The sequence below is a fragment of the Amphibalanus amphitrite genome, unplaced genomic scaffold, assembly GCF_019059575.1.
Source record: "Amphibalanus amphitrite isolate SeventyFive unplaced genomic scaffold, NRLGWU_Aamphi_draft 000020F_arrow, whole genome shotgun sequence".
NCBI lineage: Eukaryota > Metazoa > Arthropoda > Thecostraca > Balanomorpha > Balanidae > Amphibalanus > Amphibalanus amphitrite.
In genome coordinates this window covers 874197-946285 of record NW_024881516.1, presented here as the reverse complement: position 1 = coordinate 946285, position 72089 = coordinate 874197, and the positions used below count along the sequence as shown (strand labels likewise).

Below are 72089 nucleotides of genomic sequence, written 5' to 3'. Positions count from 1 at the left end.
AGCGAGATAGGCATTTGAATATCGATGTGGCCGCTGTACCAAAAACGCAGAAGTGTCATGAATAGCGACTACCATCATTCGATCGAGGTCACTTTGGATTATATATGCCGTAATTTTTGTGCATATTGGTGAGTTCTTTTTTGATGACTTTGGCCGTATCACCAAAAAAATCAAATTTTCAAACCCGCGTACAAACGATTCGAGAAGGCGTCATGGGTAGGCACTTGACCAAAAACTGCCCCAGGGCCTTGCTAACGTGCCACTAAAGGTTTAACAAGATCGGAGATGTACTTTTGGAGTTATACCCATCCAAGTCAGTCAGCGTTAACATTAGCGAGATAGGCATTTGAATATCAATGCGGCCGCTGTACCAAAAACGCAGAAGTGTCATGAATAGCGACTACCACTATTCGATGGAGGTCACTTTGGACTATATATGCCGTAATTTTTGTGCATATTGGTGAGTTCTTTTTGTTGACTTTGGCCGTATCACCAAAAAAATCAAATTTTCAAACCCGCGTACAAAAGTTTTGAGAAGGCGTCATGGGTAGGCACTTGACCAAAAACTGCCCCTGGGCCTTGCTAACTTGCCACTAAAAGTTTAACAAGATCGGATATGTACTTTTGGAGTTATACCCATCCAAGTCAGTCAGCGTTAACATTAACGAGATAGGCATTTGAATATCAATGTGGCCGCTGTACCAAAAACGCAGAAGTGTGATGAATAGAGACTACCACCATTCGATGGAGGTCACTTTGGAGTATATGCCGTAATTTTTGTGCATATTGGTGAGTTCTTTTTTGTTGACTTTGGCCGTATCACCAAAAAAATCAAATTTTCAAACCCGCGTAAAAAAGTTTTGAGAAGGCGTCATGGGTAATCACTTGACCAAAAACTGCCCCAGGGCCTTGCTAACATGCCACTAAAAGTTTAACAAGATCAGAGTTGTACTTTTGGAGTTATACCCATCCAAGTCAGTCAGCATTAACATTAGCGAGATAGGCATTTGAATATCAATGTGGCCGCTGTACCAAAAACGCAGAAGTGTCATGAATAGCGACTACCACCATTCGATGGAGGTCACTTTGGAATATATATGCCGTAATTTTTGTGCATATTGGTGAGTTCTTTTTTGTTGACTTTGGCCGTATGACTAAAAAAATCAAATTTTCAAACCCGCGTACAAACGATTCGAGAAGGCGTCATGGGTAGGCACTTGACCAAAAACTGCCTTAGGGCCTTGCAAACGTGTCATTAAAAGATGAAAGAGAACGGTGATGTACCTTGGGAGTTATTGGCCTTTAAGTCAGGCAGTGTTAACATTAGCGAGATAGGCATTTGAATATAAATGTGGCCGCTGTACCAAAAACGCAGAAGTGTCATGAATAGAGACTACCACCATTCGATGGAGGTCACTTTGGACTATATATCCTGTATTTTTTGTGCATATTGGCGAGTTCTTTTTTGTTGACTTTGGCCGTATGACCAAAAATATCAAATTTTCAAACCTGCGTACAAACGATTTGGGAAGGCGTCATGGGTAGGCACTTGACCAAAAAATGCCTCAGGGCCTTGCAAACGTGTCAACAAAAGATGAAAGAGAACGGTGATGTACTTTGGGAGTTATTGGCCTTTAAGCCAGGCAGTGTTAACATTAGCGAGATAGGCATTTGAAAATAAAAATGGCCCCTGTACCAAAAACGCAGAAGTGTCATGAATAGTGACTACCACCATTCGATGGAGGCTGCTTTGGACTATATATCCTGTAATTTTGGTGTATATTGGTGAGTTTTTTTGATGACCTGCCACTATATGACCTTGAATGACCTTCAAAAGGAAAACAGGTATATCTCGTTAACTATTGAGTGTCATGTATTGGGATATATATTTTCAGAATCAGGGCGTGTCACTAAAAGATGAAAGAGAACGGTGATGTACTTTGGGAGTTATTGGCCTTTAAGTCAGGCAGTGTTAACATTAGCGAGATAGGCATTTGAAAATAAAAATGGCCCCTGTACCAAAAACGCAGAAATGTCATGAATAGCGACTACCACCATTCGATGGAGGCTGCTTTGTACTATATATCCTGTAATTTTGGTGTATATTGGTGAGTTTTTTTGATGACCTGCCACTATATGACCTTGAATGACCTTCAAAAGGAAAACAGGTATATCTCGTAAACTATTGAGTGTCATGTATTGGGATATATATTTTCAGAATCAGGGCTTTCCTGGCTACACGATGGTAGCCAAAACTTTGCATTTGGTGAGTTTTTTTGAATGTGCATTTGAAAGTGTATCTGAATATCATAGCACTTGATGCACGTAATTGACTACCAAACGAGATGTCATCTGTTCAGGGCATAGCATAGGTTTACTTTCATAGACCTCATGAAAGTAGCTCATGAAACTCATCACCAATCAGCGCGACGGATTTCAAGATTCGATTGCGGATGTTCATCCGCCGGCCGATTGCCAGAACAGACAACGAAAAATAACGCAACTGCTCGTGGTCTGCTCGCTAGTACAGGGATCCGTGCCTGATCAGTACTGCTGCAAGCTGATTGGTTAAAAACCAAAGCCTCGCCGCGGGTGGCTGTATTGTCGGATAAGAACGCATTCCTGGGATAAGAACGCATTCCTGGCATATTTTCTTTTAAAATTGCCGATAACTACGAATGGAGGCCGAAATCGGCCGTAAGGAGGTAGACGGAGAGGTTTTCGGACACGGGCTACAAGATGGCTATCTCAGTTTCAATCCCCATGTTAAAGGTGGCCCTTTTCCTTTAAGAAACTCTTATTGGAGCTGGAGTTTACAAGGTGACAATCTGAGGCAGTTTTTAAGGTGTATTGTATCCATTCCACAAAGTTGATTAGAAAATCGCAAAACTGCAGAAATGCCTGCTGAAAGTTGAAACTTAGCAAATGTGAAATATTCATTATTAAAGTGCATGACAAACACTAATCGTGCCTGGTATTTTTAAGAACTCTTCGCTAATCCTTCCATCAGCTCGGTATTGTTGTCAGCATAAGTGGTAATCAAAGACATACCGATGGAGGGAGTGCCTAACCACTAATAATTTAGATAACAATCGTACCTGCCTAATCCTGTCTGGCACAAACTCTGTCAATGAACTGGTGAATTCCAGTCACCTGACCTTCATTTCAGTTCCGCCTGAAATTGCACGATGACGACCTCACAAGAACTTAAACCTCCATTCTAAATCCTCCCCGAGAGGTGAATAATGTTATACGTCAAGATTACTTTACTAATGGTTATACGTAGCCGCAACATGGAGAAAAGTGGCAAAATAAAGGGGATCTGTCTCACCAGCCAGCGACACACTATGCGATTTTGGTCGCGGGTCAGCATGTTTTGTGCTAGCGCGTCAAATCAATGTCGGTAGGTGTAACAGTTGTTCAGAGCAGAGTGGGAGTAAAGCAAACAACTTTCTAAATGACTCGGTGACATCGGTGAGTCACTATCAATGATTTGATCGCTTCTTGGGCCCGAGAGGCTTACAATGGCATGGCACATGAAGCCGGGTTGACGACCAGATTTTGTGAACGTCGTTCTGTCAGCTGCCTTAGACAAGTTCATTAGCGTTTCATGCGATCATTTCCTTGCATTTTGATGCCAAAACCTGTTGCAGTCAACCAGTAAGCTACGCTATATAGCGACAGCAATCAAATTGCTATTCTGTTAACGTTCACAATCATAAACGTCGCTGCGTGTTCTGTGAAGAATTTAATTACGTCCTTACATGCTTGTGTTTTTCTTTAATTTCTTATTTTACGTCTACTGATTACGAGCGAGCGAGCGCAGCGAGCGAAGCGAAGTCTTTTCAATATAACGGAAAAATCTCAGTATGAGCGGCCCGGCCCGGCCCGGCCCGGCCCGGCCCGGCCCGGCCTGTAACGTTTTTGAGAGGCTTATATCTCAGCAACCGCTGGACTGATTGCCCTGCGGTCTTTTTTGCTGGGTAGCCCAATCCCTTCTACCCCGTAATTGACTACTTTTGATACATCTCATTGACCGTCGTGGCACGTGCCACGTGAAAAGTCAAGGGTGTTCAAGCAGTTTTGCAAAAGTGATAATTTTGAGAGGCCCATATCTCAGCAGCGGCTTGAGCGATTGTCTTGCGGTAATTTTTATAGGGTAGCTGCATCCCTTCTACCAAAGGTCGGATACTCTTGATCTATGTGGGTGACCCCCATTGCACGTGCAAAATACAAAAAGAAGAGGTGCCAAATTTGTTCCCATTTCAGTAACTCGGTAATTACTGGGGCGATTTTGCTGAAACTTGGCATACAGGTAGGCACCCACCAGGCAATGCATTCCCATGTGTTGCGGTTAGGGTGCTACTGCACGTGCGCACGTGCAGGGGGCGTTTCCAGATCTCGAGAACGGCTGGGCCGATTGCGCTCAAATTTGGTACACGGTTGGGGACCGGTTAGTAGGGTGCCGTGCAAAAGTCATTTTGGACCCCGTTCGCACGTGCGCACGTGCCGAATGCCGCTTCCAGATCTCAGGAACGGCTGGGCCGATTGCGTTCAAATTTGGCACACCGCTAGCGACCGGTTAGAAGGGTGCTTTGCACAAGCCCGTTGGAAGTACCCTCTCGCCCTTCCGCACGTGCAGGGCTCACTATCTCGCTCGCTCGTTCTTCGCCCAAAAGGCGTTTTACTGGTTAATTATTTTCATTAATTAAATAAATCCCACAGTAAAATCGGAATGGATATTTCCAAAACCATTAGAAAAAATGTCGCTAACTGCTTCCATCTATCGATTTAATTGAATACCTACCATAGCTAGAATTAACTAAACATATATTCAGGCTTCAGCAAACAGTATTTTGTATCATTGTTTGTCAATTCGCTGTGAAAGATGCCCCTATTAAAAATAGCGCGTTGTTCGCAATAGCTGTGGCGCCCATCTCGGCGGCTGTTGGAGCCGGGGTGGCGGTGACCCGACCCGGGACACTGGTGGTCATGAGAACGGTGGCCAGTGCTCTTCTCAGCAGAGTCAGACGCGGGACAGACGCTGCCAGACGCGGGACAGACGCTGTCAGAGGCGGGACAGACGCTGTCAGACGCGGGACAGACGCTGTCAGGCGCGGTCAGACGCGGGACAGACGCTGTCAGACGCGGGACAGACGCTGTCAGAGGCGGGACAGACGCTGTCAGAGGCGGGACAGACGCTGTCAGACGCGGGACAGACGCTGTCAGAGGCGGGACAGACGCTGTCAGAGGCGGGACAGACGCTGTCAGAGGAGGGACAGACGCTGTCAGAGGCGGGACGGCGCCGCGGGATGATCTGACCGGCCCGTCACCTCCGGACGGGCGGCCACTGATTTACCGCGACACAGAGCACCGGGAAAACACCGCTCATGTGACACACTCGACGGCCTGGCCTGCGCCTCGCGCCCTCGTCAGGCATGGCGTGCGCCCTAAAACTATTCTTTATTGACATCCCGTCAACTTTCTATGTGATAGCGAGTGGCGTGTTTATACATTTTCGGCTATGAAAAGTTCAGTGACCTTTATTTCTGCCAAACAACACATCCAACCATATAATTTCGTGAGGCTGTTAGCACTTCTCTAATCCTACTAACTAAGCCACTGGATTCTTTGTCACAACATGGTAGACATTACATTATTCTGAGAATGCAACATTCCATTGCGGGCACAAGTAGATACCAAAACTGGAGGGGAAGCAACCATTGCATGTGAGTCCAAGACGCTCTGAAGGGTGAAGGAGACACTTTCTGCCTGTCGAAGCTCCTCCAAGAGCTCTTAGCCCGGTGCTGGGAGGGGGCGTTTTAAGCCCCCCCCCCTCAGGTTTTTCGCGAATATCTCAAAAACGGCAGCGCGCAGCTCCGTCCTTTTTAGTACACTTGTTGTAAGTCTTTTCTACACATGTTGTGAAAAGTTCAGACCCGGGTCGTTCAAGGTCAGGTCACCAGGTCACGTCAAGTGACCTTACCACAGAAAAGGTTCGAAGGCTCGCTGTAGCTGCACCGACGGAACGATCGTTTTGAAACTTTCAAGCAATTGATAGGAGTAACAGTAGGTATGCATAAAATGTTAATCTCAGAATTTTGATGTCTATGAGCTAAGGGCAGGTCAATTTTGCGACCTCTCGATTGGGAGACAATTGAAAAAGTCTGTTTTGGACGAATGTCGTTCTCAACACTCTCAAACATCGGATTTTAGGTAAACCGTAAAATGATACACTGAATCGGAAAATGGCACCGTGACCCTTATGTGTGCCCCTGAGGTCATCTCAGGTCATGAAAGGTCACCAGCAGTTTTTGGACTTTAGCTTTTGATAGATACGTGCTAGAGCGGTGAAAACACGTCAGATGTGTTCAGCTTGACGATACGGATCGACTGATATGTAGCATGACCCTTTCCGGTCAGTTCATGACCTTGACCTGAGGTCAAATTTTCAAAATGACCTTGTAAGGTCAACTTATAGTTCATTCGACGCGTCTCAACGAAAGGAACACGATGGTGGCAAAAACAGAGTCGTGGCTCTCTTGAGTCAAAAGCTATTACCGATTTTTATTCGTAAAAACTGCTATTTTAGAGTGTTTACCCTCTAGACTCTGGAGGCCTGGGGTCAAATCTGAGAACAATATTCAGAAGGGCCCTGAAAGAGCTATCGAATGCGTTTTTCCGCGGCGCTGTAGCTCTATTGGTTCCCGAGTTATGTGTCTGGTGTTTCGCAAATTGTTGAAAAAAAATTGACCTTTGATGACCTCTGGTGACTTGACCTTTTAGGTGACCTAAAAAATGACCGAAGTATCTCCGTAAATATTTTTTTTTACTCTCTTTCGAATGCCGCTTACCGCGTGACGCTACGTGGCCCAGGAGCCGTGTTAGACGGGGGAGGGTGAAAACGCCCCCCCCCCCCCCCAGCACGTTACGGAAAACTCAGTTCACCAGCACGGCGCAGGTCAAGTCTCAGCTCTGCCGTGTGCTCCGTGCAGAGCGAGGGGAGGGGAGGAGCTCGGCGTCAACAGGAGCTGGCAGCTCCGGCCCGCTGCAGTCATGTCAGCAAACGGTAAAGAGGGAGTGGGGCTGGCGGTGGGGACCTCTGTGACTGGGTCACTCGGGCGGAGGATAACTCCGTGACTGGATCACTCGGAGGGGAGACCTCCATGCCTATTGCCTAGCCTGCAGTCACTCCGCTACATGAGGGCGGACACCTTTATCGGCCAGTGGCCACCCAAGGATTTTTTACAATGCTTTCAGAGACATTATAGTCATCAGAAGGATCAGTACAACTAGCCTGAAGCTATATCAGTACATTAAAAACCTTGAATCCGATATACCTACACATAAAGAATATGTAGATCAGCCGATGCATTGAAAATGAATCCGACTTGAACCACCACGCATCAACCAAAGCTGGGCACGTTCTCAATTAAACAGATGACTTATGCGTCCCTGTAGGTCAAGCCGTTTAGAGAGCGCTGCAGAGGCACACCGGATCTCCCGGTGTGACCTTCCCCCCGTCTGTTCGGCTATGCCCGCGCGGCGGCATTTCAACGCTGCTGACGGGGCTAATATTCAACCCTCCAATGTCAAACACAAGGAAGCGGACGGACGATGCTTAGTTGCATCTTTTTCTTGCACATGTTGTATATGTGCATTACAGTGTCCGCCCCATAGCAGTGTTTCTTCCGGCCAACTGTCGACAAACGATGCGTCTACAATGGACATGGCTTAGCCATGTTCATCGCTGCCGCCAGTAATGAACAGTCAAGGCACGTCGCGCTCAATGACAAAGGCATAGCTGCAGCGTCCCCGGCGCAGCGGCTGGGGCTCGGCCGCTCTCCCACCACCGCGCCAGATGATCCTTATCGGATGACGACCAGTCGGTACAGCAGGGGGTGTGCCGCTGCATGGAAATACGCACCACCGGCGCATGAGACGCACCGTGAACGAACTCTAAGGTGCAGGCTGAGGTCCGATCCATGGGCCACTCTGCTACCCGGCACTGTCCGACCGTCTCATGGCACAGTTGGATCCATGGGCGGCGTTCCCGAGCCTCCGCACAGTTAGATCCATAGACATTGGATCCATAGACGTTGCCGCGGCCCGTCGCAGGCTGGTCCATGCGGACGCTGCTGCGGCCAGGCCCTTATCTCCGCGCCGTAAATCACCTGTTGGCGAGGCTGGTGATGGAACGGAAAGTAGCGGCACTGGTCGCTGCAGCCCGGCAGGTTCGGACGCGGGCCGGTCGGGCAGCGCCGTGTGTGAGCTGCCCAAACGACTGGGGCGCGGCTCAACGACTGTGAGCTCAGCACTGAGAGTGAAATGAGGGATGTATGATAGCTGAACGACGCAGGAAAATGTGGCGCGTAGATTAGCATCCCTGAGCCTCCTGCAGAAAGAGCGCACCTACCAAACATACCAATCGAAGACGGTTGCCACCGAGACCACTGAAATGTCGATTAATAAAACAACTTCCGCATTACACCTGAGATAGTTGTTTTCAATATTATCTATTGAGCAAAGTAAAGTGTTTGAAATTATTACCATAAGTGGGTATACCTATCGCTTGAGTGATGTGTCATCGAGTGAATGCCGATCTACAAATATGCTTTTTCACGGAAAGACTTCCACACAAGGAAGATTTACCAGCTCAGACTAAAGGTCGGCGGCCTAACGGAGGAAGGCCGTTTGACTCTTAAAGCTGGATCCTTCCAAAAATGAGGAAAAATTCCAAGGACGGACAGACTAACGATCTAGTTACAATATCAGGATACAAATAAATATCACAATCTTCCATCGCACTCGATATAATCATTTATTGCTCAACATATTCGCCACATCGGATTTAGAGCCGTTTCTTACTTCTGCAGTTGCCTGACGTCTATAAATGTTAACCCGCGCCCCGTTGGGCTCTGCCGAGCAACGCGCCCCGTTGGGGGGGGGGCCATTTTGGCCCCCCCCCCTAAGATCTCGAGAACCACGCAACCTAGCGACAAGCGGCAAACGGTGTTGGATAGCCCTATCAGGGAACTACCTTGTGACCCAATTTTATTGACCTAGGTCAAACCGATGACGTCACAGGTCAGGTCAAAGGTCCAATTTTCACCGTTTATGGGCATTTCAAGAAATGCGTTGTAAAATCGAGTAAAATGCATTTCATTGAAAATCATCGATGGGGAAATGTTCTTCAAACACATATTTTGCTATATGAGGTCACTGATACCAGGTCAGGTCACAGAGGTCAGGTCACTGGGGGGTCACAATATGAAAGTGTCGTGTGATACATGTTTTATGGTCCATTTCACATGACAAATGCGATTATGTGGGTCAGGCAGCCTTTGGGGCCAGCCTAGGTCACGTTTTGGTCAAGGTCAGGTCAAGGTCAGGTCAAGGTCAGGTCAAATTAGGTCAAATTTCAAAGTTGATATTTTTGCATAAAATGGATATTGAATCGATGCAGCTCGTCACGGGGAGTTCAATGGTGGTCTTTGTTTTGCCGTACGTGGTCTAGAATCGCTAAAAATTGAGTTCAAAAATTTGACGTCATCATTTTTGAACAGTTTTTTTGCTATAACTTGGCCAAAAAACGAGATATCGATCTGAAATTTGGTATGTATATAGAAGAGCGCAGGGACTATCACATATATTCCGGTTTTTTTCGAAATTCGGAAAAATTTTGGATTTTTTTTTAGTTTTTCTAAAAAAATCAATTTTTTGAATTTTTTGGGGTCAAAAACCCAAAATTTTGAAAATCCGAGATAGCAGTTTTGTAGCGCCGCTTTTTGTCTACTAGACCATATAAAGAACTTTAAAATTGCTTGATAACTGTAGATTTGGTGAGCGTTTCAAGATTGCATGTTTTTTGCTCATTTTTGCTCGAACATGACCTCAGTTTGACCTCAATAACTCCTGACCTAAGGTGACCTAAGACTTGAAATTTTGTGTGAAGGTGTCAAATTGATGCCCGGGAAGGTACTGAAAATTTGGCGGCGCTGCGCGCCGCCGTTTTCTTGCTATTCAGGAAAAACCACAGGGGGGGGCCAAAATGGCCCCCCCCAACGGGGCGAGGGTTAACAAACCAATACAGCTCAGGCCTACATCTTTTATCACAAGGGACGCAGTTTCTAGCTCTTTATCGGGGAAAAGAGCCAGGAGACTGCAAGTAATCATCATGTCAAATGGAGAAGAAAAGAACACAAAACAACTACATCTTAACACGGCGCATCATGGGTCACAGGAACAAAATGAAGGCCTGCCTAGTCAGATGGAAGGCGACAGATTGCTCATTTCTCAGCGGGTGTGACTTGAGTTCGCTGTTGTCACATTGTCACTGAGGTGTGACTGGAGTTCGCTGTTGTCACATATTGTCACTGAGGTGTGACTTGAGTTCGCTGTTGTCACATTGTCACTGAGGTGTGACTGGAGTTGGCTGTTGTCACATATTGTCACTGAGAGGAAGTGCAGCAGTTCGCTGTTGTCACATATTGTCACTGAGAGGAAGTGCAGCGAATTGTGTGCCACCGAGCGTTTCATGGTCCGATATAAGCAACCGTAACGGAAAGAGGCACAGACCAACGGTCCGCCTGACCTGGAAATCAGATGTGCATGGTGGCCAGTTACCTGCCTTCTTATCGCTGTCATCCAGCGTGCATTGTAACAACATGCATATCCTTTAAAATTTTAACGTAAAGCATTTGAAACGTGTCAGCGTGTACAGTGGGTCTATTTAAGATCTCCAGAGCCACCACGTGGCGCTACGGTCGGGGTAGGGCGAGTCCAAATCCCGAGGGAAGTGAGGTCACCGGTCATTGTGGGGGAAGGAGGGAGGGGGAGTGACGCGGTATCACGGCGCATGGGGCGTGCGTAGCGCTGGGAGTGGGTCGCCCAGGGCCGCCCGCCACTGCGCCGAGGCTGAGGGGAGGGGATGATGGTTGCGGGTGCGTTCACTCCGGTATGGTGGTATCCTGTTCATTGGAACCGGCAAGAACGCGACTGAAGGGAATCATTATCTCAAACAAACGGGCAAGCCAGAGGCAGCGTCAGTTCCAGCCAAAATGTTGAACAATGATAATTGAAACAATCTAGGACGTATTCATAGTCATGCAACTTTTCAGTCGATAGTTGCATGATGCTTTTCATGGTGCATGATGAGGCTTTTCTAAACTGTTATTTGAGTTAGATATTTTTCATTTGGCACGTTCAGTTTTGGTGGGTTTTATCGGGTCGAAAAGAATCAGAAAAGAAAAGAGTTGAAATGGCTCCAGACAAATGACCAAAAATATTTTCCTAAAAAATGAAACTTAGCTAAACGTTTATAAGCGATAATTTTGAATTTTGGGGAGGATATTGGGGAAAGATATTGGGGAAAGATGTCATCGTGCTTAGCTGTGTTGCAGTAGAAGGAAAGGTTTTGGTTGTGTCTAGATAAAACGAGACCTGGGAGTGGGGCTGGAACTCACGACATCGCGTTCAGCTCACAGGTTGCCCAACCTCAACGCTACGAGCACCTATTGCTCTGCGCAGCTTGCTCAGTGTTTCGGCTAAAGTTCGGCCAAAGTGTCTGACGTCTGTCAATGTCACGAGGCGAAACCCCAAGGTAAATGTCCGTCCCGGTAGCTCGGTCGGTAGAGCGTTTGACTCCGTGTGCCATGTGGTGAAGGCGCACGTCCCGGTTGCAAAAGTCCGGGTTCGAAACACGACGTATGCTTGACATTTTTTAGCCTCCTGACGGGTATGGTTGTGGTTGGTGGCAGGCCGCTGCCAGGCGAAGTCAGCGAGGGGACCGGCCGTGCGCGGCTATGTGCGCACGTTAAAATTTGGACTCTAAACCATAGACCATTTTGCCATAGACTAAACCTCAAAACCATAGTCTGCAATAGACCAGGAATTGCTTGATCGGAGGGTAGATGGCAGGTTTCAACGCTTAACAAGCTCAGCTTAGCGGGGACTCTGTCCTTGTGATTCCTTCCATTCAAAAGGTTCGGGCCAAATTTATATTTAAAAAAGGGGGAGCCGAACCAGGTTGGGCCGAGTTGAACCAGGCTGGACCGGGGTCATACATGCAATGGTCAGACATTGCATGTATGACCCCGCATGGTCATGCATGGTCAGACAAAACAGATTTTAATTTCGGGTCAAATATTTTTATTAACTGATCTTATTGTTTTTTTAGCTTATACGTAAAATAACTTTTAGCTTTTTATAACTCGAGACTTCATGCACGGAAATGTGGCGTTCGTCCACTTTTCCTCATCGTCTCTTAGCGACTTGATTTCATGTGGTGGCGGAACGGGGGGTGGGGGTGGGGGGGGGGGGGGGGGTGGGGAGGGGGGATCGGGGCACCGTGCCCCCGTTTGATTTTGGCATTTTAACATTAGCCCTATGGGCGTTGCATGGAAAGAATGGGACCAAAAGTCGGCAGTGCCCCCACTTCATTAAAGGTGTTCCGCCGCCACTGCTTGATTTGACCCTAAAGGCGTCTTACCAGCAAAAAAAAAAATCACCTGCGTTATACCTAAATATTTGCCCAAGGGCGCTCGCTCTACGCAAGAAACGCCAGCCGGTCAAAAAACTGGCGAACTAATACTATCTCTCTAGTGCTTGAATTACATTCAATGAAAATTTCAGGAGACATAAGTAATCTTAACCCGGCAGGCGGTGGGCCTACCAGCCACCTTCCGCGCGGTGGGGGGGGGGCATTTTTTGCCCACCCCCCGTATCTCCGAAACTACTGGACGGATCCGGAAAATTCAAACGGCGTTCGATAGCCCTGTCAAATTTGTCGAAGGAAACCAAATTTCATTGACCTCGGGGTCACCGATGACGTCACAGGTCAGGTCAAAGATAAAATGTTTCACCGTTCACGGGGCTTCTAGGGAAAGCGCTATAACACCGAGTAAAACGTATTTTGTCGAAAATCAGCGATAAGGCGTCAGTTGTCTAGTACATATGTTGCTATTAGAGGTCACTGGTCATATCAGGTCAGGTCACAGGTCAGGTCACCAAAGGTCACCAAGGGTCACCACATGAGCCCAACTTTACTAAGGTTATGCGATGCATGTTTTATGGCCAGTTTTTCATTTCCAGCTCAATGATGTTGGTTATAAGACCATCAGGTACGGTTTAGGTCACTTTCTGGTGGAGGTCAGGTCAAGGTCAGGTTAAAAAAGGTCAAATTTCAAAGTTGATATTTTTGCATAAAATGGGTATCGATTCGATGCAGCTCGTCACGGGGAGTCTAATGGTGGTCTTTGTTTTGCGCTACGAGGTCTAGAATTGCTAAAAATTGACTTTGAAAATTTGACGTCATCAATTTTGAACAGTTTTTTCGCTATAACTTATATAAGTAAAAAAATCACCTGCGTGATAATTATTTGCCAAAGCTACGCTAGAAACGCCAGCCAGTCAAAAAACTGGCGAACGATACGATCTTTCTATTGCTTGAATAATACCTATTCAATGAAAATTTCAAGAGACATAAATAATATTAATCCTTATACCTACTGGGCGCCCGGAGCATTCGCTAGCATTGCATTGCCAGCTGCATTACCAACATCGCATTTGCATTACTTTGGGTTCATCATAGTTGACAGTAGATAAACCGGCCACAGCAAACCCATGCCTCATTATCTATTCCTTCCAAGCAGCCAACTGCCAAGCTAACCGGCCGCCCGGCCCACCACCGCGATATGGAACAACGCTGGAGTGCGCCATTTGCCTGCGGCAGTGCCCCACCGCGCCGGGGCTGTTTGACAGGTCACCCGCACCGTGACCTCGCCACCCGCCCCGCCCCCTCACCCCTTCCCACCTCCCCACCGGGCTCAGCTCGGTAGTGACCTCTCCTTGAATCTCACATGGACTCGACTGAGGCTCAACGCCATCTACTATGCATTTCAGACCCCATGAGACCCTGTTTTTCGGCGATAATTTATTTAATATTTGTCCAATTTGCTTCAAATTTTCACAATGCACATTTCAGCAGCTCAAGCGCCAATTTTTGTCAATATGGTCTCTTAACAAAATATCCAATTTTAGGGTACTTGTCGTTGCCTTGTAATGTTAAAATCGGCTCCGTAAATCCGTCAGTGGAGTAGAGGCTATCCGTGCGTAGGCGTGACGTCACAAACACGTGACCATTAAGCTCCGCCCTCCCTGCGGACGGGGCGGTGACCTTGGCCGGTCAGTCGGCTGCGTGGAGCGGGCGAGGCAGTAGCTGTCGTACCGGGGCGGCTCGCATGGAACGTAGCTGCCGTGCAGTTGTCGTTGCAGCCGTAACTTCATGGAATGAGCTAAATAGCGCGCATAAGTAACGCGCTAGCTGAAGCCCCCGACTTTGTATTTATCACAAATGTACGTACACCTTATTCAGTCACAACAAAATATCTATTTCCACGCAAGAAATAGAGAAATAGAGAAATAGACGGCGGCTTGTGAAAAACGCAAATAAAAGACGCTGTTGATTTCAAATGATTGCGTAAAATTATGTACCGTGTCAGACTATGTCCAAATTGCAAAATAGAATCACCATAAATAGGATGCAATTTATGTGTTTGATATATGAAATTCGATTTGGAATGTATGCCGGCGTGATCGATTTATATCATCCCGGTGCAACATAAGCATTGAACACCTTCAGGACTAATCCATTTTATCATCAATTTAGGCTGAGGAGGTCGCCAGACGAACTTTACCCCCAGACCTTGTGTGTTGAAATGCAAACATGAAAAGTAAAAGCCTAGAGATAGTTACCTCACCATTGACGACATACCTACTGCTACATAAGTTTTACATAAAGATACGCGTTTCTTGATGATCGCTCTCGTGTAGTACACATCCGCCTGAGGCACATTCCTATTTCTTTTTGTGCACGTCTTAACAATATAACACACACATGATACGGCGATAAAGGCCATTTCTACCACACAACACATTACGCTTCTGCCCCACCCGGCGCCCCGTAGGGGAGAGTGGGGTAATTTGGCCGGTGGTGTAAATCGGCCGCCCCCACCTGTACGAAAGCTGATAAAAGTGAATGAAATAACTTTATTCTCTATTCATTTGTCGTCGGCAGAACTAACTCGAGAACAAATGTCAAAACTTTCCCCCTCTTAGTTTTATTCAAAATTAATAAAAGGTGAATTTCGTTAGAAAATGGTAACTTTTACTTCCGTTTAAAAATTTGTATAACGTGTAGTATTTGGGCTGTAAACGAATTCCAACATTATAACGCCATTTTTGAGGGTGTTCAGCGGTTCCAAGAGCAATTTCATCTAGTTCTGTACAGCCATGACGACTTTATAGACAAAAATTTTCAGAATGGCAATAGTCGTGTTTACATAGGGTTCCCTTAATCTTCCCCTATTTCTCCCCTATTTTCAGATCGAATTTTGGGCATCATAGCGCTCGCGTGTAACGTTGCTATGGACGCTATTGTTGTTAGAAGCATACTAAGCATCGTTTATGCTGTAAACAATAAAAATTGGGCTTATTTACTACTCGAAATTCAACAATTCATATTTTGAAGTAATTTTATCCTGCCCTTCAATTCCCTCTTTAAGCGACAAATAGGGGAGGATTTGGTAGCGTAGCGCCTTTCCAAAAGCTGCTACGCTACCATATCCAGTGGTTCTCAAACTACCACATCACAAAAGCGGCGTGCTGATTGGCCGGCAGTTCCGAATCGTCCGACTGGTGGTCCCCGACTCGACAAGCGCACGTGCGCCGACTGAGGATTTTTAAGTGGCATTAACGCATAAACGGCAGAAAGTCAAGGCGGAAATTCGACAGGTGCGGTGTTCTGATATTGCCGTGGATGTGATTACACCTACTTGAATAATAGCTCAGCCGTTTAAAGTATGTTAAATGCCAGATAGTTTTCTGATTTTTCTTGCTTTGAGCTTTCATGTGCTATCACTTTTACCTCAGTGTCTAGTCTGGAAGCTATTTGGGAGAGCCCTAAAGGTAAGTAACAATTGCAAACTGCTTCTAGAATGACTTAGTTGCGCCATATTTGTAGTGAAGCGAGGTAAAGGAGACAGAGGATTCCTTTATAAGGGACATTTAAGAGACAAATAGGGGAAGATTAAGGGAACCCTATGTAAACACGGTTAATGTGGGTGTGAGCGCCGTTTGTTTTGTTATGTTATATATGCAGAGGTCTATGGTTATATGCTCATTCTGATATGTTGAGAGTGCGGGCACCCCTCCCCTTTCCTGGTCCACGGCCGGTGCCTCCCTCGCGGCAGCCGTGACCTTGGCGGCCCGGCTGCTGCCTGGGGGGCACGGTCAGCTGACCGCGGTCGGGTCAGCCGGGCTGGCGCGGGGTGGTGAACGACAGAGCGCGCGCGAGCGCCGGCGCCGCGGGTGCGTGGAGACACCTTCTGTAACCTGCTGAAAATAAAGTCTGAGTCTACAGGCAACCCACGTCTGAATCGGCGGCGCCCACAGTTACAGAAGACATCAAGCCTGCAAGACCGTCAAACCAGGTCAGAGTATTGATACTTTGAAATGTTGCTACATGTTTAAGTTAATGGCTCTCGTATAGCGTCTAATTTCGTCATTTGCTGTTCGTCAGATTATCAGCTGTGTTTCGTCAGTATCAGTGAATGGATATTAGCCGTCAATCTGTATCACGAGAGTAACAGTTTAAAGAGCATCATCATTTTGGTCACGGCGTCGGTAACGACCTACTCGTGACTAGCTACCAGTTGATCATAAACGGGGTTCACTCACCAGTTTGCCAGCTGTAACGTCAAGCCGTGGGTTTATCGTTGGAAATTATTCTTCAGTGGACATTTACGACATTTTCATTTGCTGCTTATTTGTGACATAATTCGTCAATTAATATTTGTGACGTCATTTTCAATACGTTACGTCTTTTGCTGATTTATTTTCTCGAAGTTGCCGGTCAGCTGTCATACATTATCGTTAGCCAATTACTATACGTGAAGTGGATCATCAGTCGTCAGACGTGACGTTCCACCAGTTGGTCATTGGTCCTACCGTCATTTGTCAGTTACGAAGCTGAACACCGCGCGTTAACTATTGGCAGAGACAGAGACATCCCTGGTTACTCACTTTCGACGAAACAGTTACCGATACTGATGGTTCGATCGCGTTTGATAAACCAGGCGTATATCGCGGCGCTGGTGGCGAGTTTCGTTTGCGTCTTCTTATTTGAGACGTCAGCTGACAGTCATTTCGTTTGCGACGTCAGTAATTTGAACATGGACAAACTTACAATGCCCATGCTTAAGTCGGAACTGCAAAGGAGAGAGTTGCCGACAAAGGGAACAAAAATGGCTTTGACTGATCGACTGCGACAAGCGCTGGAAGCTGAAGGAAAAGATCCAAGCTCTTATGCTTCCGAGATTCTCTCGTCTGGATCGTACCAGCGGGGAAGATTGGCTAGTGATGGCCGTACAGGAGAACCAGCAAGATCAAATGGAAAAACGCTGGAGCGAGTCCTCTTCAAACAGCGCCTGCAGTCTCAGACGAAACGCATGGAGCGACGGAAAACATCCAACAACGACAAGGAGATGATGGTGGCGATGACGGTGACGACGGCAACGAGGTAGAGACTGCAGCACCCAAAGGAGACGGCCACGCGGAGATGGCAGCTGCTGAAGTGACACGGGCCAATCGGGTGACTGACTCCAGATGCCTAAAAGACGATGCAGCGTCAGTCATTTCGAGTGGGTCGGGGGGTTCAAGAGGATCATCCACGTCCACTCGATCAGCGACATTACTTAAGATGGAGGAAGCCGCTAAGCGAGCAGAACTTCTTGCCAGAGCATCTTTCTTGGAGGAGAAACGTCAGCTCGAAGATGAAGAGCTCGAGCAGAGGAAGTTGAAAGAGCTTGAGGAAATGAGGATGAAGGTACAAAACCAAAGAAAAATGGAGGATTTGGAGTTGAGAACAAAGCTAGCAGAGATTGAAGCTCGACAAAAGGCGATACTAGAAGTGGAGTTAGACACAGAAGGATACGACGTCCAACATTCAACGGCACCGGTGACGGTTCCTACTAACGCTCCACCAGTTCGGATTGGGAGTGACAGGCCGCTCGTCAGTCAGACGACATGGGAAACCATGGCGCCATCAAGCTACCAAAAGTGCACCAATCCTTCAGCTCCAATCCATTCGAGAGATGTTAGTGCACAGCGGACGGTCGAAGGAAAACAACGACAAAAAACGATCTTCAGCGATGGAGCTGAGCTCAAGGGTCATCCAATCGACCCTGGCACCTCTGCCCACTGTGACAGCACGTCCATCAAACTGGGACGCTTTTCAGAGGTAGCGAGGGAACATCGGAACACTCGGTGCGCTAAACAACAAGAACGCACCTCAGATGAAGATATGTCGAGGCAGAACTCAGTTCTAGAGGTGCTTCTGGAACAGCAAGACAGGAACTTACTGCCAAGGCTCGACGTTCCAAAGTTCAGTGGGTCTGTTACGGACTACACTCAATTTATCAGATCATTCGAGATAAGGATAGAGGCCAAGCTTCGCAACGATGAGGAACGTCTTTCCTATTTAGATCATTATCTTGTGGGAGAGCCGAAGGACGTCATCAAAGGGTGCTTACTCATGCCATCGGGGTCTGGATATACCGAAGCAAGGAAGATTCTGGATGGTCGATATGGAGATAGCTGCAGAACAGTGACAAGTTTGGTGAGCAGATTATCAAGATGGCCTCAGATCCGATCGGATGATGTTCAGGGTTGTTAAAAACCCAGGGTTTTTGGTGAAAAACCCAAAAACCCTGGGTTTTTGCAAAAACCCAGGGTTTTTCATGGGTTTTTGGTGGGTTTTTGGTGTTTTTTGGTGGGTTTTTCGTGTTTCTAGGGGATCTTTGCTCGCTATCGCTACGCATGGAAATGATTGATACGGTTGGCGATGAAATATGAACTCGAGTGGTGTTTTGCCTGAGCCGATTGGACGTCTAAAAGTTGAGATATACGCGAAAATCTGTTCAAACTTACAAAAGTTTTTGGTACTGGTTTAGTATTTGCAAACATATTTGGTATTTGTAAAAGTATTTGGTACTTGCAAACGTACTTGGTACTTGTTTGGTCTCTACATCGAGCTTTTTGGTCAATTTGGTCTTATTGGTCATTTTGGCCTTTTTGGTCTTTTTGGTCATTTTGGTCTTTTGGTCATAACGGTCTTTTTGGTGTTCGGGCTGTTAAAGTGCTTGGTCGGGTATAGATCCAGGTTCGCAGGCCTTGTTTATCATTTCTTGCTGGGATTAAAAACGTCTCTGGCATGGCCGGCACTCGTCGATGACGTCACGGTCACTTCTGTCTTCATCATTCAGCTTTGTGTCATTTCTTGCTGGGATAAAAAAGTGACAGACACGGGGTTCGCCGGGTAGGAAAACTTGCCAGTGTTTTGCCTGAGCCGATTGGACGTCTAGAAGTTGAGATATCCCTAGTGAAAAAATCTTACAGTGTAGCCCTGTATGGTTGACCCTACAGGATTTTTGACGAAATTGTTACCAGGGTTCCTACAGGGTGTCGTACAGGGTACCGTGCACGGTGTCGTGCATGGTACCGTGCACGGTGTCGTACAGGGTACCGTACACGGTGTCGTACACGGTGTCGTACAGGGTGCCGTACACGGTGCCGTGCACGATGTCGTACAGGGTGCCGTGCACGGTGTCGTACAGGGTACCGTGCACGGTGTCGTACAGGGTACCGTGCACGGTGTCGTACAGGGTACCGTGCACGGTGTCGTACAGGATACCGTGCATGGTTTCGTACAGGGTACCGTGCACGGTGTCGTACAGGATACCGTGCACGGTGTCGTACAGGGTACCGTGCACGGTGTCGTACAGGGTATCGTAAAGGATCTCGTACAGGGCACCACACTCGCCATTCTATAAGTATTCCGCATCTTGTTATTGTGCTGAGCCGCTGTTGAAAACAGCGGCTCAGCACACCTCCGACTCGGGCATCTCCGACTCGGGCATCTTGAGCCGGTTGACCAGGAATGCTAAAAAGACCCACGAGTTCCCGCGTTACCGACAAAGTCAATATTCGGAATTAATGTATTTCTGGGATAAATACACAGCCATTTCCGGGTCACATCCCGTCACATTACGACACATGTCGTCGCGTCGCGGCTGCCGCTCCGTCCATCGATCTACGAATCTCGAGTGGTGGTGTCGCCCGACGATCCTCGCGTCCTGCGTTCCTGTAACAAGGTGGATATTCACATGTTACAATGATAATATATTGATTGAAGGGACCCCTGCCGTCGAAAGTAACTAATCGGCATAAAAGTGATACATGCAACGCGATACAAAGTGATTGGCATACAACATTGTTTTGATGTTGTATCACAATATTGCATATCAATCTCCTATCAACCAAATACAACGCAAATTCAACGTGAAATAAATGCTGGATCGATGTCGAAAAACGGTTGATCCTCAATGTTGACAATCAACCTGGATTCAACCAATTTTTAATATTGAATTAATGTTGGGTGCTACTATGTAGTAGCGTCGACGCTACTAATGCGCTCTGGTATCTGATAGTAGACATTTAAATGTCTATTTTTCAGCTATTTTTTTTCGATCAGCTATTTTTGAGTGAACGTTTCGGTGCCGTTTTTTTTTTTTTTGTCTGTAATGCTGCAAATATTGATAACAATTTTTTATTGTTACACAGCAATACAGCATGGCAGAAACTTACCTTCAGGTCGGAAGAGGAGACGGCAGATGACACCGCACGGCACACACTCGACACTTCCGTCGGCTCTCCGCACATCGCGAGCGGGCAGTGAATGGGACGGACGGAATGCGGCGGAGGGGGACGCGCGCTCCCCTCTCCGCCCCAGGCGAGGATCGGGACGCCCGCCGCCGACCGTACGGTCTCAAAACGGACAGTGGTCGCTAAATTCCAGTCGGTACAGTCTCTGAAAGATCACCACAGCGCACAAATGCACACTTTAGTCCCCGAATAATACAGTACAGCAACGCGTCAAATTAAGATGATAATGTTATGAAAGGATTAGGGAGTTATGAAGTGAATCGATTCTTTTATAGGGATCAATTCACAATTCGTAATTCCCTATATATCGGGACAATGTTGACAACAACATTCGAATGTTTATGTCCCCGCCAGTTCTAATAATGAGCAGTACCGTCCTGAGGAGATGAATAAATCCCGGTAGGTTGCAGATTGAGAAAAATGTCCATTGTCCAACATATCAACGCACCGGGGCGAGGCATTTCTCCCTAGGTAGGTACTCCTCAGTCCTCATACTTTACTTGACAGGTGCATCGTTTACAACTGTTCTCAACGTAGTCCGTGTGGAGCAAATGATCGCATTTGCTTGAGAGTTTAGCGAGCTCTTTAATTATGATTTATGCGAAAAACGATTAGCGGGAGTAGCCTTCCATGGGATCAGCACATTCTTATAAGATTCTTCAATCTTACCAGAATCAGCATTCTCGCGAGAATCTGCCTATGCCAGATTCTTATAAGCTCTGTATGATGTTGGCCAATCTTGTACAAGCTCTGCTAGGCCTTGCAAGACTGTCTTCAAAATCTTATAAGATCATGCAAGATAGTGAAGATTCTGGTAAAATCTTATAAGACTTTTTCACATGGGTGCGTACATGGCTCCCTGTATGACTGCGTACAGGGCTCCCTGTATGACTGCGTACAGGGCTCCCTGTATGACTGCGCACAGGGCTCCCTGTATGACTGCGCACAGGGCTCCCTGTATCATTGCATACAGGGCTCCCTGAAGGATTCCCTACAGGGCCCTGTAGGATTCCCTATAGGGCTCCCTATCAGATACCGTACAGGGCTCCTTGTAGGATTCAGTACAGGGTCCCCTGTTGGATGTCGTGCAGGGCACCCTGTAGGATTCCATGTACAGCCATAGTTGCCTGCATGAAATCCTGTACGGCTACTCCAGCAACCCTGCACGACCCTGTAGGGACGTACAGGATTTTGGTACAAATCCTGTAGGATTTTTTCACTAGGGATACGCGAAAATCTGTTCAAACTTACAAAAGTTTTTGGTACTGGTTTAGTATTTGCAAACATATTTGGTATTTGTAAAAGTATTTGGTACTTGCAAACGTACTTGGTACTTGTTTGGTCTCTACATCGAGCTTTTTGGTCAATTTGGTCTTATTGGTCATTTTGGCCTTTTTGGTCTTTTTGGTCATTTTGGTCTTTTGGTCATAACGGTCTTTTTGGTGTTCGGGCTGTTAAAGTGCTTGGTCGGGTATAGATCCAGGTTCGCAGGCCTTGTTTATCATTTCTTGCTGGGATTAAAAACGTCTCTGGCATGGCCGGCACTCGTCGATGACGTCACGGTCACTTCTGTCTTCATCATTCAGCTTTGTGTCATTTCTTGCTGGAAAAAGTGACAGACACGGGGTTCGCGGGGTTCGCAAAACACGTTTTTTTTTGCAAAAACCCACCCTGGGTTTTTGCTTTCAGTTACCCACCCAAAAACCCAAAAACCCAGTGGGTTGGGTTTTTGCTCGTAACAACCCTGATGATGTTACAGGACTTGACAAGTTCTCAATCTTCTTGAATACGTGTCACCGGACGGTTCAAGGTACAGCTCCTTCATCAGTTGAACTTGACCAGCCCAACATCCTCAGGACGGCCATGGAAAAACTGCCAGAAAACATGCAGGACAGGTGGAGACGACACGCCCTGAACATTCCAACCGCAGTCAGATTCGGCGACTTCGTCAGCTTCGTACAGGACGAGGTGAAGATTCTTTTGGATCCGCTGTTTGGCAAGCACTCAGCGGAAGCCAAGGGAGCAGCGCGCACGACACAACAAAGGTCAAGTGGAAGGACGATGACAGGAAGTGTACTAGCTACAAATGCAAACATGGGTCCAAAGTGCTGGTACTGTGAGAAGAGTCATTATCTTCAAAACTGCGAAACTCTGCGTGCAAAGCCGATAGAAAGAAGAAATGAGTTCTTCATGAAGGAGTCTCTCTGCTTTGGCTGCTGTCGGAGAGGTCATCGCGTCGCCCAATGCAGATCGAGACGCACCTGCGAAATATGCAGGAAGCGTCATCTGACCGTCCTTCATCAGGACCTGAAAGAAGTGGATCCTCCTTTGTCGGCGGACACTGCCAAAGCACCTGAACGCGTCGAGACCAGTGTCAAGGAAAGATTTGCGGAGGCAGTGTCAGCAGCATCAAAGACGCAATCTGGAATGCCAGTCGTGCCGGTGAAGGTTCGGGTGGAAGGAGGAAAGACAGTCTCGACATATGCCTTCATAGATAGCGGGAGCTCGGCGTGCTTCTGTACTGATTCTCTTCTGAACGAGCTACAAGCAACAAGTGAGGCCACACATTTGACATTGGAAACAGTCAACCCAGAAGTAATGGAATTGGAAAGTTCTGTGGTCTCAGGTTTGCAGGTGTCTGACATGGATGAAAGCCTGTTCATCAGATTGCCACCCGTGTACACGCTGAACAAGTTGCCCGTGTGTAAGCGAGACGTTCCAAAACCTGAAGATCTAAGGAAGTGGCCTCATCTGGACGCGGTGGACATGCTGGAACTGGACTGTGATGTCGGCCTCATGATAGGAAACAACATTCCAGAGGCCGTGGAACCTTGGGAAGTTCTACATGGCAAGCCAGGTGAACCATTTGCGGTGAAGACGAAACTGGGATGGACGGTTTGGGGGTCAACTGAAAACAGTGAACGTGCTAGCAAGAATGTCCGGTTCAACAGAGTGAAGGTGAGAGAAGCAGAGGTTCATGACCTTTTCGTCAAAATGTACAACGAAGAGTACAACGACGATGTCACTGACAAGAAAGGGATGTCCCAAGAAGACGTTGATTGGGTGAAAAAAGTGAAAGCATCTTGTCAACAGTCCGGGGACGGACACTACCAGATATCTCTTCCATTCAGGAGTTCGAAACCAAGGCTACCAGACAACCGTCAGATGGCGCTCAGCAGACTGGCGTCACTGAAGCGCAGGCTCTTGGCCGATAAAACGCTCCACCGGCAGTACAACGACTTCATGAAGGACATGCTGGAGCGTGGATATGCTGAAAAGGTGCCGGACGCAAATCTTCTGAGGGACGATGGTCAGGTGTGGTATATTCCACATCATGGAGTCAGACATGCTCAAAAACCGGACAAGATAAGAGTCGTGTTTGACTGTCCAGCAAAGTTCCATGGAGTATCCCTCAACGACTCCTTACTACAGGGACCAGATCTCACAAACGACCTGCTGGATGTTCTTTTGAAGTTTCGACAAGAACAAGTGGCTTTCACCGGAGATATAGAAGCCATGTTCTATCAAGTGAAAGTGCCCGAAGAAGACAGAGACTTCTTGAGGTTTATCTGGTGGCCAGAAGGAGATCTTTCCAAAAGCCCCACTACGTACCGAATGAGCGTGCATCTGTTTGGTGCGTGTTCCTCTCCAAGCTGTGCCAATTTCGCCTTGCGGAAGACTGCAGAAGACCATGGGAACGATTACGATAGCCGTATCAGCAAAATCATCAGAGAAAACTTTTATGTAGACGATTGCCTGAAATCCACCTCCAGCGCGGAAGACTCCATCAAGTTGGCTCACGACCTAAAAGATCTATGTAGCCGCGGTGGGTTCAACTTGGCAAAGATAGTGAGCAACGACAGGAGGGTGATAGGCTCCTTCAAGACAGAAGACAGGAAGAAGAACCTGCAATCAGTGGAGTTGAGGCGTGACAAACTGCCAGAGGAAAAGGCTCTTGGAGTGTACTGGAACGTGGACGAAGATGTTCTAGGAGTGGCAATCAGCGACATCAAAAAGCCGATGACCCGCAGAGGGATCCTGTCAACGATTGGTTCGGTCTTTGACCCACTGGGTATGGCCGCACCTTTTCTTCTTGAAGGAAAGAAACTTCTTCAGGACCTGTGCCGACTAAACCTCGACTGGGACCAACCGCTTCCCGACCGAAAGGTAAAGATTTGGCAAGGCTGGCTAGCGAAGCTGCCAGAGATGAAGGAGCTGCGCGTCAGACGCTGCATTGTGCCGACTTACTTTGGTCAGATAGTCGACACACAGTTGCATCACTTCGCCGACGCGAGTACGGCTGGGATCGGAGTAGTCAGTTACGCCCGGCTGACTAACTGCCATGGCGAGGTTCACTGCTCCTTCTTGCAAGGCAAATCCAAAGTTCCACCACTCAAAACGGTCACAGTTCCCAGACTGGAGCTGAGCGCAGCCGTATTGGCAGTGAAGACGGGCAAGAAACTAGAGGAAGCGATGGAGATGGTGCCCAGCTCAGTCACCTTCTGGAGCGACAGCACCACAGTCCTAGGATACATCAGGAATACAAAGACGAGGTTTCACGTTTTTGTCGCCAACCGCCTGAAGATTATTCACGAGCGATCCTCACCTCAACAGTGGAAGCATGTCCCAAGTGAGATAAACCCTGCAGACGAAGGATCTAGGGGTCGCCAAACGTTGAGGTGGTTGGAGGGCCCGCAGTTCTTGTTGAAGGATCAATCAGCATGGCCAGACCTTCCACTTACGCTTTCGGTGGAGATGGACGATCCAGAAGTCAAGGTGAGCTCGTGTGCGACTAACGTGTCACAAAATCCTGAAACGGTCTCAACTTCTCATCAAGACAGAGTGATAGAAATATGTGAAAGATATTCCAGCTGGCACAAGGCCAAGAAAGCTGTAGCCTGGATGCTCCGATTCAAGCTGTACATCCTTTCGAAGAGCTCCAAAAGGAGAAACGAAACGAAAGTCAAAAGAGGTCCACTGATGGTTTCTGAGCTCGAAGATGCCGAAGCTGAGATCCTTCGGCACGTTCAGAAGCAGCACTTTGAGCAGGAGATGTCTCAAGAAGGAGAGATTCCCGATCACTACAACAGAGTCAAAAAGTCCAGCAGACTGAGGAAGCTGAACCCGATGATGGAAAATGGCATCCTGAGAGTAGGTGGAAGACTGAAAAGGTCAACTCTAAACCACGACATGACACAGCCCATCATACTTCCCAACACCGGCCACGTTCCAAAGCTGATCGTGGAAGACATTCATCGACGTCTCGGGCATCAAGGCAGAGAACACGTGCTTGGGACGCTGCGAGAAAAGTTTTGGATCGTTCAGGGGACCAGTTTGGTGCGAAAAGTTCTGAGGAAGTGTGTGGTGTGCCGGAAGCTGATGTCGTCTCCCGTGACCCAAAAGATGGCTGATCTTCCGGAGGAGAGGACGATGAGTGACCAGCCACCCTTTACAAACACTGGAGTAGATCTATTTGGACCATTTCATGTGAAGCGGGGGAGAACGGAAGTCAAGGTATACGGCGTGATCTTCACGTGCATGGCTTCTCGAGCAGTCCACCTCGAGATTGCCGATTCTCTATCGACGAACTCGTTCATAAATGCGCTGCGACGTTTTATTGCACGGCGAGGAGAAGTCAAAAGCCTTAGGTCAGACAGAGGAACAAATTTCACTGGCGCAGAACGAGAGTTGGCCGAAATGATCAAGGAATGGAACGAGGGACAGATTGTCGAAACTATGCTCCAGACAGGGATACAATGGACCTTTAACCCGCCTGGAGCGTCTCATTTCGGGGGAGTTTGGGAGAGACAGATACGAACGATTCGAAAGATACTGACCGCCATTTTGACCGAGCAGACTATCAGGGAGGACAACCTCCGGACCTTGATGTGCGAGATAGAGGCGATTATCAACAGCAGACCTTTGACAAGTGTCCACCGACCCTCAAGATGCAGCCCCTCTCACGCCGAACCATCTGCTGCACCTCAGGTCAAGTGTGCTGCTGCCTCCTGGCTTGTTCCAACGTGAGGACGCCTACGCCAGACGATGGTGGAAGCAAGTCCAGTATCTTGCTGATCTTTTTTGGAAAAGATGGCGAAAAGAGTATTTGGCCACGCTTCAGCAAAGACACAAATGGACAAAGACAAAGAAAAACATGAAAGTCAATGACATAGTTGTTTTGGTAGATGAAAACCTTCCCAGAGCCCAGTGGCGCCTGGGAAAAGTAGAACACGTATACCCCAGCTCAGATGGTCTAGTGAGAAAAGTCAAAGTCAATCTGGGACAGTCATCGCTTGACAGACCCGTGTCCAAAGTTGTCCTTCTGTGTGACGACTGAGTCCCGTCAGGGCAGGTGGTAGTGACTGTCAACCATTGGTTTTAACAATTTGTCTCGTCATTGTTACGTCAAATTATTGTCATTTGTTCTGAGAGTGCTACATGAATGATCGTCACTTGCTTGTTTTCGTTAGTGTTATGTCAAATGATCGTCATTTGTTTCGTTGTTGTTACGTCAAATGATCGTCAATTATCCGTCAATGAGCAATCAAGACAAAGTCAAACGGTTGTCACTTTACCGTCAGTACTGTGCACAAACTTACGCAAATGATCGTTTCAGAGAACGTCTGAGAAGATGGCGGAGAAGAGGACGGTGAGGTGGACGTCTTCAGAGTCCGACGGGCGTCTCGTTGTGGAGCTGTCGTCAGACGCCACAGACTGCATCGACTCTCACTGCCATCTGGAGCTCCTGTTCCGTCGTGATGGAAGCCCGGGATGTCGGAGTCTCTCGGAGTACAGAGAGCAAGCTCATGGCTTTTCAACGCTCGGGGGCTGCATCACGGTCTTCGAGGATCCGAGGAGATGGTCGGACTCATCCGGAAGGACGTCCATCCTCGGCGAGCCGGGTGTTTGGGGAGCCTTCGGGTGCCACCCACATAGGGCTGGCTTCTTCACCAACGAGTCCCACCAGCTTCTGTCTGAGATCGTCCAACAAGATCAGTCAGTCAAAGCGATCGGAGAAATTGGACTGGACTACTCGAGGAACAACCACGTGAACAGAGACGTCCAGAAGCGGGTGTTCACGCAGCAGCTGGAACTGGCCGTAGCGCTCGGTGCATCGGTGGTACTCCACATCCGAGAGGCCGAGCGCGACGCCCACGATATTATCAGAAGATGTGTCCCGAGGGGGCATATAATGCATCGTCACTGCGTAACCGGAGACCTGCAAGTACAAGAAATGTACCTGGACGATTACCCGAACTGCTACATGGGGTTCACCGCACTGATCACCAACCCCCGGGCGGTGAACGCAAGAGAGGCAGCAGAGCAGATACCTCTCCAGAGGATGCTGCTAGAGACGGACGCGCCGCATTTTGTGCCGCACCGCCTCCGGAACGAATCGCGGTGCTCTCACCCGGGGATGGTGGGGCACGTGGCGAGGGAAATCGCGGCGATAAAGGGCTGCACCCTGAAGACAGTCGTAGAGCAGACCAGATACAACACCCGCAGGGTGTATGACCTTCCTCTGTGAGTGAGATCAGAAACGGTGGTGCTGTTTAGAACCGGGAAGGTTCAAGGCGGGGGGTGTGAGCGCCGTTTGTTTTGTTATGTTATATATGCAGAGGTCTATGGTTATATGCTCATTCTGATATGTTGAGAGTGCGGGCACCCCCCCCCCCCCCCTTTCCTGGTCCACGGCCGGTGCCTCCCTCGCGGCAGCCGTGACCTTGGCGGCCCGGCTGCTGCCTGGGGGGCACGGTCAGCTGACCGCGGTCGGGTCAGCCGGGCTGGCGCGGGGTGGTGAACGACAGAGCGCGCGCGAGCGCCGGCGCCGCGGGTGCGTGGAGACACCTTCTGTAACCTGCTGAAAATAAAGTCTGAGTCTACAGGCAACCCACGTCTGAATCGGCGGCGCCCACAGTGGGGTTATTTGGCCGGGACTAGCGGAGCAACTTGGCCGGTGCGCTCAGAGTCACTATGCTGGGACGGCCGAGTTGTCATGGTCAATTATACCATAAAGGACATAATTCATGACCAACTTTGACTACCTTGATGCCATATTTCCTACTGGACAGCTGTAAGGGCATGTGACGTCATCAAAGGTTACCTAACGCTTTTTTGCTAATAAATACTTACAGAAAAAAGATACAGCCGCGCAAATGGTATCATTGTGTTCAGCTCGTCAAGGCGCATCGAATGATATACATGATGACCTTGAACTCACGTAACCTTGAGGTCAAGCGACCTGAGGTAACGTGACCTGAAGCCAACCTTTGACCTTGACCTCTCGAGGTCAACACATACATGTTTCGATGCGGAATGACGAGAGAATTACGATGGTACTTTTAGTTTTGGCCTAGATTGATTACTTCAAAAGCTATTCGTAAAAAACTGTCATCGCATCTAGAGCCGCTATTTTGACTATTTTCGACCCCTGTGACGGCTGAGTTAACCTCCAAAATGCTTCAAATGCGTCGTAGGACACGCGTCATTGCTGAATGTGAAGCTGACTCGCCTATTACAAAAATCATGGCCTCAAACTAACACCGGCCAAATTGCCCCACACCCCCGGCCAAATAACCCTGCTAGTGGGGCAATTTGGCCGCTTTGCAGACCTTTGTAATGCGTCACAATTTTAATATAAGTAGTTACTCTATCATTTAAACTTTACTATCCAAGAAAGTAAAATGTATGCCACACCTGTCAGCGTTGAGAAAATGTAGAAATGTGTTGTCGATTTTTAGTTACATCGTTTTCTAAAAAAAGCGGCCAAATTACCCCACTCTCCCCTACCGCCTCACGAACCACGAATACGATCGTCTCGCTGGAGCGATGCCCAAGGCAATCGGCCGTGCCCGAGACTCTTCATCCTACTTTGTTGCTTTCTGCGCCTTCCTCAGAAACATTTATTGACGCTGCAAAATATATCAATATTTTTGGGTCATGCAGAGGCTTACGCATGATCTTATAGGTAATCGGGTAGTGACCTGACGATGAGATAGGCACAACTCCGGCTTAAATAAATGTTCAGAGTCCAAGAGTCCATCTATCTTTCCTTCTACGGCTGGTTCCGTTCCAATAGATACTACCTTGATTCTGATCATTCTGAATATTCTGAGCTGGTTCAACGTTTAAATACCAACATAGGGCAAAGAGGACACCAAATGCCCTCGAACGGATAATTTTCTGGCTTTCGTCCCGAAACAACTTTGCCAGCTTCACTTATGTGGCCCCGATGCGACCTCTCCGCGGTGCTGACACCGACTGAAGCGGCATAGACCCATCGCGGTCACGGCCAGTGGGCGGAGTCAAGTTGAGCACGGCGTAACGTGATTGGCCAGCGCTCCTATCCAATCCGGTGCGGTAGCCAGCGAGCCTCTATCCGTGTGCAAAAACTGATTAACATTACGAGGCAACGACAAGTGCTCTAAATTTTGATATTTTGTTAAGAGACCATATTCACAAAAATTGGCGCTTGAGCTGAAATATCGTCTGCCAAAATTTCAAGCTAATTGGACAAAAATTGAAGAAATTATCGCCGAAAAACAGGGTCTCATGGGGTCTGAAATGCATAGTAGTTTCGTCTGGAGATCCTTACTAACGGGTGGTCAGTATGAAACTGGACAAATTTTGCATTGTTACTGTGTCAAAAGTTTTCAAGCGAAAGCAACGAAAATCGCGTTGCTGTGCCCTTATTTTGTTGTGATCACGCTTGCCCTAATGGATCTGTGACACTGGACCTCTGTCAGCCGCCAAGCGCACGCGCGCTGGCAGCCCCGCTATTGTCTTTCGCGGCACCTCCGGGTCCATTTGACGGATGGCCTGCTGGATTCTCCACTTCAGTTGTGCGTCTCAGCTGACCTGCCACCTTCCCTTATACACTTTCTGCTTGATGAGCCCCCACAGATCCACAATGGGCTAAATCTGAGGGGTACATGGCGGGTTCATGTCACGTGCTATTTCGGGCACCCCAGACTCCTCAAGAAGTTTCGTGGTCTAACGCGCGTACTGTGACTGTTGCAAGGTCAGAACCTAACAGAGCATCATGCTCTGTGCTCTGAGACTCAATAAGTGGTAACAACGCGCCATTCAAACACTTTCCATAGCACAGTTTGCCCTTTACATTGCCTGTGCTCGGCAAGTAACTGGACGCGCGAGCCCCTCGGACTCATGGCAAGCCAGACGGGCATCTCGGGTGGATAACTTGTTCTCAGGTCGAAAGAGGAGGTGAGATCCGCATGTGGAATAGTGTCTCCACCAGCTGAGGTGTACCATTCGGCAATGTAAGGCATTTGGCTGCCACTGCAGGTGAAATAAGATTCATCATCCATATGCACCTCCATGTTGTTGCTACCCTGCATTGGACCGTGTGACAGACGGCGCAGGCGGGTTTTCTGTGTACGAAATTGTGTCTCCGTCACCTTTATCACCTTTATCCTATTTCTGTACTTGATTCCTGCTTGTTGACATATTAATTGGTCATATATTTTGAAGATCCCAAACTTTCTTCCCAGAGATCACTAGGAGAGCCCCAACTGTTCGGTGACGGCGCCGGTTTGTTTCTTCCGGAGCTGGATGAACATTTCCTTGGTGATCTTGCCGTTCTCACTATGCAAAACATCCGCAAGTCCTCAGAGCTTATTGATGATCACATATTCTTAAGATATTGTGACACCCTATGGCGTAATGTGACGCAAAATGGTAGCATTTTTGTAGTTTGGGTGATTTTCACAAACTTGCGCGAACAGGCCCCGGAACGCTTGCTGACTTACCGGCACAATGTTTCCTACTAGTTAACAGTAAAAAGTTGAAATCTGAGCTGTTAATACAAAATAACTGGAAGTATTCACCTGCCAAAAATAATTAAAATCTGTCCATAATTGGAGATGCTATGCCTAATCAAATTTTGTCCAGTTTCATACTGACCACCCGTTAGATCCACTGTACATAGATGGTAGAGGCTCATGGAGCCGGGCCAATTATTTCAGTTCGTGCTTTACCCGGTGGAGGTTGCCGGACATCGCTGTCTCCAAAATGAACTGCAAGTTTTGCCGGGTTCCGGCTACGAAATATCGATGTTTAATTTATCCGTGCATAGTTGAGCGTCTTTGGTGGCACACCGACGCAGTGACGCCCACCGCACACCATACAAGGAGCGGTGCCACGGAGATGACATAACGGTGCAGTGGAGGGCTGGCAGCATCGACGGCCGCCCAGACCGACTCCCCAATCCCCAGCGGCGCGGCCGTTTCAGAACAGAAACCCCCATTCAATGGTTGGATAAACCACACTGTGATTTTCTCTCATGTTTTCGGCCAAAGTCTTACTCAATGCCTACTTGTCTTGAATCAGGTGTCGTTCATTGATACAAAAATCACTTCGCAATTTCGTGGACACTGGACATACAAGCTAATAAGTGACTTGTTTCATAAGGCCTGCAGCGAGTGCTAATCTGAGACAGCGATCATCAGCTATGCAGAGTGCGAGGTGCGGTCATGCGCCCCACCCTGTGTGCAGCGGTAGTGCGTGCTGCGTCACCCGTCCCCGTGCAGACTGGCTGTGCCGGTGTGGCGTTCCACGGACGGTGTGCGGTCGGCCGTCCCCACCGCAAACGGCCCGGCGCGGCCGCGCCGGTCCCCGCCGGCAGGGCGCGCCCGTCCTCCCGGATTCACTGGCGGACCTATCAATGCTCCTGCATACGTGTGTCGTGCTGATGCGGCTAAACGAGCTGTCTGCGGATTCACAGACAGCTCAGAGATTGAGCGCAGCAGATATTGTGCATTTAGAAAACGGGGTGCGGCCCCAGAGAATTGCTTCCTGGATTGTCACCACTCATCATCATCCTTGAAGAGCATCAGAGAAGAAATAGGTACTCTTACAGACAACACTGACAGAGGTCGGCCATAAGTAACACGGCAGCGGGCTCAATGATTCAAAGACGGCCAAAACGTCACCCGGTGGCCGACATACAGTTTTAACTGAGCCGACCGCGAGAAGTTGATTTGAATGTAGCCAGTTAGAGGCACACCGCACGGCCACTGCGGGCGAGGTGAGACTCGGACGGGGAGACATGGTGAGGGGACGATGGTGAAAATGACATCCATGTCTGTCCAGTCAAAGACAAGTACGGTAAGACTCAAATTTAATATTAGGATAAGTAATAAATAGGTATTAATTTTCCTGTGGTGAATTTTAAGCAAATTGGCAGTTTCGTTTCGGAACCTATGTATAATTGATTATACATTGCTATTTGAATGTGCTATTTGCTATTTGAGCCGTATTTGCTAACAAATATGGCTCAGTGCATGAAAAAGAGTCGAACACGAAATATCGCACATATATTCTTTCCATTTCTTTTGTCAATTATACCTACAATGAGCCAAAGGCTATTACTTGCTTATTTTTTAATCGTATTTGCTAACAGTTTTAGCCTTTAGAGCAGTCAAATGGCTCAGTGCGCAGGACAATGCAAAAAAAGGTGACAAGTTCTGATCCATATGAATAGGACTTCTATCGTCAGGCCTCCTTCAAAATAGAGTCAAAGCAGCTTTGTCTCTATTTTGAAGGAGGCTTTGTCCTTTTAATAATAAGTAGGCTTATTCAGCTTTGTCTCCGGAACAAGAGTTTACGAACGGCGTAATTACTTTACACAATTTGACTACATAAAAAGTTCCCAAAAATTTCATCATCAGCGACGAAAGAAATGGTGAAAAATCACCCTCTCAAGCCTTCATCACCAACTGCGCTTCGTGAGGTAAACCGGTGTGCATGAGACCTGAGTCGCTAGCGCCGCAGTCCATCTCCTTTTCGGGTCATTAGAACCTGGGCGCACTGCCTCTGAGCCGACATGAGATGCAGCTATGCACCAAAAATCTGCCTGCTGCCGCCTAAACCTCACGTGTCGGCCGTTTGGCCGGCCCGGCCGTCTGAGACGGTGGATTAGGGTCCGGGTGCCATGGGGCCGGGGGCGGAGGTCTGTCTGTCTGTCTGTCTCTCTGTGACCCCTCCCTCCCTGCCCGCCCACCGGCGGTCACCGCAGCCTGACCGGTGCCGGGGAGTGGCTACTGGTTATCAGCTAACCAGTTACTCACGTGCAACCGATGCGCGTGCCTCAGCGACGGTCCCATGGTCCATGCAGGCATAGGTACGCGGTACCCAGATGTGTCGTACGCCGACCCCACGAGCCGCGGTCACCTCAAAACTTCGGCAACAAGTAGTGTGGAATTGAAAACTCGAGCCGCCCAACAGATTGCACTAATGGCAACATTGGGGAAATGCGTTTTCAGCCAGACTGGTATTCGGAATTCATGCATTGAGCAATTAGTATGCGAGAGCCGGTTGTTAGGATTTGCGTGACAGCGTGCAATAAGTAATGGCTGTGGAAAAAATCCCAAAATAGGTAGTGTCACATACAAGTCCAGAGTTGAAAGTGTAGAAACGTTCCATAGAACCGTTCGAAGGCGTGCCGTTCCATAGCAAATGCATTGATAGCAATCAATGGAAACTAGTTGTTTCATCACGTATATTTCACATATGAATATGTGTGAGAGAATAGTAAATTTCATGCATCAATCATAACATGAAGATTGAAGACCATATTTCTACAGTTGAAAATTTATACGCATTGCTGCAAGGATTTGATCATTCCCAATATTTTCTTGACCATGGAGAAGCTGCTAAAAACAAACTGTTCAGTGTTCAATTGCCAGGAGCCATAATACTTAACGACAATACAAGCATGTGATAAACATTACACGTAGGTGTATAACGTTTCATATCAATAAAACGACGTCGAGAGCTTTTTGTCTGATAATTAAGGGAAGTAGTGTGCACATATTTGTCCTTTACACCGTCTACCGGTTTACATGTTGATAACAGGCAGCGGATTTATGGTGTCATTTTGAAGCGAGCTCTGCTTAGCGCGTTGCACTCGGGTCCGCAGCCAGTAAAAAGAATAGAAATGTGCGATATAGGCTCGAATACTGAGAATTTAAGCATGAACGACATGCTTAGTGTTCCTGTTTGTATCTATACGTTTACTTCTACTTATATGTCCTTGTCCATGCAAAAGTAATATAGGTATATTAGCCGTTTTCACGACGGGCTATCTGGCGAATGCACCTAAATTGACCAAATCTGCACCAAATCTCTTTTACAATAAATATTTTCATATCGTAAATTTATTTCAGTGTTTTAATAAACAAAAATAATGTCTTATAATTTGATAAATGAGGTCTACAAGGGGACATCAAAAAGCTCTGATCATCGCACAGACGTTATAGAAAGATTTTAATCATTTTTTGCCGATATTATATTTGATCCTTAAGAACAATGGTCATGCAGAAGAAAATCCTAAAACGTAGTTTTATCTCATGTGGGAAAGACTTTGAAATAAAAAGATGAGCAATGGGCCCACTGAGGATCGAGCCGTCAACGAACAATTGTATTAAAAAGGGTATCACACTGAGGAAATGCTTTTAGAAAGTGAAAATAGTTTATGACGAAGAACGTCCACACTTACCGTAAGTAGAAAAATAATTTTCAAACTGGTTGCATGGCTCTTGCAGGAGAGTCAAGAACTGTGTGACTTCCAATGGCTGACAAGGTGGTGACTGTGAAGAAAGTGGGGGATCTCATCCTTGCAGATCGTCGTGTAACCTTTCAAATGATAATACATTAGAATGGTCTTAATGCTGGCAGTGCTTGAAAATATTACCAGCAAAGAACTACAACTACAAACGATAAGGGGTCAGCCCGCTTAGAAGCTCGTGTGTTAACTTTGTTCAAGAGCAAAGTGCGGCTTGGCCTTTAAAAGCGAAAACTAGGCCTTTTTGGGAAATTGAAGAGATTTTCGATCGTTTGGTGAGTTTTCACGATTGCTGGGCGTACGTGCATGATGCAAAGGCAAAAGAGATAATCAAGAAGTTGACGTACAGCACATTTGCCCTTCTTAAAGGTGAAGATACGGAAGCCCATATAGAAGGTCAATTTTGGCAGTGTTCTGGGTCTGGCGTAAGATAGTCATTGCCGACTATATTAATAAGGGTCGGAATGTAGTATGTGTTCTGGGTCCGGCGTAAGATAGTCATTGCCGACTGTATTGATGAGGGTCGGAATGTAGTAAGTGTTCTGGGTCTGGCGTAAGATAGTCATTGCCTACTGTATTAAAGGGACCCTCCCACCTTCAAAAAAGTTTATGAATTGGCATGAAAGTGATGTCGCTTGGTTCAGAAAGAGCGAAAACGAATATCTACCCAATTTCACCGAAAAATATTCACCGGTTTTCAAGATATTAGACTTTTACTTTTGTTTACTTTTTGGGATCTCCGCTGTTCCTAGCGACTTTATTTGGAAGCAATAGTTTGGCAGCTGAAAGTGCGGCACTTGTTGCGCGCAAAGCAGCATATACCACCGCGTGCTACAAAACGTTTTAGTCAAACATTTAAAAATCGTTAGATATCTGCGCTGACGTCACACATTCAGAGGGGTATTCCTATGCATTAGCCCCTCTGAATCAAAATGCTGCAATTTTGAAATTCAATATTTCCGATTTAAGGCATTTCTCGATGTTGTGAGTGCCGAAACCGGTAATTGTGAGCCAGGGACCCCATTTTGGCTATCTCAACTCAAATCTAATGTTAAGGTGGGAGGGTCCCTTTAATAAGGGTCGGAATGTAGTAAGTGTTCTGGGTCCGGCGTAAGATAGTCATTGCCGACTGTATTGATGAGGGTCGGAATGTAGTCAGTGTTCTGGGTCCGGCGTAAGATAGTCATTGCCTACTGCATTGATGAGGGTCGGAATGTAGTCAGTGTTCTGGGTCTGGCGTAAGATAGTCATTGCCGACTGTATTGATGAGGGTCGGAATGTATAAGTAAGTGTTCTGGGTCCGGCGTAAGATAGTCATTGCCGACTGACGACTGTATTAATAAGGGTCGGAATGTAGTAAGTGTTCTGGGTCCGGCGTAACATAGTCATTGCCGACTGTATTGATGAGGGTCGGAATGTAGTAAGTGTTCTGGGTCCGGCGTAAGATAGTCATTGCCTACTGTATTGATGAGGGTCGGAATGCAGTAAGTGTTCTGGCGTAAGATAGCCATTGCCGACTGTATTGATGAGGGTCGGAATGTAGTAAGTGTTCTGGGTCCGGCGTAAGATAGTCATTGCCGACTGTATTGATGAGGGTCGGAACGTAATAAGTGTTCTGGGTCCGGCGTAAGATAGTCATTGCCGACTGTATTCATGAGGGTCGGAATGTAGTCAGTGTTCTGGGTCTGGCGTAAGATAGTCATTGCCGACTGTATTGATGAGGGTCGGAATGTAGTCAGTGTTCTGGGTCCGGCGTAAGATAGTCATTGCCGACTGCATTGATGAGGGTCGGAATGTAGTCAGTGTTCTGGGTCTGGCGTAAGATAGTCATTGCCGACTGTATTGATGAGGGTCGGAATGTAGTCAGTGTTCTGGGTCTGGCGTAAGATAGTCATTGCCGACTGTATTGATGAGGGTCGGATGATAATAAGCACACTTTTGAAGAGTCTGCGAGATGCTTTCGAGTAAAATCGCTGCAAAAAGGCAAATAAAGATGTTCTCCTCGCCGACACGGTCTGAGCTGCGATTGAAGGAACAGCATGTTGTGGGCATTTAATCTTACTGCATCTAACAAAGTCATCTGACCTGGTATTAAGTGACGCTGAATTGTTCCGGGAGATGAAGAATCCACAGCATGGCAGGTGAATGAGAGACAGAAATGACGTCATTGATGAGGTGGAACAGTGATTTACCGGGCAGTGGGAAGGGTTCTATATACTATGGCGGCCTGGGGCAGGTCAAGAAACGATGGAATAAATTTGTTATCGTGTTTGGTGGCTTGTGGAGGAGAAATACTAATGAACGTAATGTAAAAATCAAATTTCCGTCATATCTAGTTCACGGTGATGATCAGAACTTTTCGATACCCCCTCCTATAAGCATCTGTCCAACCCAAACTCACAACTTTCAGGAAACAAAATGAACCTAATTTGACCAAATCTGCACCAAATCTGCACCTAATTTGCATCAAATGTGTACCAGATGGCCGTCGTGAAAAAGGCTATTGTCTGTAAGATGACACATGCAAAGCGATTGAATGCCTATTGTTCAGTGAAGAACAAGCTTCGTAGGTACGAAAACCTGATGTGCACTGGGCGTGTTACCACACACGAATCAGCCATGGAAACCTTCCTTCCATATATGGCCACTGGCCAGGTATGTAAGTACTTACCACCGTTTAAGATTACTTTTCTGGTAGCCGCCGCTCCATTTCCCCGGGATCTTCGTATCAGCCGGCTGATGTCCAGGACTGAGATTACATGTGGACGGCTCTGTGAGAGGGATAGGTACACTCACGTGACGCTGGCGGCTTTCGCCGAATGAGAGCTCGCGCTGTCACGGCTGTTAGTAATTAGTCTGACGTAAATAAGTCGAAAGTGAGCTTATAAGTAACCGAGGGTTTTAGCTCAATATTAGTTTAAACATTGGTCGTTAGAATTGTGTTTTCTATTGAAAATCAAATCCTGAGTTTCCCGACAATTTAATCACGTTAATTTGTGTACCTTGACCTTGCTGAATATAGGTACCTAATTAGGTAACAACAGCAAGGTGCATGCCGAAGGTCACCTTTTCGGTTTCTTATTCCAGACCATACAGGAATAAAATTCCTCTTATGCTAAACTTCACACACAATGCTTTTGACTGCTCAATAACTGATGCCATTTTCATTTTACATGTCCTAAAAAGTACCAACTTTTTGCACTGCATATGAACTGTATGAGAATATTAACTCGGCTCCATTTCACGTTCCGTTCCTTTGAAGAATAGAGGCATGAATAAACATATCAATGAGAGTAAGCTCGGGAACATGGTCATGAGAGCACGCACGCGCCGTACTCCCAGTGAGTTGGTAGCACCGAAAGAAGCTGCAGATGACGTCACGGTGCAGCAGCCGGCCATTGGACGGCGGCACACACCAGGGCCGGTACTTATACCGCATCAGGTGGGCGCGCTCCGGAGTCGCCCGCAGCCGCCGCCGGACCAGCACACCCTGCCGGCCGCGGACACTTTCACCCGAGTGTGCCGCAGATTTTCACCGAAATGGCGCACACTCTACTCTCAACCCTGGCGCTGCTGAGCTGTTTTGCGGCCCTCCAGGCGTCCTCTGCGGACGAGCTGGCCACGGCCGCCTCACACACAGCTCCGCGGCACACGCTGCATCTCCACCTCTCCGTGGACGAGCTGCGCCACGTGTTCGCCGTCGAGCGCCACGAGGACGTGCCAGAGTACGACCTCTTCCACGTGAGCTCCAGACGAAAGCGCAGCCTCAACGGCCGGCGCCGGCGCAGCGTTCACGTGCAAGCGTTCGGTGACCAGATCGACCTGGACCTGGAGATGAACCGCGAGATCGATAACCGCATCCGGCTCTTCTACGCCGACGGCGCCGACAGCAACATCAACATTGAGCGCGTCGAGGGCGACACGGACATGTACGTGGGCGAGCCGTACCAGGACGTGAGTCGCGAGGCGGCGCTGCTGGTCAACCACGCCGACGACGACACGCTGCAGCTGAACGGCGTGGTGTCCGATCTGGTGATCGCGCCGGCACCGAGGCGCGTGCACCACCACTACCCGTCGTCCCATGACGACGACGCGCTGCTGGCTGACGACCAGGAGCCGCTGGACGGGTCTGAGAGCCACGACAGCACGGCCCGGCTGCGCCAGCGCCGCTCGACACCGCCGGTCACACGAGGACTGCACGTCATCTACAAGCGCGCCGCCTCGCCGTCGTCGTCCACCGGCTCAGCTCCCATCGACCACGAAGACTCGCTGCTGGTGGAGAAAGAGCCGGCAGCCAGTGACACCTCTCCTGGCTCCAGGAAGTCTCACCGGTTAAAGCGTGACACAAATGACCTGTACCCCGAAATCCTGATCATTGTTGATTACGAGACCTACACAGCCCACAACTTTGAAGCAAAAGCCGTCAAACGTTATTTAATGAGCTTCATGAACGCAGTTGACCTTCGCTATAAATCAGTAAACCAGCCTTCCATCACTGTTAAGGTGGCTGGCATTGTTATCAGCAAAAGTAAGGAGGCAACTCCTTACCTAGAGAAAAACATGATAGGCGGGAAGGCTCTGAACGCCATCGATGCCCTGGCATCCATTGGTCGCTATCTCTACAAAGAGAAGCGGCTGCCCAGTTACGACGTTGCCATGGTGATAACGAAGCGCGACATGTGCACCCGTAACGGCGCATGGGGTTCCTGTAACAAAATAACCGCTGGGTACGCGTACGTTGGAGGAGGATGCAGCGTCAGCAGGTACTTCCGCAAGATCAACTCTGTGGCTCTGGTCGAGGACTCTAGTGGCTTCTCCGGCATCATCGTCGCCGCACACGAGCTTGGACATCTGCTTGGAGCCGTGCACGATGGCTCGCCGCCGGCAGCGTACCTGGGCGGGCCAGGAGCCAGCTCCTGTCCCTGGAAAGACGGCTACATCATGTCGGACCTGCGGCGGGACCAAAGGGGTCTCCAGTGGTCCGTCTGCAGTCTTAACCAGTTTACCCACTTCGCCAGTGATGAGCGATCACGCTGCATGCACAACTATCCGTCAGAGCGAGCGGATTTACCGGCAGACAGGCCTCTGCCCGGCAAGCTGATGACCGTGGACGCGCAGTGCAAGCGGGACCGCGGCTCGAGCGCCTGCTTCAAGGACCAGCGCGTGTGCGCCGAGCTGTACTGCTTCGAGCCGTCCAGCGGCTACTGCGTGTCGTACCGGCCGGCGGCAGAGGGCTCCGCCTGCGGCCGCGGCCTGCACTGTATCAACGGCCAGTGCGTGGCCGACAGCTTCTACTACTAGCTGCCGCTGCCGCTGCTGCTTGTTACGTGCAGGCTGGCCCGCGGGCGGGTGCAGCCATCTCTCAGGTACCTGGTACATTGCTTGTTGGTGCGGTGCGGTCGCCGCTGGCGTTACACACTGGTTCCATGTCGCCCCACCGGTCGGTCGGTCGGACGTCGGTACACTCGCTGGTCGGCACCGATGGCGCTCACAGTCACACCTCGCTCATCCTGCGATCACTTGTTGCATCTCATCGACGACGCTTCATCCATGCTTATTACGTTCTGGGCACAGCTGGTCTGTATTCACTTGATGATACTCTTTCTTTTATCTTGTGTGTTGATAACATGACATTTATATTGATATGTAATATAATATATGCAAGGATTGGATGAATAAAGGTACAAATGGTGTAATTTCTAAGCGAGTCTTTAGCTCATGAGTGCGACGCCTCCGAATTTAACCAGCATTTTGCTAGTGTCACTGAATGATAGCTATTTTGGCACCTGTATCTGCCTACGGTTCTTATGCGAACAATGTCTATGGACTACGCACTATGGCTCATAGTACCTGTATTATTACTAACCAGTAAAACGCCTTTTGGGCGAAGAACGAGCGAGCGAGATAGTGAGCCCTGCACGTGCGGAAGGGCGAGAGGGTACTTCCAGCGGGCTTGTGCAAAGCACCCTTCTAACCGGTCGCTAGCGGTGTGCCAAATTTGAACGCAATCGGCCCAGCCGTTCCTGAGATCTGGAAGCGGCATTCTGCACGTGCGCACGTGCAAACGGGGTCCAAAATGACTTTTGCACGGCACCCTACTAACCGGTCCCCAACCGTGTACCAAATTTGAGCGCAATCGGCCCAGCCGTTCTCGAGATCTGGAAACGCCCCCTGCACGTGCGCACGTGCAGTAGCACCCTAACCGCAACACATGGGAATGCATTGCCTGGTGGGTGCCTACCTGTATGCCAAGTTTCAGCGAAATCGCCCCAGTAATTACCGAGTTACTGAAATGGGAACAAATTTGGCACCTCTTCTTTTTGTATTTTGCACGTGCAGTGGGGGTCACTCACATAGATCAAGAGTATCCGACCTTTGGTAGAAGGGATGCAGCTACCCTATAAAAATTACCGCAAGACAATCGCTCAAATGGCTGCTGAGATATGGGCCTCTCAAAATCATTACTTTTGCAAAACTGCTTGAACACCCTTGACTTTTCACGTGGCACGTGCCACGACGGTCACTGAGATGTATCAAAAGTAGTCAATTACGGGGTAGAAGGGATGGGGCTACCCAGCAAAAAAGACCGCAGGCCAATCGGTCCAGCGGTTGCTGAGATATAATCCTCTCAAAAGCGTTACAGGCCGGGCCGGGCCGGGCCGGGCCGCTCATACTGAGATTTTTCCGTTATATTGAAAAGACTTCGCTTCGCTCGCTGCGCTCGCTCGCTCGTAATGAACTTAACCCTCGCCCTGGCAGGGGGGTCGATGCGACCCCCCCCCCCCTCCCCAAGGTTTTTCGAAGATATCGTAAAAACGGCGCCGCCCGCCAAATTGGGCACAGCCTATGCGGCAATCTTTTTACATATGACCTGAAAATTTCAGGTCCGGGTGACCTTGGGTCAGGTCACCAGGTCAGAAAACCGGTACAAGGTCATGGTCAAATTGCAATTTTTTTTTTGCACCTGTCCAACTCACAGTTTTGGACTGATTTCCTTCAAACTTTCAGGATGTGCTAAGTTCACCGAGTTGTATAACATATAGTTCGGGTTTTTTGATGTCACTGACCTGAGGTCAGTTAGAGGTCATTACGTCGTAATGTTAAGCCTATGGGAAAATACTAAATTCGGAAAATACTGGGGATATACGCTTCGTTCTATCACTTTTGTGCTTTGAACCCACAGTACTTAACAGCAGGTCACTTGGTGCTTCTTTGTTTGGTGTACTTATCCATGGGTCAGGTCAAGTAAGGTCAACTGAGGTCAAATGACGTTTTTGCCAATAACTTGGCACATAATGACGCTAGAGCTTAAAAAATGGTGTCATTGCGTTCCTGGTGATCAGCCAAATCGAATGATATGCGATATGATGCAATTTGGTCAACTTGAACTTAATTAATTAATTAAAGTTTACTTAAAAATTAAAAAAAAACTTTAAGTACAATTAAGCAAGCTAAAAAGCATATCATTCGACGCGCCTTGACGTGCTGAGTTCACTGGTGCTTTTCTTTTTGCTCTTTCTTAATTAGATCAAAAGCTATAAGCGAAAAACCTTTGACCTGTTTTTAGCGAAATTTTTACATTTATACCCCCCAAACCCCCCCTAAATATTGACCTATAGCAACCAAATTTTCACAGGGGCGAGAATTCCAGGGGGCCCACCTACCTACCAAATTTGGTGTTTCTAGATGCCATAGAAGCCAATCGCGAGGGGGGGGGTCGCATCGACCCCCCCCCCCCTGCCAGGCCGTGTTATGAAAAATGCTCTGCCAGGGCGAGGGTTGAGATTCAATTGCGTGATATGTATTCTTAGACTGGATGGATAAATAACACGTCAAGCCAGCTAAATAATTTTTGTTTTTTATATAAAAAATATATTACAAAGTACCGGTACAAATATAATATGCACCTCAAATAGGTATACAGATATGCACAGATAACTACAGATATGCACAGATATACACATAACCGCAGATACAGATATGTACAGATATGCACAGATAACTACATCTAAGGCTGAGCTAGACTAAATAAAACGTTCTAAATAAAACGTTCAGTAGGTACCCTTTCCTACATCAACTTGGCGTGTTCCCTGAAAATTTGAGCGAAATCCGTCGGATGAAAATGACGTTTTAGTGACGTTATGTCACGCCATTTTTGCTTCAAAACTAAAAAAAAACTTCAAACGCGTCGAACATCTTCAGTTTTCATTGAAGACCCAAGCATAATTTATGGCCCTCGCGGCTACGCCTCGGGCGATTATACTCGTTGAGGTTTTCACCCGAGGGCTACAGTGGCGTCACAAAGAGCAATATTTTCTTTCTTGTAGCCCCTACCCCATACAGTGTTTATTTTAATACTTGGCCCGAAACAACTCGCTAATAAATGCTGCTAAACATCTCGCCACTGCACTGAGAAGAAAATTGAAAAGGATTAAAACACACTAAATCACTATTACCCGTTGTCATGGTGGCAATGATAATAACAGGTAATCCCTCTGGAGGAAATCAAAGATGAAAAATGCTGTCAACAGTCAATATTATTATAATCACACACCCAGTTTGCATACGAGCCATGTTATCATAACCATTATTCCCTGCTTTGGTTCCCGAGTCCCATATTGCCCCATTGCATGGATCAATTTAAGTACCACTACAGTAGGTACTACTACAGGCTGCAGCCGATATGGTGCCTTAAGCGCGAGTTCGCCTTGCGTCCGGGGAGGGGCGGGGGTGGTAACTCCCGCGAGGGCCTGTCGCCGGCCCGGGCGGATGAGTTCAACCGGCACTTCGCGACAGTCGGTCCGCGTATTGCCGCTGAACTGGCAACCGGCAACCCCCCGCCACTCCCGCCGAGGCCGCCCTGTGTCACCACGGCCAGCATGTGTCTGCGGCCGGCGACACTCCCGGAGTTGTCTGTGGCCCTGCGGCAGTTGTCGTCCTCCCGTGCGGTGGGACATGACGGTGTACCACTGTTTGCTATTCGCCGGTGTTTTCCTGTGATTGGACCCCACATTCTCCATCTAGTCAATGCCTCATTTTCTTTACGTACGTTTCCCTCATCTTGGAAGCTTGCTTCTGTCGTGCCGCTTCATAAGTCTGGTTCCCGTGACAGCGCTGTTAATTTTAGACCTACCTATATCAATTTTACCAGTGTTATCGAAAGTATGTGAAAAGGTGGTTTGCAATCAGCTCGCTTCTTATCTTGATACGTCCTCTATTTTATCACCATCTCAGTATGCGTACCGCCGATATCACTCAACGGAGGATGCTCTCACCGACGCTGTCGAGTGGGTGACGCGCCGCGTCGACAAGGGTCACATTGTTGCCATCACGTCGGTGGACCTCAGTCGCGCCTTTGATAGTGTTGACCATGGTATTTTATTGTCCAAGTTGAGCTGGTACGGTGTTGACCCCGGGTGGTTCGCGAGTTACCTCGGTGGCCGGCGGCAGGTGGTGAGAGGCGGCTCCCTATCCCTTCCTATGTCCCATGGCGTTCCGCAGGGCTCCCTGGTCGGCCCAATCCTCTTCAGCATCTTCACAAATGACCTACCTTCCTACCTTCCTCATGGACGGCTCATTTCCTATGCAGACGATACCCAACTCCTCGATTCCGCTCTTCCCACTGACTTACCTGTCCTTAAAAAACAACAGGAAGACACCTTGCTCGCTGTCCAGTCCTATTACACATCCAATTCCTTGAAAATGAATCCTAGTAAGACCACCCTGCTTCTTGTGGGTACTGGCCAGAACCTCAAGAAAACCTCATCCTTTTCCCTTACCATATCCGGTCACACACTACAACCATCCCCTTTTGTGAGGATGCTGGGAGTGACGGTCGACTCAACCCTATCCTGGGAAAAGCACATTTCAAATGTTGTCAGAAAGTGCAATTCCATCCTTCTATGTTTGTATAAAATTCGTCATCATCTTACCCCCGAGACCCGTTAGCTCCTTATCCAGTGCCATGTTTTCCCCCACATCCTTTACTGCCTCTCCGTCTGGGGCGGGGCCGCTCGCTGTCATTTACATAAGGTGCAGAAGATCCTGAATTTTGGTGCTAGGGTCGTCTCCGGAGCGCGGGTTTCTGAACATATTTCACCGGTGTTGAGAGCCCTCGGCTGGCATGACATTGCTGATCTTGTCGTCCACCGTGACTGCTCCACTGTGTTCAGGGCGCTGAGTGACCCTTGCGCTCCGGAGGCGATCCGCTCCCTATTCACTCGGCGAGCCGCTGTGTCGCAGCGCTCAACGCGGGCAACGTGTGCCGGTGTACTGGAGCTGCCGGCTTACCGGCTGTCTATGTCGCGCCGGGCCTTGTCGTACCGAGCGGCCTCGTCCTGGAATCGCCTGCCGCCTGCCACCACCGGCTCTCGAACTAGAGCGGAGTTTTTACGACTTTTAAACTCGACATATATGTGACTAGCGTTTTGGTATTTTAGTACAATGTGTATGCGTGTGTGTGCTTGTGTTTTATATGTTTTTACTATTGTCATTGACTAGAAGCTGACACTAATCCATCATTGGAATGCTTCGCTAATACAATATACATACATATACATATACATACATTAACCCGCGCCCTGCTGGGGGGGGGGGTGTTTGAACACCCCCTTGTGGTTTTTCGCGAATATCTCAAAAACGGCGGCGCGGAGCGCCGCCGTTTTTGGTACACCTTATCATACATCAATTCTACACATGTTGTGAAAATTTCGGACCAAGGTCATTCAAGGTCAGGTCACCAGGTCACTTGAAGTGACCTCACCTCATAAAAAGTTTCAATGTCTGTCATAGCTACACCGAGTGACCGATCACTTTGAAACTTTCAGCGATTGCTAAGAGCAATAGCATGTACAAAATGTATATCTCAGAATTTTGATATCGATGACCTAAGGTCAGGTCAATTTTGCGACCTCCCCATTATAAGTCAATGGGAGAAAATTGAAATGCGCCTCTTTTGGACGAAAGACATTATAAACACTCCCAAACACTGAATTACAAGTGGTTTAGACACACTGAACATGAAAATGGTGTCCGTGACCCCTGTTTATGCCCTGAGGTCATCTCAGGTCACGAATGGTATCTAACAGTTTTTCGCAAATAACTTTTGATAGAGGCATGCTAGAGCGATGAAAACGCCTTAGATGTGTTCAGCTCGACGATACGGATCGACTGATATGCAACATGACCCTTTCCGGTCAGGTCATGACCTTGACCTGAGGTCAAATTTTCAAGTTGACCTTTCAAGGTCAAGTTATAGTTCATTCGATGCGTCTTGACGAGAGGAACACGATGCCGGTAAAAGTAAGCTCGTACAAGGCTTGGGTCAAAAGTTATTGCAGAAAAACTGTTTCCGAAAAAATCGGCTATTTTTGCAGTTTTTGCCCCCTGCAGGCAAAACCGTTGACGTTAGGTCAAATCTGAGAGAATTACTCAGAAAGGGCGTTAATAGGGCTATCGAATGCGCTTTTCCGCAGCGCTGTAGCTCTATTGGTTCTCGAGTTATGCGTTGGCTTCTTGGAAATTGTCGACATTCGACCTGGAAATCGGCGAAATTTTGCCTTCAATGACCTCTAGTGACCTGACCTTTGACCTGACCAAAAAATTGACCGAAGTGATTTCCTCATTATTTTTGACGCTCTTTCGAACGCCGCCTTCCGCGTATCGCTACGTGGCCCAGGAGCCGAGTTAGAAGGGGGGGGGGGTGTTCAAACACCCCCCCCCCCCAGCAGGGCGTGGAAATCCAGGACCCCCAGCCGGGCGCGGGTTAAGATATACATACAAATATGCACCTATGTAGGTATCTTCGCACCCAGCAGTATCGGCCCCAGGCCATGCCTATGTATAGGACGTGGCGGCTTAGGCTTCCTGGCATGACTTCCTGCTGCCGAGCTTGAGCCGTTTCCGCATGATCGTGATTCGTAACATTGGAAGGACTAGAGATTGTAAAATAGGTTACACTTGCCAATGACTGATGACATTCATAGATAAGAAACTACGAGTAGGGTAGCCTGGGGCAAGACGCCCCAGATAATTTATTTTGCTACGTAACTTTCGTCCCATAACACCTGGAAGGCCAAATTTGTGCTCAATGCGTTCTTTGGACATTTTACTTTAAATTGCACCCCTCAAATTCATTCACTTATGATCGGACTCCAAGCTAGGAAGTGATTTGTGAAGCAACTGCAAATGGGGCATTTTGCCCCAACCCCAGGGCAAAACGCCCCACGGCCTGGGGCAAGTAGCCCCATACTTTAGATTAAAGATTTAACATGGTAGTTGGCTAAATCTTATGTGAGAGGTCCGTTAGACCTCTGGAGGCACGGCACTAAAGTAAGCACATTCCATCTTGTCAGGTGTTCACTGTTCAGCTATGACACTATTGTATGAGCAGGTTTTTCACTTGCCTCATAAGACGAAATAATAAATTATTGCAATGCAAATGTTTACAAAATACTTCCTTTGCCATCCAGTTGCTGAGAAAAATACACATAAAGGCATAGAAACTTACTGTTCGCCAGCTACCGAACATTAGAAAGTGGGTAGCCCGAACAACACATGAGGTAAAACGCCCCATGGGGCTTTTTGCCCCGCGACCTACTGGGGCGTTTTACCCCATCACGTAGTTCGGTCAGAGAACAACGCCTTGCACTCCAGCAAGACATAATTTAACACGAACCAACCCGGCATGATAAGCGTTAGACAATAGTTGTTCAAAATACATAAAAGTCGTTAACCTGATGTGGACCATAAAAGAACGCCATGATGCATAATCTGACAACAAAACATAAAAATCACTCAAAAAAACACATTTTTGGCCACATCTCCCGAAAGAGTCATCACAATTTCTTTCCAGTCTGCTCATATAATGATCATATAGTGCACGTTTTATAGAAGAGAGGATGTTTCCCCAGAACTCTGCCAGTTCCGAGAAACATCGGTGAGGCGTTTTACCTCGGCGGGGCGACTTGCCCCGGTCTACCATATATAATACATGCCTATTAACTTTGATATCACGTGGGTCGTGGGTTTGCATGTAGGAACACAGTTTTACTTTACAGCAGCGTTCGTGAGTAATAATGCTGCATCCCGTTGACCTCCTAAGGTAAGGGTAATATGCACATGTCTTGCCGTGCCATTTAAGGCAAATCTCTCAGCAACTTCCTTCTCAGCGGGCGTGGGGCGCGCGTCAATCCCAGTTCCACTTAAAAAGGGTTGGATTCCACCAGCTTTCCGGTCACGGGTGTTCTGATTGGATTGGATGTGGACGGTGCTTAGCGCGCCGGATTACAGTTGCCGTCTGAGCCGGGCCGACTCTCAGCGGGCCCGCCCCTCTCCTCGACGCGTGGTGCCATCCTCAGAGGGTCGGCCGGCAGCCGGAGACTGTTCGCCACCTAGTGGCAGGCTCACGTTACTATGCTGCAAGTTATGACCACCAGGGTTCGCAGCTGGGTTTCCATGACCATGACTGGTGTTGTGTTTACGTATGTAGCTACAGTCCCCACTGGCTCCTGGTATAGGCAGCGCCCGTGGCCCGCAGGTCCGACACAGCAGCACCCAGCTCGTCTCCGATCACCGCAGATCGGCTATCGTTCCGAAAGGCCTCCTTCCAGACCAGCACCCGGCCGGGGGTGAATACGGAGACACTGCGGGGTGGGTTTCGCGCAGGTCCTGACATAGGTATTCCGTGAAGTGCCCAGACGGGCTCGACCCGGCGAACATTTGCCGAGCCGGCGCCGCGATGTCCATCAGCCGAACGCTCCTTTCCGCCAGTTCCGACACGATGGTAGATGATATCGGAGGGACCCGGCTAGGCGAGATGATGCTATCACGCCTGGTATCTAGTATGTTATGCAGAAAAGTGCCAGACATGACGGTTGCAGAATATTAATCGCATACTTATCAGGCGAAATTTTGGGAAACGAAGCGCCCTTTGTTAAACTATAACGTCCTAATTTGTTCGTCAAACTAGAAGAAACGAATCGCTGGAACGATACATTAAATTATAAGAGCGATAACCCAGCGAATCATTGTGTTGCGTGCTAAAAAAGAATCCAGTGTAAATGGAGAGTGTCAAAAGTTAACGAGATGCGTTGAATCATCTTAGACGAACAAAATCACTTTTTTTAAAAGATAATTTCTCTGTTTGCTTCGAGTACGGTCAATGCTAAACCGTTTATACCTATGCCTACTCTTGGATGGTTGTCGTTTGAACCAATGCTGAAAACATACAAGCTCTTCATTCTAGCCACATTTATTCATAGCACATTAGTCGTCCTGGCATTGTTGTGATGAGTGCGAAACATTCTATTTGAAAGACTCTATAGACAGTGACGTTGAATTGAAACGAATACACAAAACCAGTTGCATCTGGCACCAAGTATTGCATAAGCAGCTCCACAACACTTCGCAATTTAGTAGCATGCAACTCGATAATGACGAAATTCGTGCTCACACTACTAAGCTGAAATGTACCTACCATGTTTGAAGGAACTCCTACAAACCGATGCAAAATGCATGGGAGATCATGTACATGTATACACAAAAACAAATCATTTCTCAGCAAACCTAGCCCTATCAGATGGCACATCAGAATGTCTATCTCGATGATGGCAGTGTTGGAATGAGCATGTAAGAGCAACTACATGACACGAATCACAGAAAACAACCGTGGTACTAATCTCATGGTTAATGGAAAGGTGTGTCAGGTACCTGAGAGATGGCTGCACCCGCCCGCGGGCCAGCCTGCACGTAACAACCGCAGCAGCAGCAGCAGCGACAGCTAGTAGTAGAAGCTGTCGGCCACGCACTGGCCGTTGATACAGTGCAGACCGCGGCCGCAGGCGGAGCCCTCTGCCGCCGGCCGGTACGACACGCAGTAGCCGCTGGACGGCTCGAAGCAGTACAGCTCGGCGCACACGCGCTGGTCCTTGAAACAGGCGCTCGAGCCGCGGTCCCGCTTGCACTGCGCGTCCACGCTTAGGAGCTTCCCAGGCAGTGCAGTGCCTGACTTCAAATGTCCTGACTTTGACGGATAGTTGTGCATGCATCGAGACCGTTCATCACTGGCGAAGTGAGCGAACTGATTGAGGCTGCAGACGGACCACTGGAGACCCCTTTGGTCCCGCCGCAGGTCCGACATGATATAGCCGTCCCTCCAGGGACAGGAGCTGGCCCCTGGCCCGCCCAGGTACGCTGCCGGCGGCGAGCCATCGTGCACGGCTCCCAGCAGATGTCCGATCTCGTGCGCGGCCACGATGATGCCGGAGAAACCAGTCGAGTCCTCCACCAGAGCCACCGAGTTGATCTTGTGGAAGTACCTGCTGATGCTGCACCCGCCTCCCACGTAGGCGTACCCGGCGGTGATCTTGTTGCAGAGTCCCCACGGGCCGCTGGGCGTGCACATGTCGCGCTTGGTCAACACCATGGCCAGGTCGTAGCTCGGCAGCCGCTTCTCCGTGTACAGGTACTGGCCGATCGACTCGAGGGCAGCGATCGCACTCAGCGCCTTCCCGCCGATCATGTGCTTCTCCAAGTAGGGCGTAGCGCTCTTGGTCTTGCTGATGACAATGCCAGCCACCTTGAGAGTGATGGAAGGATACCTTACCGATTTATAACGCAGGTCCACGGCGTTCATGAAGCTCATCAAATAGCGCTTGACAGCCTTCGCTTGAAAGTTGTGCGCAGCATAAGTTTCGTAGTCAACGATCAGTAACACCTCTGGGTAAAGATCAGAGGTGTCGCGTTTTTGGCGACTAGAAGACTTAGTAATAGGATCAGAATCGCTGGCGGCCGGCTCTTTCTCCACCAGCAGCGAGTCTTCGTGGTCGATGGGAGCTGAGCCGGTGGACGACGACGGCGAGGCGGCGCGCTTGTAGATGACGTGCAGTCCTCGTGTGACCGGCGGTGTCGAGCGGCGCTGGCGCAGCCGGGCCGTGCTGTCGTGGCTCTCGGACCCGTCCAGCGGCTCCTGGTCGTCAGCCAGCAGCGCGTCGTCGTCATGGGACGACGGGTAGTGGTGGTGCACGCGCCTCGGTGCCGGCGCGATCACCAGGTCGGACACCACGCCGTTCAGCTGCAGCGTGTCGTCGTCGGCGTGGTTGACCAGCAGCGCCGCCTCGCGACTCACGTCCTGGTACGGCTCGCCCACGTACATGTCCGTGTCGCCCTCGACGCGCTCGATGTTGATGTCGCTATCGGCGCCGTCGGCGTAGAAGAGCCGGATGTGGTTGTCGATCTCGCGGTTCATCTCCAGGTCCAGGTCGACCTGGTCACCGAACGCTTGCACGTGAACGCTGCGCCGGTGCCGGCCGTTGAGGCTGCGCTTTCGTCTGGAGCTCACGTGGAAGAGGTCGTACTCTGGCACGTCCTCGTGGCGCTCGACGGCGAACACGTGGCGCAGCTCGTCCACGGAGAGGTGGAGATGCAGCGTGTGCCGCGGAGCTGTGTGTGAGGCGGCCGTGGCCAGCTCGTCCGCAGAGGACGCCTGGAGGGCTGCACTCACCCATAAGCACACTAAAACTTGCAATAGAATGCACGCCATTTTGCACGGAAAATCTGCGAGGCACTCTGGCGGCGGAGACGGCCGGCTCGTCTCGCCTGTCAGCTGGGACCCGAGCCCCGTGGTGTCGGAGGACGATTTACCGGCGTGCTCGGCCGGCCCGCTATATGTAGGAACTGCGGCTACCCGTGAGAGCGGGACTGCCCAATGGCGGCCGCTGCGCCGGCCTGACGTCACCGCTCACGGTCGCACACCAGGAGCGCAGTCGGGACCCACATCGGCCCATTCGAGAACCGACACGCTACGCCAAGTATTCCCCTAAGGCGGTGGGTGTTCAAAAGACGATTTCTCTTGGCAACACAGCTGCGTATGATCGTCTATAAAGGCCGCCCCACACTGGAATTCGCATGCGGGTTGCGAGTTTTCGGGTTTTCGGGTTTCTCCAAGATCAAATAATACAATTTAAGCTGAGTGACCTACACTACCATCTAACAAGCGAGTCTGCATGTTTTTATGTAGCTTGCGAGCGACCTTGCATCGCATTCCAAAAGTTGATTTTGAGTCAACTTTCGATTTTCCTCGCTGCGAGGTCTGCGAATTCTGCGAGGTTTGCGGGTTTTTCGTTGGAGTCGAATTTTATTTCGTTGCGCTGGCATTGCGACTATATGTAATTTTCTGAAGGTGTACCGGCTTCACTGCATTCATGAAATTACCATAAGGGAACGGTCTAATCACTCTATGAATTAGTATTATGCCCGCAAACTCAAAACCCGCAAAGTGGGGCGGCCTTAAGTCTGCTGTGCATTTTACTCGTAGGTATACCCAAACATGTGAGTAGACATTTATTATTTGAAACAATACTTTCAATAACAGTGCACTTACCATTGTCAGTTCATTCAAAAAGAGTCCTCTTCCATTAAGTTTCTTATTTTCAAGAGCAGAATCTTTGCAAAGTCATAATCGTGGAGCAATATCTTTTAACATGGGCCAACCTAGTAGTACATTGATATTCGCGAATCTGCTGCTGGTAGACCGACATTCGCCTTTTTCTGAATGTGCTGGTATAGGCACGAAATAAAAGTTATCCGACGATCACCCTAGACCAAGTTAATCTCTTTTCAGCTTAAATGCGGTCCAAATTTTGATAGAATTTGCCAAAACACTTCATTTTACCGGTCACCCGAAGGCGAGAACCAAACCGCGATTAAAGCCCTCATATTGCTTATTTTAGCTCAATGTGGGCTGAAAATGGCTAAAATGAGTCTGGGTTTCATGTGGGTCAACTTTACTTTAATGCCAGTGGTAAAATATTAGGGGAACGGCAAATGTCTATCTACCAGCAGCAGCTGCGCGGATAGCAATATGCTTCTACTAGTAGATTGGCCGACATGAATATCTGAAGCTGGATCGTCAGTGTTCGTTTGGTTAAAAAAAAAAAATGAGCAATACATGTAGGCAAACAAACATACGTAAATTAATAGAATCGAATGGCCAGGAGCAACGCAATTTAAACACAAAACAAAAGCAACCGACCTAGTTAGTGTTCCAATTTCGTACAAAAAGGGGACTGATGCCACTCTCTGACTTTTGTCTGCAATCGCTCGGAAGCGTTGGCGATAGAGAGTTGAAACTGGGCATATCTGACCTTTAAGTAAATCAAGCCAGAAATTGTGACGCTTAACTGGAACTTAGGTCAAGTCAGGCCACTAACGTAACTCGCGCACCGACAGGAATCTGCGCCAACTTAGAACCGACGGGGGAGCGGTTGAACACCCCCCCCCCCCCCTAGATCTCGAAAACGAAGCAAGATAGCGAGAAGCGGTAAACGGTATGGGGTACGCACGGAAGGTCTACAATTTTTACTAAGGTCATTTTCAGGTCAGGTCAAAGATGACGTCACAGGGGTTAACAAAGTTCAAATGGCGGCGCTAGAAATGAAGATAGTTTTTCTCGAATAACTTTCGAAGTAACCAAGCTAGGAGCAAAATAATGGCACCATCGTGATCCTCACGTCAATCCGCATCGAATTATATATGTGCTGACCTCGAAAGGTCAAGGTCAAAGGCTGACCTCAGGTCACGGGTCCTTAAGGTCATCATGTATATCATTCCATGCGCCTTGACGAACTGAACACAATGAGACCATCGCGCGGCGCGGCTGTATCTTATTCCTGTAAGGAGGTGTTAGCAAAAAACCTTTGGTGACCCTTGATGACGTCACATGACCTTACAGCTGCCCAAGAGCAAAACAGGCCTCAGGGTAGTCAAAGTTGATGATCGTATCTGAAGTTATTTATGGTATATTGGGCCGTTCTGACGCGTTTTAGTGAGAAAAAAAACAGGGAGTTGATTTTCCCCCATTGACGGGGAGGTAAAAAAATTGACCTGACCTTAGGTCATCGATATCAAAATTCCGAGAAAAAACAATGGTAGCTACTAAATGACCTCGTTACATCCTACAATTTTCAAAGGCCTCCGTCATCTACTGTAGCTGACACGGTGAAGCAGCTGCAAAAAAGTGATTTGAGGTTGGGTCATTCGAAGTGACCTGGTGACCTGACAGGTAAGAGAAAGGTAACTTTTGAAAGGTTACTTGCACACTATGTGTAACATTGGTAAAGGAAGAGTCATGCCAAATTTCACGGCGCAAAAACCTCAGGGGGGGGGGGGGGGGCGGTTAACGCCCCTCCCCCCCCCCCCCGTCGCGTCGGTGCGCGGGGTAAGACCACGGCATATATAGTCTACAACAGTCTGCGAAATATTTAGTCTGTCGTAGACTATATGTTCCGTGATAACACGTCATGCGTAAACAGCTGTATGGTTCTGAAAAGTCGCAACTTTACAACGCGCTTTGTGCTGGGGAGATCTTTCGCAGGGAGATCATTATTGATTAATGAAACTAGCTTACAGCAAGTAGTGTCCTCCCCAGTGCACACAGCTTACCTATAAGATAGGTATAGGAATTTTTGATTTATCATGAAGGTCACCTTAGATCCGCTTAGTCACGTGACCTCTCCATGATTAGCCATTAACCCTCGCCGGCACAGGTTGATGCAACCCCCCTAAGGTTTTTCGCAAATAACTCGCGTAAAAAGCGGCCGATCAAGACGAAACTTTCAGTATCCTCACATTGATCAATTTTACACCTACCCTAAAAATTTCATGACCCTGACCAAAATGACCTTTGACCTGTGACCTACTTTCTGAGACCATGTTTGGCCGGAATCGCGATTCGGCGTGTGTCGGCTCGCATTAGCCGCGCGTTTGCAAGCTTTTCGTGGTTTCAAACGTTCAAACATGTGATTTGATGCTGCTCCCATGCATTTGGGTGGATGTCAAGGTCACTTGAAGGTCAGGTCAGGTCATTGACCTTTTGTGATCTCGGTTCACTTTTTCGAGTTTTACATGTTTCTAGGCTAGTTTTTGGAGCTGATTTCGAATTTAGCAACCATTTGAACATTTACGAAGTAGTTTTGGTGCCTTCGTAACATGTTACGAAGCTGTCAGAGGCGGTTGACACGTATTACGATTACCCTCACGACCCCTACCGGTTGACCTGACCTGACCTGACCCGACCTGGTCTAAATGCTTAAAGACATCATCTCTGATCAAAACTAACACGATATCCGTGATCAGCACCCCGGAAAACCCCATAGCAGCCACACTTTACGACTTTCTAACAGGTCCCGATTTTCCCGCTTTTTGGGTCATTGGCCTGACCTGGAAGGTCACCCGATGACTTAGGACCTTAAAATTGGATATCATCGGCTTCCTCTCGTGACGGGCAACACGCTCGTTTTTTCCGCGAAGCTCTAGCTCGATCAGGGGCCAAACGCGAGGGGGGTCGTACCCCCCCCCCTTGTGCCGTCAAAGACGCAAAATGACCTGTGCCGGCGAGGGTTAAGGGAAATATAGGAAGTGCTATTTTTGCGCCTGAAATGATTTATTGTACTTTCTTAAATATAGAATCGGGATTTCAAGCGCTCCTCGCAACGTCCGATGCATGGACTGCAGATGGAATTGTTATTGCGACAGCACTCATGTCATATGAGTTGATTTAACTGGTTCGTAAATAAAGCTTTTATGCTGTACCCCGCCCAAAAAGAACGACTTTTCGCAAAAGTTGACCTTGACCGTTGCCCTCGATCGGCAATTTCTCGGATGTAACGCGTTCCTTGTGTCACGTCACGTGTTGTGGTGCCATCTTGACCCCGGTCAGTTGGTAAATAGCCTGGTATACTCTATTAGTTCTTGTAACCACAGGGGGTTCTTGACCCGTAGAGCCCAAAGTATTTGACCAAGGGTAAAACGAAGGGTGTTTTCGGAACCAGCCTGTCTGGATCTATCAGTTTACATAGTATCGTGCAGCTTCGATATCGACGCTGTAGGTAAACAAGTACGAACACGACGCTGACTTATTGGACATCAATTGTCATTCCTATATCTTATTTATTTATTTATTTATTTACGATCTTAAGCCTCCACATGGTGGGTTTTAAAGCTTGCGTCAATATACATTGAAGCATCATGTATGGTATTGGTACCTACATACAAATTATGATCACATGGTTTCTACATACCTACATATTATTGTCACCGCTCAAGAATCACAGCCTAACTATAAAACACTGTACCTCGCGACGCGTTCTACAGATTAATACACAAAGTTGATACAGAGTTAAAATGCAGTCATCACAGTGCAGAAGCTCACTTTGATCGCAGTCTCGCACGACACGTGGCGACAGTTACTGGCTCCCTGACAGCATCAGAGGCATCGTTCCAGCTCATAGCGGCCCGGAAACAAAAGTGCCGCCGGGCCCGCTCAGAGCGCACCTGGGGCAGCTCCAGGTGACCCGCCTCCGTAGCCCGGGTACAGCGGCTTGACACCTCACTGCGCCGTGTTAGCAGCTGTTTCAGTCTGACAGGAGCCAGATGCGAGTGTGTCAGCTTGTGGACGGTAATGATATCTCTCTCGCGTATGAGGGAGTCCACGCTCTGCCAGTCCAGTTGGGCTAGAAGTGGCGTAACGTGCATCCGACGTGAACATCCCGACACGATCTGCGCGGCATGGTTTAGAATTTTCTGAACCCTATGTCTTTGGGTTTTATTACACCCGCCCCAAACAGTAGCGCAGTACAAAATGTGTGGGAACACCAGGGACTCGACGACTAGTTTTTTGACCGAACTCGGCAGCCGATGGGAGAATTTTGAGAGACCTGATAAGGTGCTGTAGCACCGGCGCACCACTAAGGACACGTGGTCCACCCACTGTAGGCGCGAGTCGAGCACCACTCCCAGCACCTTCACCTTCTCACATGGCTGAACTACTGCACCGGCAAACTGGATAGAAAAATCGGCTCCGTGATTTTTTCCGAACATGATCAGTTCTGTTTTTGACGGGTTTATCCTCAGGCTGTTTTGATTGTACCATGCCTGGACCACCCCGAGCATGACCTCTAGGTCGGCTGCGTGTTCTCCGATACTGGTCTGTCCACAGGTATTAATGAATTGTGTGTCGTCCGCGTACATAATCAGTCTGCCGCACGGTACGTGAGACGGAAGGTCGTTGGTAAAAACTGTAAAAAGTATCGGTCCAAGAATACTACCCTGTACCACACCGTGGGAAACCGGGAGGGACTCCGAGCCGCCCCTGACCGTCTGTTTGCGGTCACTGAGCCAGTCGGCAAACCACCAGGGGTCAATACCATACCAGCCCAGCTTCTCCACGAGCCGGCCATGCTCAACGCTGTCAAAAGCTTTAGAGGTGTCAGCAGCTATAAGAGAGACTACCTGCCCCCTGTCAACTTGAGAAGAAATGTAACTGACAGCGTCAAGCATGGCCGACTCCGTGGAGTGGGCCGGCCGGAAACCATGCTGCTCGGGGCAGATAATGTCACAGCTCGTAAGATACCACATCAGCTGATCACATATGACACGTTCGGCTAGCTTCGACACGGTAGGTAAAATTGACACAGGCCGGTAGTTGTTCTCGTCTAAAATGTCACCCGATTTAAACAGCGGCGTCACTGTGGCCACCTTCCACTCCGCCGGCACCACACCGTTCACGATAGAGCGGTTAATTACGTGCAGCAGGTGAGGGCCGACGACCGGAAACGTCAGCTTGAGCATGCTGACCGTGATGCCGTCCGGTCCGCTTGCCCTGGAGCAGTTCATCCGCTCTAGCGCACTGGAGAGCTCCGGCAGAGTGGCCGGTCTCACCCTGAATGCGCCGCTGCAGACACGGGGCGGCCGGGGTGACAGCTGTGGCCCGGCAGCCGCCACTGTACTCAGGGACGCAGCGATACTGGGGCCAACCGACGAAAAGTGCCGATTGAGCTTCTCTGCCCATTCCCGTGTGCGGTCCGTGACCGGCGCACCACTACTGCCAGCTCCGCCCCTCTTCCCCGAGGCAACGAGAAACTTCCTAATGTCCTTCCAAGTCTGCTTGCGAGAATTTTTCATAGAAGCCTCAAAGAAAGCAGACCGCGCCCTGGCCTGGGCCCCTTTAACGTCATTCCGATACTGCCGGTACCGGCGCTCGGTCTCCCCGCACCGATCACGATCCCTCTCCGCACGCGCCGCGTCCCTCTCCCTCATCATCTCCCTGAGCTCGGGGTTGTCGTCCAGCCAGGGACAGGGAGGGTGGCGAAGCTTCACCGTGACTAGAGGCATATGCGTATCAATGATGGGACTCCAAACATCTAGGAAGCCCCGCCACTTGTCCCCAACTCCTGGGAGAGCGTACACGGAAGACCAATCAGCGGTGAGAAGGTCGTAGCACAGTGCGTCGCGATCCAGACGTCGGGAAGACCTAACGACTACTTCCGTCTGCCTATCTCGCACAACAGGGATCTTTAGGTTCGCGAGCACTAAATCATGATCACTTGAATGAAATGGTATGACACGAGCCGTGGCTTTCACGTCAGATTCTGGGATGACAATATGATCTAAAAGCGAGCCATCTTGATGAGTCTGTTGCCTGATCAGCTGGGACATGTGTAGGTCGCTAAGTAGCTGCGCGTAGCTTGCCACACCGGGTTTGGCAGGTGACAACAAATCAAAGTTCATGTCCCCCAGAAGGCACACGGGGCGGCCCAGTCCCATCACGTGCACCAGCTGTGTCCTCAGGTCCTCAATGTAGGGCAGCACTGCTCCTCTGGGAGGCCGGTACGCCACGCCCACCGTGATACCGCGACTCCGTCCGAAGCTCAGCCACAGCGTCTCCAGCTGTGAGCCGGCCTTCGGTACTCTGAGTCTCTCCGGGCGCAGGCCGTCACGGTAGAACACGCACACCCCGCCCCCTCTGCCGGATCTGCGGTCATTCCTGATCACCGAGAATCCCGGTATCAGGACGAATTCATCGGTTACACTAGGTTTGAGCCACGATTCTGAGACTCCCAGGACGTCAATGCACTCTCTGCTCACAGCGTCGATGACATCATCCATTGACGGCAGGAGAGAGCGCGGGTTGAGGTGCGCTACTCATATTATTTCGAATGCACGTGTATTTACAACTGAATGATATGAAATAATTGAAATCAACGTAACAGGTTTAAATAGTACCTCTTTTCCCATACATACAACAATACCTAAGACATGCTGATTGCCGAAGCACATAACCGATCATGAAGTGCCTTAGAGTAGGCCTATATGAAACCACAAGGAACCTAGAAAATTGCAGCATTGGATAAAGAATATCCCAGATCAAGTGGTCAGAACTCATAAGTCAGAACACCTAAAAGGCTCTTTCGAAAAGCCGTTCAACCGTGGTGACTGCGTACGCACATGCTTATCAACTGTACATAGAACTCTAACATCCGATCACAATAGGTATAAGTGGTAGGCTTGAAACAGCCACCTTAAGGCTGTAGAGCCAAGCATGTAACACACGCCATTACCATTAACTGGTAATAAAAAAATAAGACGCATCAGGTACCTGAGAGTTGGCTGCACCCGCCCGCGGGCCAGCCTGCACGTAACAACCGCAGCAGCAGCGGCAGCGACAGCTAGTAGTAGAAGCTGTCGGCCACGCACTGGCCGTTGATACAGTGCAGACCGCGGCCGCAGGCGGAGCCCTCTGCCGCCGGCCGGTACGACACGCAGTAGCCGCTGGACGGCTCGAAGCAGTACAGCTCGGCGCACACGCGGTGGTCCTTGAAGCAGGCGCTCGAGCCGCGGTCCCGCTTGCACTGCGCGTCCACGGTCATCAGCTTGCCGGGCAGCTTCTTGGCCGACGGCAGGCTGGCCGGTTTCTTGACGTGGTTGTGCATGCACTTTGAACGCTTGTCGTTGGCAAAGTGGGCGAACTGATTGAGACTGCACACGGACCACTTGAGACCTTTGTGGTCGCGCCGCATGTCGGACATGATGTAGCCGTCCTTCCAGGGACAGGAGCGGGCTCCCGGCCCGCCCAGGTACGCTGCCGGCGGCGAGCCATCGTGCACGGCTCCCAGCAGATGCCCGATCTCGTGCGCGGCCACGATGATGCCGGAGAAACCAGTCGAGTCCTCCACCAGAGCTACCGAGTTCACCTTTTTGTGGTAGCTGTTGACGCTGCAGCCGCCGCCGACATATGCGTAGCCAGCCGTCACTTTGTTGCAGGTGCCTCTGCCGTTTCTGCGCGTGCACATGTCACGCTTCGTGATGACAACGGCAGCATCGTAAGTGGGAAGACGCTTCTCCTTAAACAAGTACTTCCCGATGGAATCAAGAGCACCAACGGCTTCAAGAGCTTTGCCATTGACCATGTGCTTCTCCAGATACGGGGTGGCTTCCTTGGATTTGCTGATAACGATGCCAGCCACCTTGATGGTGATGGACGGCTGCTCGGCAGACTTGTAGCGCAGGTCAACAGCGTTCATGAAGGTCATCATGTAGCGTTTCACGGCCTTGGCATCAAAGTTGTGCGCCTCGTAGGTCTGGTAGTCGACAATCAGTAGCACCTCTGGGTAAAGCGACGGCGTGCTGCGCTTGTTGCGGCTGGGCGACTCGTCCGTCAAAGAGTCTTCACTGGCTGCCGGCTCCTTCTCCACCAGCAGCGAAGAATCTTCGTGGTCGATGGGAGCCGAGCCGGTGGATGACGACGGCGAGGCGGCGCGCTTGTAGATGACGTGCAGTCCTCGTGTGACCGGCGGTGTCGAGCGGCGCTGGCGCAGCCGGGCCGTGCTGTCGTGGCTCTCGGACCCGTCCAGCGGCTCCTGGTCGTCAGCCAGCAGCGCGTCGTCGTCATGGGAAGACGGGTAGTGGTGGTGCACGCGCCTCGGTGCCGGCGCGATCACCAGGTCGGACACCACGCCGTTCAGCTGCAGCGTGTCGTCGTCGGCGTGGCTGACCAGCAGCGCCGCCTCGCGACTTATGTCCTGGTACGGCTCGCCCACGTACATGTCCGTGTCGCCCTCGACGCGCTCGATGTTGATGTCGCTGTCGGCGCCGTCGGCGTAGAAGAGCCGGATGTGGTTGTCGATCTCGCGGTTCATCTCCAGGTCCAGGTCAATCTGGTCGCCGAACGCTTGCACGTAAACGCTGCGCCGGTGCCGGCCGTTGAGACTGCGCTTTCGTCTGGAGCTCACGTGAAAGAGGTCGTACTCTGGCACGTCCTCGTGGCGCTCGACGGCGAACACGTGGCGCAGCTCGTCCACGGAGAGGTGGAGATGCAGCGTGTGCCGCGGAGCTGTGTGTGAGGCGGCCGTGGCCAGCTCGTCCGCAGAGGACGCCTGGAGGGCCGCAAAACAACTCAGCAGCGCCAGGGTTGAGGACAGAGTGTGCGCCATTTCGGTGAAAATCTGCGACACACTCGTTCCCAGTCGGAGAAGGACCTGGGCCCTGTGGAGTCGGTGTGCGACTTGCCAATCTTGCCACAGTTCGATCCACTATATGTATGTTGGCGAGCGAGACCCGTCGTCCAATGGCGAGCTCCGAATGGTGTGACGTCATTCAACTCGCTCCGGCGCGCAGATTTACAGCGTCATCATGCAGCGCGCACGGCGCAACACGTGTGCGTCTCCCGACAGGTGGGCCGGCTACTCCTCCAAACCGGTCACGATGAGCGATGTGGCAACTTGATGGGATTTACAATCGTACCGCGAGCTGGAATTTGCGTTAACTTAAATTCCAAATATTTATCGATCGTAAGATATGCCTTTCAGGGACTTTGGAATAACACATGGTGCATCTTCCTTTATAGGGATCATCTATAGTATTTTATTTCCATGGAATCCATGCTGATTATTTCAGTCACTTTTTTTAGATTTTTCAAGTCACTTTTTACAAAAAATAATCTGGGTTACAGCAAGCCAATTTATAACGGGGATTTATTTGGCAAAATACTGTAGCGAGCTACATCTTATATCTTATATACATATGACTATATCTTAAATACACCTATGACATGTCTTCATAAAGACTTGAATATTCACAATTTAACATGCATTTCCTTACGATTCACGGAAGCGTATTCTGATTGGTCGAGGCTGACCTCTGTTGTGACGTCATAGGCCATCATCCACTCAGGTGACTATCCACATGCCAGCTCTATCATACCTATACATCATATCATCCAGACTCATTTTGGAAACTTAGATTTCATTTTTATGACCGACTTCTCGTCATTGTAAATTGGACTGATTTGGACTGATTTGACCTTTTTTTGACCTCCCTGCATGGACGCGGAAACCGTGGGGGCAATGGGGGCACGCTGCCCCCACAACTTGAAGGCTGTGGGGGCGACGCCCCCACAACTTGAAGGCGTGGGGGCGACGCGACGCCGCCCCCACAACTTAACTGAAGATTTTCGCTAAATATTTTGTTTTTGTTTAACCCGCGCCCCGTTGGGCTCTGCCAAGCAACGCGCCCTGTTGGGGGGGGGGGGCATTTTGGCCTCCCCCCCTAAGATCTCGAGAACCACGCAACCTAGCGACAAGCGGCAAACGGTGTTGGATAGCCCTATCAGGGAACTACCTTGTGACCCAATTTTATTGACCTAGGTCAAACCGATGACGTCACAGGTCAGGTCAAAGGTCCAATTTTCACCGTTTACAGGCATTTCAAGAAATGCGTTGTAAAATCGAGTAAAATGCATTTCATTAAAATCATCGATGGGGAAATGTTCTTCAAACACATATTTTGCTATTTGAGGTCACTGATACCAGGTCAGGTCACAGAGGTCAGGTCACTGGGGGGTCACAATATGAAAGTGACGTGTGATACATTTTTTATGGTCCATTTTCATGACAAATGCGATTATGTGGGTCAGGCAGCCTTTGGGGCCAGCTTAGGTCACGTTTTGGTCAAGTTCAGGTCAAGGTCAGGTCAAGGTCAGGTCAAATTAGGTCAAATTTCAAAGTTGATATTTTTGCATAAAATGGGTATCGAATCGATGCAGCTCGTCACAGGGAGTTCAATGGTGGTCTTTGTTTTGCCGGACGTGGTCTAGAATCGCTAAAAATTGAGTTCAAAAATTTGACGTCATCATTTTTGAACAGTTTTTTCGCTATAACTTGGCCAGAAAACGATATATCGATCTGAAATTTGGTATGTATATAGAAGAGCGCAGGGACTATCACATATATCCCGGTTTTTCGAAATTCGGAAAAGAATTTTGGATTTTTTTAAAAGTTTTTCTAAAAAATCAACTTTTTGAATTTTTTTGGGTCAAAAACCCAAAATTTCAAAAATCCGAGATAGCAGTTTTGTAGCGCCGCTTTTTGTCTACTAGACCATATAAAGAACTTTGAAATTGCTTGATAACTGTAGATTTGGTGAGCGTTTCAAGATTGCATGTTTTTTGCTCATTTTTGCTCGAACATGACCTCAGTTTGACCTCAATAAATCCTGACCTAAGGTGACCTAAGACTTGAAATTTGGTGTGAAGGTGTCAAATTGATGCCCGGGAAGGTACTGAAAATTTGCCGGCGCTGCGCGCCGCCGTTTTCTTGCTATTCAGGAAAAACCACAGGGGGGCCAAAATGCCCCCCCCCAACGGGGCGAGGGTTAAGGGGGTTTTGGACAGCCATGTTAAGTCAATGGGGTTTTGGCAGCCGGGCCGTGCTGTCGTGGCTCTCGGACCCGTCCAGCGGCTCCTGATTGCCAGCCAGCAGCGCGTCGTCGTCGTTGGACGACGGGTAGTGGTGGTGCACGCGCCTCGGTGCCGGTGCGATCACCAGGTCGGACACCACGCTGATGACACCGGTCGCTACTCCCTCGGAAATCTTTTGCGCGTGGCACGTGCTTTTCAATTTTCGTCTATTGGACACTTTTTACGCCATCACGAATGGCGGAAAAACGAGCCAAGGAAGAGGTGATTTTCTTCCAGGCATTTTATTGCAAACACGTTCAGGTACACGCCAGTGTGCGCCGTACACCCGTCAGAACCTCGGAACGTTTCTTTGCACGAGGTCAAAGTTGGAATTTTGCTGTGTCCCATGTTAAGTGAATGGACAGTTTTGCAGAGATATTTTCATTCGCGCACTGTACAAAATTATGTGTCACGATTTCGTCCAAACTTTCATATGTTGCTGAGAAGAGAACATAGTATATACTGTTGTGCTTCGTTAAGCTGTGCAAAATCGTTTTTCTTTTAAAGCTTGCTTAAAAATGACAATTTTTAACATGGAAAGTCAATGGGAGCGTCTTTGTTGCTTAATAACTTTTTACGATGCAGATATATAAAAGTGAAAAGTTAATATAATATACAAATTTCAATGCTCTTTCCAACGATGTATAGAACGTCACTGCACGAGGTGCCGTTTTCAGAAAAGTTGTAAAAAAGCAGCGCTCGACTGTGACTTGAACCCAACCACATTAGAGTATACGAACAGGTGACGAGGATACCTCCAGTGCGCGGATGCGACACTGATTATTGCTGAATATTAGCAGTCGGTCGCCGTGGGGGCGCCTTTGCAAAGCTTATATCTCCACAACTGCTTGACCGATTCACTCGCGGTCTTTTGTGTGGGATAGCTTCTTCCTTTCTTACACGTAGTGTGCTATTCTCGATGCGTATGGGTGACCCCTAATGTACCTACGTGCCACGTGCAATTTGCAAAACGAAGAGGTGTCAGTTCGGTAACAAGTCTAATGACTCTTTAGTTAGTTTGCCGATTGCGCTGATACTTGGCATGGAATGGATATCAGCGCAATCGGCAATCGGACAACATCTCCACCCCGACGGCGTGGAGAGAATTGAGGAAGTATGTAGTTAGGGGATGGTTGTACCCATACAAACCTCAGGTGGTTCCCCTCTCTGACAAGCATCGATTTGACCGGGTCTCCTTCTGTTATAGTGGCTCTGGCTCCTGAAGAAATCAGGCAGCTTTAAAGAAAATTCATCTGGCCAGACGAAAAGTGGTTTCATCTTGAGCAAGCCCAAACAAGCAGAACGAGCGGTACTGGTCACCAGTGAATCCCTGGACCCTGCGTCAGCGTCGAGTGCCGCGAACAGGGAGGCCAGAAAGTGTTGGACGGCCATAGTGAAGGGTCGGGTGATCGTGCACTGGTTTCCCAACAACTAGTCCTTATTTCTTTAAGAAAAATTATTGAAGCATTGTGCTATTTTTACTGTAGCTTCCTTAAAATATGATTTTTACACATTTCTGTAAGTGAAAGCGCCTTTTTTAGCAAGAGAGAAGCAGTACTGGCAGCACCTATGGAAAGTAGTAAGTACTTTGTCCTTCTCTTTTAAAAAAGTTGCATTGTGTGCCGCTTTTGTTACAAATAATGACGCTTGTTTTTGTTTATCGGCCCATGGATTTGCCCCGGGTTCGACATCTGGAAAATAGGGATAATTTTCCGGAATCAATGGGATCATTCGGGGTTTTAGGCTGACACCGTGCACAACGAACATCCAACGAGTAAAAGAGCCATTACTGAAGCAAAAACAATATAAAAATATGACTTATTGCATCCAAGGTTACTTTTACAGGAAAAGTCGAGATGGGGTTTAGTTCGGGGCAAGGGCGGATCCAGAGGCATCTGAAGGGGGGCCCAATGCTATTAGGTTTTGGTTAGGATGGCGCCTGCAGAACCTTACCTACCCCCAAATCCTACTCACTCCCCGGATTCTGGCCACTTTATATTGTTAGGTGGCCAAAAAATTAATTAGCTAAAAATATGTATACGTAGGTACCTACCTTGGCGGTAAGGGGCGGGGGAGGTCCCAACTTGACTGCGCCCTTGCGAATGTCAATCAGTAGTATCAACCTATTACCCTGGCGAAACATCAAGTAGCGCCTTTCTAAAAAGAGAGAGGTAACACGTGACTATTCTTGCTAGGCCAAGACCGATTGAAGGACCCTGGTTCGAAGGAAGACCCTTGGTTCGGAGAGGTCATGACCCCCGTCCCCCGCCGGTTTCTACGCCGACGCCTGTAGCGATATGTCAGTGATTGCGAAGAGACGGAACAGACAAGACAAGAGACGGTCCCACCGACCATCCGATCGGTATCGGGTCAAATCTGGAGTTCCCGCTGCACTGAACGTAAAATGGTTGGATGGAACCTCAAATTGAAAATTATCTAAGCGCCAGCAACGTTGATTGATGACTAGAGTCTGATCAAACGATGATTATAGAATCTGAGTAGTGAATTGATTGAAAATGGGCTCAAAAATAAATTTGAAAGGGGGAAATTCCCCCTTCCCTCCCTAGCCGTTCACGCACAATTTGAAAGGGGGAGCGGAATTTTCGAAGGGGGGAAATTCCCCTTTCCCCCTTTAAAAGTTACCCTGATTGCATCGATAGTCCCTGCAATACCAAATTATTGCTGGTGATCTCGGATAATTATCCCTCATTTTCCGGATGTCGAACGCACGCTTGATCACCCCTTGCAATGCTAAAGGACTTATCATTAAATAAAGAACAGCAAGCGACAAGAGTATTCATATATAACAGCAATATAGCCTATATAACAGCAATGGCATGCGCCAGAAACGAGGTGAAATTTTCTATTGTGACTACGAAATTCATTATGCCAGACCCACAGCTTCAATAAAAAATGCAAGCATCTCTATTTCCAAAACAGCTCAGGTTTGCAGAACCATGTCATTAAAAGTTTAATGATAGTATTGACTATTGCATTTGTTTTCAGTAATGCTGCGGAAGTGCTGTATCCATCTTCAATTATTGTGCAGTCGGCGGAACCGATTCAAAATCGAGTCGCTCATCGCTGCTACTAAAATAGCCGCGTATGGCAGGACATTCTTAAAATCTTAAAAAGGAAAATAATTGCGTAAACTTAGGCATAAAAGACTTCCTAACAATGAACATCTTTTGTAAGCACTTTAGACGACTGGTAAGTAACTAGACGTGATGAAGATCAAAGGTCAGGAATACGCTCCCTTCAGAGAATTTCATTTAGGCAAAAAGTGATGTAAGTACTTGTTCAACGGTCATTTTCAGCGTTCCCCGCTTAGGTGACTTCAAGATGAGTTATTGGCGATTAGTTACTGATTGAAGTAGAAGGGATTTAATTTACATTATAATTTGTTGCGTTTTATCAGAAAATGGTCCTAACTCAGATTTTGTAGGAAAGGGTCACATACTATCTTTAAGGTAAAAATAAATACACTTGTTACTATATTTGACTTTTTATTAAGACAATTCGAATAGAACATCAACAACATGACACTAAGAAGCATTCACACACATACCTACAAATAAGTACGCAGCACCGACGTAGGACGGAAATAGTGGGCGCTTCACAGAGATCAGAGACCTTCACTCGGCAGTGGCAGCCACCGCCTACTGGCAGCGTCCTAGCCGACGTGGTACAAGCCAGCTGCCCCGTCCATCTAAACAGTGCAAAATAACAACAGCGCCAGGTACCTGAGAGGTGGCTGCACCCGCCCGCGGGCCAGCCTGCACGTAACAAGCAGCAGCAGCAGCAGCGGCAGCTAGTAGTAGAAGCTGTCGGCCACGCACTGGCCGTTGATACAGTGCAGGCCGCGGCCGCAGGCGGAGCCCTCTGCCGCCGGCCGGTACGACACGCAGTAGCCGCTGGACGGCTCGAAGCAGTACAGCTCGGCGCACACGCGGTGGTCCTTGAAACAGGCGCTCGAGCCGCGGTCCCGTTTGCACTGCGCGTCAACGGTCATCAGCTTGCCGGGCAGCTTCTTGGCCGACGGCAGGCTGGCTGGTTTCTTGGCGTGGTTGTGCATGCACTTTGAACGCTTGTCGTTGGCGAAGTGGGCGAACTGATTAAGACTGCACACCGACCACTTGAGGCCCTTGTGGTCACGCCGCATGTCGGACATGATGTAGCCGTCCTTCCAGGGACAGGAGCGGGCTCCCGGCCCGCCCAGGTACGCTGCCGGCGGCGAGCCATCGTGCACGGCTCCCAGCAGATGTCCGATCTCATGCGCAGCCACGATGATGCCGGAGAAGCCAGTCGAGTCCTCCACAAGAGCCACCGAGTTCACCTTCTTATGGTAGCTGCTGATGCTGCAACCACCGCCGACATATGCGTAGCCAGCCGTCACTTTGTTGCAGGTGCCTCTGCCGTTTCTGCGCGTGCACATGTCACGCTTCGTGATGACAACGGCAGCATCGTAAGTGGGAAGACGCTTCTCCTTAAACAAGTACTTTCCGATGGAATCAAGAGCACCAACGGCTTCAAGAGCTTTGCCATTGACCATGTGCTTCTCCAGATACGGGGTGGCTTCCTTGGATTTGCTGATGACGATGCCGGCCACCTTGATGGTGATGGACGGTTGCTCGGCAGACTTGTAACGCAGATCAACAGCGTTCATGAAGGTCATCATGTAACGTTTCACGGCCTTGGCATCAAAGTTGTGCGCCTCGTAGGTCTGGTAGTCGACAATCAGTAGCACCTCTGGGTAAAGCGACGGCGTGCTGCGCTTGTTGCGGCTGGGCGACTCGTCCGTCACAGAGTCTTCACTGGCTGCCGGCTCCTTCTCCACCAGCAGCGAAGAATCTTCGTGGTCGATAGGAGCCGAGCCGGTGGCCGACGACGGCGTGGCGGCGCGCTTGTAGATGACGTGCAGTCCTCGTGTGACCGGCGGTGTCGAGCGGCGCTGGCGCAGCCGGGCCGTGCTGTCGTGGCTGTCCAGCGGCTCCTGGTCGTCAGCCAGCAGCGCGTCGTCGTCATGGGACGACGGGTAGTGGTGGTGCACGCGCCTCGGTGCCGGCGCGATCACCAGATCGGACACCACGCCGTTCAGCTGCAGCGTGTCGTCGTCGGCGTGGTTGACCAGCAGCGCCGCCTCGCGACTTATGTCCTGGTACGGCTCGCCCACGTACATGTCCGTGTCGCCCTCGACGCGCTCGATGTTGATGTCGCTGTCGGCGCCGTCGGCGTAGAAAAGCCGGATGTGGTTGTCGATCTCGCTGTTCATCTCCAGGTTCAGGTCGATCTGGTCGCCGAACGCTTGCACGTGAACGCTGCGCCGGTGCCGGCCGTTGGGGCTGCGCTTTCGTCTGGAGCTCACGTGGAAGAGGTCGTATTCTGGCACGTCCTCGTGGCGTTCGACGGCGAACACGTGGCGCAGCTCGTCCACGGAGAGGTGGAGATGCAGCGTGTGCCGCGGAGCTGTGTGTGAGGCGGCCGTGGCCAGCTCGTCCGCAGAGGACGCCTGGAGGGCCCCAAAACAGCTCAGCAGTGCCACAATATATAGCAGAGAGAACTCCATTTTAAGCTTTATTTTTGTGCACCTTGAGTGTGCAAAATTTAGCTAGTTGTTTTTGACTAGGGTGACGAGCCAAAGCGTCTCCCTAGTTTGCAGAGGACCGGAGCCCAGTGGAGTCGGTGTGCGACTTGCTCACTCTGCCGGCGGATGCGCTATATGTACGCTGGCGGGTGCGGATCGCCGTCCAATAACGGGCGTGGAAAGGGGTGACGTCACACAGCGCAGCGCGCTCCGTACAACCGATTTACGACATCATCAGCGGGCGCGGCACGGCACGTGTGCGTTCCCAGCCGAGTGACCGCGGGCAGGGCTGGGAACCAAATGGCTCAGAGATCGGACATTTCCAGAGGACATTTCCAGAGCATTCGCAACGTTTGCCCTTTTCGTTGCACATGGCATGACATTAATTAATTATCACTTAATTACGTTTAGATATGCATTTGATTTGTGAGAGGCAACTTACTCGGTAAGTTCTGAAATAATATCTAAGAGCAGTCACCAATATCATGAAAATGCATGAAAAGTGGTTTTCTCCTACTCGATATGTTCATTAATGAGACAATTTTCGATAGCCTGTTCAATTAAAACTCCAGGGATTATCAGTACGGAGCAATAGGTAGTTAGTTTGCCATGACACACGGCCTACATGCGAAAAGATTGAGCGTGAGACGGAAAGGTCATAGGACATCCATTTGTTTTTGTATTCCTTTGAATGCAGTTCAGAAAACGTCCATACACAAAGTAAGAGTGCAACACTGCAGAAATGTGTAGCATAATTCACTGTTGTGGGAAGACATTGTCATTTAATGGTTATAGCTATGATAGTAGCCTGCCTTTAAGCCAACTGTTGGAGATATGGATTATAAACCATCAGTATCAATGCGGCAGTTTCGCACAACGACCACTTCCCGTTTTTTTTTTTTTTTTGTCGATCACCGCCGGTCACTGGCATCTGAATTTCGCCCCGGTCAACGACAGGTCAGGCTGGGCATCGGGAAATTTATTGTCGTCGTTACAAGGATGTGAAACCTGTTGGTGACACGGTCCTCAATCAGCGTCACGTCTCTGTGCGCGCGCTTCAGTGCCCGACTGGCCCGGCGTAGTGACGGTCGCCGGTGGGAGCGCGGCAGATACCTACCCATGTAGCTACTGCTTCCCGATACCCCGCGAGGACACGGTGCTGGTGACGGAAGCCGGTGCAGGAGGGGCGCGGAACGTACTCACTCACGGCTGCTCGTACCTCGAGAGAACAACCTACGGAAACGGGAGAGGCCAGAACCCTTTATGGAAACGGTCACACAGCTCGTGATAACCGGATGTCGTATCATCTTACCCATATATCCGGCTTTGAACATCTGTAGCTTGGATCTTTTTTAGCTTCAAGCTTTGTTTTGACACGGCAATCGGTATCTTTAGCTTACCGATTGCCTATTTGAGACAGTCGCAATTTGCGTGCATTTTTACCGGTCTGACAGAAGGCCGATAATGTTCCGAACTGAAGGACACAAAGCTGTTCTGTACGTTACTTGAGCCATGGGGGGGGGGGGGGGTACTAAATTTAATCTCAACTGGAGGTGTGGTTAAAGGGAATACACTTACCTGGAACTTACCTGGAATTACCTGGAACTACCTGGTTCACTTACCTGGAATTAGTTTTTTTTGCAATTTATGATTTTTTATGCTAAAAGCGATCAAAAAATAGCATAAAACCTTTTTATAAAAAGGATTATTTTCTATATTTTAATAGGTATAGAAAGAACTATATTCTATATAAAATATTTGACGCGGAAGCTTATTACGACAATCATATAGCGTAGTTCAAACCTACGCATGCTGCATTGGCTGTAAGCAGCATGCTTATTAGCTGACGAAGACGTGGCTGCATTCCTCAGTAAGACACCACATTCCTGAGTAAGACACTTTTCGGAACGAGAAATGGAATATCTTTGCCTAGGGTGGTCGTTGGGCCGTAAAAGTTTCTGATTTGTGGTAGTCTTAGCTCAAGCTACAAAACTGCTATTCCAGTTCAAAACCTCATATTAAAAGTTGACTATTTCCTTTAAGCTAACCAAGAAGCCTATGGGGCAGATAAATATTTATCCAATACGACCACTGAATACCAATCTAAGATTCATGAAAATGGTAGCCGTTTTCACGACGGCCATCTGGTACACATTTGGTGCACATCTGGTACAGATTAGGTGCAGATTTGGTCAAATCAGGTTCAATGTGTCTCTTAGCAGCTATCAGCTAGGGTTGCACTAATTGCTTATATGCCTGCTTTGTCATATTATCAGAGAGCATCATCGATTAAAACACTGAAATAAATTAATAAAATGAAGATATTTGCTGTAAAAGAAATTGGGTGCAGATTTGGTCAAATCAGGTGCATTCGCCGGATAGCCCGTCGTGAAAACGGCTAACACCACGTCGGTAGGAGAGGCTCCTGTTCCCTCGAGAAGCGCCTATTGCAGAGGAGTCACTTTCACAACAATTCTCGTTGTCAGTTCACATAACGCAGCGCACTCTAAAAACCCGTGACTCAGCAAATGGATCGGCTCAGTCGAAGATCGGCGTTGCGGCTCTACAAA

General features: G+C 48.9%; 3 protein-coding genes across 3 annotated transcripts; 1 reads left to right on the top strand and 2 right to left on the bottom strand.

Moving 5' to 3' along the window:
• The first annotated feature begins 38423 nt into the window (after positions 1 to 38423).
• LOC122390282 (A disintegrin and metalloproteinase with thrombospondin motifs 4-like) lies at positions 38424 to 41227 on the top strand. The gene has a single exon (XM_043383043.1). It carries the CDS (start codon positions 38906 to 38908, stop codon positions 40664 to 40666), a length of 1761 nt encoding a protein of 586 aa, XP_043238978.1. The 5' UTR covers positions 38424 to 38905; the 3' UTR covers positions 40667 to 41227.
• An 8617-nt stretch (positions 41228 to 49844) lies between these two features.
• Positions 49845 to 69634, bottom strand: LOC122390276 (A disintegrin and metalloproteinase with thrombospondin motifs 18-like). The gene is made up of 3 exons (XM_043383028.1): positions 69462 to 69634; positions 56692 to 56695; positions 49845 to 51861 (listed from the first exon to the last, which is right to left on the bottom strand). Exons 1-3 carry the CDS (start codon positions 69499 to 69501, stop codon positions 50145 to 50147), a joined length of 1761 nt encoding a protein of 586 aa, XP_043238963.1. The 5' UTR covers positions 69502 to 69634; the 3' UTR covers positions 49845 to 50144.
• Positions 59351 to 61691, bottom strand: LOC122390266 (A disintegrin and metalloproteinase with thrombospondin motifs 18-like). The gene has a single exon (XM_043383018.1). The coding sequence runs from the start codon at positions 61630 to 61632 to the stop codon at positions 59869 to 59871; it is 1764 nt and encodes a 587-aa protein (XP_043238953.1). The 5' UTR covers positions 61633 to 61691; the 3' UTR covers positions 59351 to 59868.
• Positions 69635 to 72089: the final 2455 nt, after the last annotated feature.

Excerpts from the sequence above, each read along its gene's own strand:
- LOC122390282 (XM_043383043.1), top strand. The coding sequence starts at position 38,906 with ATGGCGCACACTCTACTCTCAACCCTGGCGCTGCTGAGCTGTTTTGCG.
- LOC122390266 (XM_043383018.1), bottom strand. The coding sequence starts at position 61,632 with ATGGCGCACACTCTGTCCTCAACCCTGGCGCTGCTGAGTTGTTTTGCG.
- LOC122390276 (XM_043383028.1), bottom strand. The coding sequence starts at position 69,501 with ATGGAGTTCTCTCTGCTATATATTGTGGCACTGCTGAGCT.